This window comes from Engystomops pustulosus, chromosome 8 (genome assembly GCF_040894005.1).
Source record: "Engystomops pustulosus chromosome 8, aEngPut4.maternal, whole genome shotgun sequence".
Taxonomy (NCBI): domain Eukaryota; kingdom Metazoa; phylum Chordata; class Amphibia; order Anura; family Leptodactylidae; genus Engystomops; species Engystomops pustulosus.
In genome coordinates this window covers 22,591,544-22,663,632 of record NC_092418.1, presented here as the reverse complement: position 1 = coordinate 22,663,632, position 72,089 = coordinate 22,591,544, and the positions used below count along the sequence as shown (strand labels likewise).

The 72,089-nt window shown below is 42.3% G+C and overlaps 1 protein-coding gene across 4 annotated transcripts; it reads left to right on the top strand.

Moving 5' to 3' along the window:
• Positions 1–23,804: 23,804 nt before the first annotated feature.
• SCNN1B (sodium channel epithelial 1 subunit beta) lies at positions 23,805–71,778 on the top strand. 4 transcript variants are annotated; one of them, XM_072120301.1, is made up of 14 exons: positions 28,064–28,548; positions 31,515–31,585; positions 42,768–43,087; positions 43,644–43,944; positions 45,910–46,100; positions 47,521–47,627; positions 59,552–59,715; positions 61,394–61,501; positions 63,900–64,017; positions 67,735–67,810; positions 68,011–68,068; positions 68,321–68,382; positions 69,217–69,292; positions 70,728–71,778. In XM_072120301.1, the coding sequence occupies exons 3-14, from the start codon at positions 42,774–42,776 to the stop codon at positions 71,076–71,078; spliced, it is 1,926 nt and encodes a 641-aa protein (XP_071976402.1). In that variant the 5' UTR covers positions 28,064–28,548; positions 31,515–31,585; positions 42,768–42,773; the 3' UTR covers positions 71,079–71,778. The 4 variants fall into 4 exon arrangements, with proteins under 4 accessions (XP_071976400.1, XP_071976402.1, XP_071976401.1 ...); XM_072120299.1 differs by lacking the exons at positions 28,064–28,548; positions 31,515–31,585 and adding an exon at positions 23,805–23,833; XM_072120300.1 differs by lacking the exon at positions 31,515–31,585 and having other exon boundaries at positions 28,065–28,548.
• The last annotated feature ends 311 nt before the right edge of the window (positions 71,779–72,089 follow it).

Here is a 72,089-nt window from a genome sequence, read left to right as displayed (position 1 = left end):
GCACATTAGAAAAACTCTAACTGATCTCACCAATTCTGGGTCCATAGGGGACCCAGAGCACTTACGGCTTTCTGTAGGCAATCAGGGACATCCACCTCATTCTGCTGGGTGGGATAATAGCTATATCCAGGTCATAAAATCAGTGGTAAAAGGAAGTGAAAATTGAGTTTGGTTACATGAATCGCCATCAATGGCTTAGGTGTAACTTAAAGTAGATGGGTCCCAAGGCAAAATATGCACCCAGCCATACCAACTAATGTATTGTTTATGGTACTGGTCTCCTCATATAGGGAAAAGACACCCTATGATCCCTTAAAGTTGCTGGACCTTCTGCACTTCCTTTATACCATAGTCAATGGTCATTACCGAACAAGACATCCATTTAGTCCAATAGGACGGCATTGCCAGGGAGTTGGGAGCATGACTTCTGTATATGAGACATAGGCAGAAAAGTTTAAAAAAATAACCTCCTTACTAGAAAAAAAAAAAATGTAACCAATGTACACTATGGGGCATATTTATCAGGAACTCTGCGCACCGCCAGTGGCGCAGAGGCCCTGAAATAATCGCAAATGCTAGCTTATTGCTAGCTTTTGCGATTATTTTCCCCAATCCGCCACCTTCACGCCAGTGGGGCGTGAAGGGGCGTGAAGGGGGGGCGCGGCCGGCCGAGCGGGGGGCGCGGCCAGACGGGAGTGGGCCGGCGCGGGGCGTTACTGTCCCCGCGCCTGCGCACTCGCTGCTGCCGGCGACTTTTCATACGTGAAAAGTCGCCGGTTGCGTTTTTTTCTACGCCAGGCCCTGTCTGGCGTAGGATAAACGCTGCGCAGCTGGCAGCCCGATACATGAAGAGGCAGAAGCCTCTTCATGTATCGGCTTGCGAATTTACAGCGGCGGGGCTATCATACGCTGGCGCACGAGCACCAGCGTATGATAAATATCCCCCAATACCTTAGCTACAACAATATAAGAAGATGATAATATGTAATGCTGTAATATAAATGTATAAGTATGGAATGCATACATGTTTGTTAAATTTTAAACAATAAAAAGAAAGTGAAAATAATAATAACCCCCTTTAACTGTTTAAAGGGAGAACCCATATTGACTTGATGTCTGCAGGTTACATTTATTTTTAGAAACATTACATAGGAAGTTTTATTTATAGAATTGTTTAAGCTAAAACCAGATCAAATTAGCTGGTCTTTCAGGTGAAACACAATAATGGACTTTTGTTAGAAACCACATAAAAGATCAGTGAATTTGATCCGTTCCTAGAAGATTACGTATGGAAACTAAGACGTCCTACAAACTTTCTATAAATAAATATAAACTCTTTTCAGACATCGGGATAAAATGGGAGCACCCACTTAGCTCTCAAATAACTTTTCCATCTTATTGATATTGATGCCCTACCTGTGTATCACTGTGTCACAGAGCAAAATCTAATCTTAATTGTTTTGTATATAAAACGTCTTCAATTGTGAGTTCTCCCTTGGGGCCTCCAAGTAGAAGATGTGAGAACCCTTGGGGCCTCCAAATAGAAGACATTAATGACCAGTAAAAGTCTCTCAAATGTAGCCCATCAATCACAATTGTGATTGTACCAGTTTTAGATTAATCTTTATTGAAATATTTTTGTATTCAACCACATTTGGGTTTAAAATCTGAGATGAGCAAATTAAATTGGACGAAGTGGAATTCTGTCCGAATTTCATGATACATTTGATTCACCAAGAATCTGAATTTCCTGGTGATTTGTGGTTCCGAGATCAAAGGTCATAGAAGCTATGACTGACCTCCTGGAGCCCTTTCCAGCATGCACTGGTGCTTAGTCCTAGTAATGGAAGAAGTGATGCCAAGACCAGGGAGCTATCAAAAAATAACCACCTTCTAGGAGCCCTAACTTGCAAAGTTAGAAGGCTAAATTTCTATGCCAAGCTCAGAGCTGTGGATCACTGAGCAGCACCCACAGACCCAACAGTCTCCAGATGCCACGCCAAAGGACCTGATCAACACAATGGGGCACATTTACTAAAGGTCCGCACAGTGCATTTTCATTGGGTTTCCCAACTATTTCCGATTTGCGCCGCATTTAAGTAGGGTTTTTGGCGCACGCGATCTTTTTTTTTTTGCCGCAATCGCGCCGACTTGCATGAGACACAAATTGGGTGATGTGGCCGACGGACAACCCAACTGATTCGGACTAAGCGCGGGATTTACAATTCAAATTGTGTCGCAAGACATGCACTCACATACACCGGGAAGAAGAAGGTGAACTCCGGCAGACCTGAGTGGGGAAGCGACACATGCAGGAAAATGGAAACCTGATCTTGAAGAATCGCTCCGGACTTCATCCTCGTCAGAGAACGCACCTCGGGGATCGCGACAGGACCGGGTAAGTAAACCTGCCCCTATATCTCAAAACACTCCAAAGTGGTCATATCGGTGGAGTGAGAAGATGCAACCATAATGGCCCGGTATCCTTCTCAAACCAGATCACCATGATCAGATTGAGATCTATGGCAACTCTGGAGATGGTGAAGAAAATGTGACCTAAATAACCTAGTGGTCATAGAGTTGGAAGCAGTGGTATTGGTATAGAAGATGTGGCCCCAACTTTGGCCCTAACTTACAATTCCAGTACAAAGTCAAGGAGGCAAGCCGACTGACTCCAATATCAATAAAACCACTTGAAAAACCTTCAGCTCTAAATGATTTTCACTCAATTTCACATCAAAGCAAATTCATCAATAAATGTATCGCAATTGATTATCTGGGATACTGGAGCAGAGCAGAAATTATAAGGGGAGTTAGGGAAGAGCAATAACCTTGAAAGCTATCTTTATTATGGGGGATGTGGTAATTATAGGTCTGGAGAGAAGAACTGCAGCTTAATCCAAGTGCGGAAAGTTATTGCATTCCCATAGTGAATTAGGGTGTGGGTAAAATTATAACCTTTGTATTACATAAAAAAGGACATATGTCGCCATCTAAATGGATTTTCTTTTCCAAAGTTGCCAAAAAAAGGGTTTTGTGTAAAAAATGGGGGCTTATTTATAAGTCTGCAGCATTAAAGGGCTTATATAAATTGAACACACTGTTGCTTAAAGGAAATATGAAGAGCAAGTTAAACAAAACCAATAAGGAATACATAAGGGTTGACTATGCTCCATGCTCAGGTGCCATAAAAACACATAGACAGGGATCTGGTAGTAGTTGGATATCTTCTGTGGAGCCATGCACCATCTGCGGGCAAGTGACCATTGGAACCACTTTCTGTTCTCACTAGTGACCTCCACATGAATGGTATCTACTACTAAGGTCAGTCTGTGATGTGCAGTAGATCCATTTTGCTAATACATTAGATAGGTCTTCCATATAGGCAACACTCAGGAGCCTCCAGCGATCAGTTCCTTGAAGAGGCCTCGGCACCCTGGATTCATCTCCTTACACCGGTGATGTTACGGTGATTCATCAAATGGCCATGTTGCAACTGCGACGGCATTGAGCTGAGCTGCAATACCAAGCTCAGCCACTGTACAATGCATAGGACTGTATCTAATAAGCAGCAAAGTGAACACTCAACACTCAACTCAACACTCAACTCAACATTGCCAACGACTGCCAGTAGTGTCAAGTGATGGACCCAACAATCTGATCTCGATAACCTGCACTAAGTCATAGTAGGTCATCAGTCCTTATCTAGCCCACCATGGTTCCAGGCAACTGTGAATTTCACAGATTATGACTATTTTCTTAATCATTTCCATGGTTATGAGTTTATGTTCCTCTTCTGTGGGTCATTCGTTGCTCTCTCGCACTCACCATCTACTATCAAGTGCACTCACTTATTACAGTACGTAACATTTCTTCAGCTGAGTAACAATACTCGCCCATGGAAACAGCACTCAACCGTCATTGAAAGGCAAAGTATGTTAAGAACTGACGGGTAAATGAGGGGAAATGATGTAGGAGGTTCTTCTTTCGGTTCTTCATTATATGAGGATCGGTCAGCAGGTTTCGTATGTACACAGGTCTCCCCGCTTGTCTGTAAGACAGAGGAATTATCCCATTCTTTAGGATTCTTTAGCTTTTGTAGGAACTTTTTTCTCTTGCTTTGTATGTAGGGCATAATGTCCCGTATCTAGAGAGAACAATTTATCCCAGGCAACCTGCTATTATAAATGCGATAACATATTGCTTCATCTTGACATATGTCATAATTCCATAAAGATAATGGCTAGATAGATAGATAGATGGTAAGATTTGTGATTTATGAGATGATATCCATGTGACCATGGTGATTTTCAGTAGGATCACAAGGCCATTACCACTGGCAGATGTCACTGGGGAGTGAGGCAGAGAGTAGCCTCAGACAGGTAAAGGTCAGGGCAGCCATGTACAAGCCAAAAGTAAGGGTGGGAAGATATGGTTCAAATTCAGATCAAGTCAGGATTGTTGCCATAAATCAGAATAACAAATCACTGAGAATGGAGCCAAAGAACTAAGAGGGGGCTGAGAAATGCGGCAATCACCTTTTACCTATCTATGCACTGGGGTTGGGGGGAAGTGGGTCCGGAATTGAGCCAGACAGCTACCGCTATGGGGGGATTGCATACATTAAAATGTGAGGATCCCTGAGGCGCTCGAGTGACGTTACTTAAACACAACTTTTATAACTCTATATTTCCGCGATGGGGGATAAAGAGTTATAATAAAAGAAGTCCTGAGGAACTTCTTACGAGGACACATCTACCATCACGAAACTGATGGTAGATGTCCTTAAAGAGAACCTGACACCCATAAAAGAGGTACTAGGAGTCCCAGATTATGGAAGTCGACTACTTCCCCCTCCAGGACCATGTGATCTGCGGAAATGCCATACATTCTGAGGATGGAGAAGATGGTAGCGCTGGATAATTTCCAGCCTGATGGAGTGTACCAATTCCATCTGCAATGGCTACCGTGGGTCTCGTTTAGAGAGTCCCCACAGTTTGATCTTTGGATTAGAGGTCTGTAACCTGCAGCTTTTCGATGTGATGCTACCTTCCTTCCCCCCTCTGCTTCCGTTTTCTGTCCCCCTAGTCTGTGAATGATGTCTTGTGTGTCGGTATGGCTGTGTGTGTTGGGGTACGATGTCTCTGTATGGGTTCTTATTTAGTTTAGGTATGTGTTGGTTGTCCTGTGTGGGTTTGTACATACTTCAAAGGAAGGCGGGATGAAGGATTATATCTTGTAATATATAGCGGGTATCGCTTTATGATGTTTTCCTCATATACTTCATTTTCACCAGAGTTAAATGTGATTTGGATTATTGTTGCTTCTGTTTCTGCAATATTTATTCAATGTAGTGTATGTGCCTCATGGTGATTACAGTACTTATACCCGATGTTAATATTTTGTTTTAATAAAATCGTTATTGAACCTAAAAAAGGCACTAGGAGCTGCTTACTAGAGTAATTTTTAGCAGTGCTAAACGGCTATCTTTATCGAACCCTTCAATAAAGCTAGCCGACACTGCGGCGTAGTACAATAGGAACGTTGGACCGCACTCAAAGCGGTTGGGCGTATTCATGAGGGGCCAGCACCAGGAGGCGGTGACTTCCGCATGAAGCTCAGCTTTCACCGCCGGCCTATGGAGTGGGAGGGGCGGTCTGGGGAGGGAACAGCACCTCGGACCGCCCCCCTCATCAGGGGCGTAACTTGAGGGGGTGCAGAGGGTGCGATTGCAACCGGGGCCTGGAGGTTTAGGGGCCCATAAGGTGTCACTTTCCCATATGAGAAGACTAGTACTAAATACCATATATTATAGTCAGGGGTCTGGCACAGACTTTGCACTGGGGCCAATCAGCTTCAAGTGACGCCACTGCCCCTCATGAATACATTCGACCGCTTTGAGCGCGGTGGGGTGTTTTTATTGTAAAGTGCAGCAGTGTCTGCTAGTTTTATCGGAGGTTTCTGATAAAGCTAGCATTTTAGCACTGCTACATATGGGGTAGTGCTAGGAGCGGCTTACTTTAATTTGCAGTACAATTTGAGTGTCTCCATGATTTACCAAACCAAAGAGGTGTTATTTGGAGTGCATTGTGAAAGTCGTAAAAACGGAGAGCACAAAAATATGGTGCAAATGCATTTCACTGCATTTGGAATTTTTTTCCGGCTTCCCAGTACAAGACATGAAACAATAAACACCATCATCGGGAAGTCCTTTTTTTTTTTTTTTTTTTTTTTTAGAAGTAAGCTTTAATATAGCTCTGTACACAGAAAAATGATATATGAACTAGTATCGCCTGATTTCTTCACTCTTCTTCGGAATCAGATAACATCAGAACCAAACGCCTTTGCGAGGAACTCACAAGCAAGAAACCTAAACCTCTTTCATATAAATCGTATGAAAAGTACGTCTTATAATTAGCGGGTGGAGCCTCCGTTCCTGTCATCTCTTCAAGCTCTTTGACACCAATAACCTATAATTACTATAATAGTAAACACAGATTTTGATGGAAATGAGGTTACAGTAAACTATTGCTGTTGTTGTCACCATGAACTTGATACATAAACTTGCAGCTCAACCTCATTCTGTAGAGATGAATTACACCGCAGTGTTTCCATGACAGAGTAGTTATGATGAATTACATCATACATCATGTTTCTTATAGAGTCTTTACTAGTATACAATATAATAGGACTCCTTGGAGGAAATAATTAGAAACAGAAACATTGTTAGAGGTTCCTTTATATGGCGACATCATTGGGAACCGCCATGGGTCTATTAAACACCCTTGGATGCACATATAGGTTTATGTATGTTTAAAATGTCGAAGGCTATAGGAAGCACTTGCATAGCGCGAAACGGCCTGTCAAGGCTTCCACACTGTCTGATGTGCTACAGTTAGTGGTATGAAGTATTGAGCATAGCCGCTCTGTTTGTGCCCTGGGTGTTTGCTTGTTGGGCTGAACACCGCAGATCGTTCTGGGATGTGACCTGACCATGGCTGTCAGCTGGATATAAGAAGGTGGGAGGTCGTGGCAGTGAACTATTTGTATATTGGGCATGTACAAAAATATTAAGAGATTGTTAAAATGTATGAGGAGCTACAAAACCGAGCCTCCTTAGGTTGGTATGTAACTTTTTTGCCTTTGTAGTGCCAAATATTCCCACCAAACTTTTTATAAGTTAACCCCTTAAGGACACAGCCATTTTGTAGCTTAAGGCTCAGCCCGATTTTTTGGATTCTGACCTGCGTCTCTTTATACGGTTATAACTTTTGAACACTGTTACTTATCAAAGCGATTCTGAGATTGTTTTTTCCCCACATGTTGTACTTCATTTTAGTGGTAAATTTTGGCTGATAAGTTTTGCGTTTATTTACAAAAAAAAGAAAATATGATAAATTTTTTGAAAAATTTGCCATTTTCAAAATTCTAAATCATTGCGTTTTCAGGCAGATAGATTTACCACCTAAATAAGTTGCTGAATAACATTTCCCATTTGTCTACTTTACATTTTCATAATTTTTGAAATGTTTGGATAATTTATTTTGATGTCACGCGGCTTACAAATAGAATAGCGATTTTCCGGATTTTCAGAATTGACTATTTTGGGGATAAATACAGTTTTGAATGAAATTTTACATATTTAGCATCAAAACCCCCTATATAATCTACCCATTTTCAAATCTGCACCCTTCAAACTATCAGAAACAGCTTTTACGAAGATTGTTAACCCCTTGAGATCTTCATAGTAATTGAATCAAAATGGAGGTGAAATTTAGAATGGTCATATTGTTCCCTTATACGTTCATTTAGCACTAAAATTTACACATTTCCAAAATATAAAAAGAGAAAACCCACCATACAATTTGTTCTGCAATTTCTCCTGAGTACAAAGACCCCCCACATGTGGCTGTGACTTGTGTTATGGGGGCACAGCGAGGCGCAGAAGGGAAGGAGGGCGCTGCAGCTGCCAGGATTTTAGTTTCCTCATTGGCCCCTTTTGAAGGCTATAAAATTTTCGCTTTTTCGTTATTGGGGCCATGTGATGCCATTTTTTTTGCGGGACGAGATGCTTTTTCCAATGTTACCATTTTGGGGTTGGTATCACCTATTGTTGAAAATTTAGGAACTTTTTTTGAGGGCAGGAGTAGAAAAGCATCAATTCTGTACTGGATTTTTTACTTTTTTTTTTTTTGGTGTTCACCGTATAGACTAATAATCATGTTATCTTTATTCTATGGGTTGATACGATTACGGGGATACCAGACATGAATATATTTTCTTACGTTTTACTAAATTTGTCAAACAAAACCCTAATGTGGGGAAAAATCTATCATTTATGTATTGCCGTCTTCCAAGTGGCATAACATTGTTACTTTTTTGGCTACGGAGCTGGTTGATGGCTTGTTTTTTGCGGGACATGTTGTACTTTGCACCAGTATCATGTCTGAGTACATATGGTTTTTTTATCGCATTTTATAGCATTTTTTGTGGGATTGAAAGGGTAAAAATCATAATTTTTGGAAGGTTTATAGCAGTTTTTTTTTACGGCGTTTATCGTGGGGGTTCAATAATGATTTACTTTTATTCTACGGGTTGTTATGGACGCGGTGATACTATATATGTGGGGTTTGTGTTATGATTTAGACTTTTTTTTGAGTTATATGTCTCTTTATATGTTTTGGGGGTTTGGGGCATTTTTAGTGATTTATGACTTTATTTTTTTATTGAATAACTTTTTTTTTTTAACTTTTTCACTTTTATACCATGGGACATGAAGAAGCAATCATCTGATTGCTTCTTCATGATAATATTCTGCAATACTCATGTATTGCAGAGTATTATCAGTGTCAGCCTATACACTTGCATAGGCTGGCACTGTGCCAGTAAGATGACGTCACAGACGCCATCTTACTGGCAGTTCTTGCAGGTAACTCTGGGGTCCAGATCGGACCCCAGAGTTACTATAGCAACGATCGGCGCCCCCCGAAAACGGTTCGGGGGGGCCGATCGTGGGGGAAAGATCCCCCAGATGCCTGTTAGATGCCGCGGTCGCGCTGACCGCGGCATTTAACGGGTTAAGCACCCGCGATCGGAGACAACTCCGATCGCGGGTGTTACACTGGGGTGCCGGCTATTAGTTACAGCCGGCACCCCGTGTCTCCCGATGCCGGTTCGGCTCTGATCCAGAGCCGAGCCGGCATAAGCGCCGTGGCGGATATATCCGCCACTGAGCGCTAAGTCACTGCGCTCCGTGGCGGATATATCCGCCACGGAGCGTGAAGGGGTTAAACTGGCTACTGAATAAACTACTAGGCCATATGGCTACACTAGTAATTGATTTGTGTTGGTTTAAGCACCAAGTGTGGGTTCAAGCATCTAGACCAGTGGTGGTGAACCTATGGCACGGGTGCCAGAGGTGGCACTCAGAGCCCTCTCTATGGGCACCCTCGCCATCACCTGAGTGCAGAGTTTGCCAGACAGGACTCAAGGCCTCTTGCAGTCCCAGGCAGCCCAGAACCCTAGAAGGAAGCTACAATAATGATCCTAACTTCTTCTCCTTCTTTCTACTGTTTTGGTGTCCTCAGATACCTATACAATTTACACCTGTGACAGAGCAGGCAGTCATAAGCTACCGCTTAAATTGTCAAATGGCACTTTGCGAAAATGATGTGGGTTTCGGTTGTAGTTTGGGCACTCGGCGTCTAAAAAGTTTGCCATCACTGATCTAGACCAAGACTGCCCTCTCTTGAAGGCACAGATGATGCTCAGGTTGTCCCCCATTCCCTTTAGCCAACTCTGCTCCCAATTGTTCCATTTTTCGTGACAGGGGAGAACGTCTGGCAAAGATTTTTATCGAGAGGTCTAAGGAGGTGGACTCTAAATACTCACCTATACTCTATATATACAGGCGGTCCCCTACTTAAGAACACTTGACTTACATACGACCCCTAGTTACAAACTGACCTCTGGATATTGGTAATTTATTCTACATTAGTCCTAGGCTACAATGATCAGCTGTAACAGTTATCACAGGTGTCTGTAATGAAGCTTTATTGTTATTCCTGGTTCTTATGACATTTTTAAAATCCAATTGTCACAGAGACCAAAAAAGTTCTGGCTGGGGCTACAATGATAAAATATACAGTTCAGACTTACATACAAATTCAACTTAAGAACAAACCTACAGACCCTATCTTGTATGTAACCTGGGGACAGCCTGTAATGCCTTTTCCTATCAGTATCTACTTCCGGGTCCTTCTTGGACCTTCACAGGAAATCACTGGCAGTTGTAGTGACCTACCTAAGCGGTGTCAGCCAATTATTGACATAGTAGTAGTAGTGCTACGGACCCCGAAATGAAACAGGATGACTTATTTTTATTTACAACCATATGAGCATTTTTTTAATGCCTCAGATGACCAAACTCTTTACCACAGAGCAGGTCATGTAGGAGCTACTCTCCTGTGTAAATAATGAGGTTGAATTTCTTAGAATATGTCAATTTCACAAAAAAATGATTTTACACACAATAGAATTTTTGGTGTAATCAGCTCCTGTGTATATCTGTGTGTCGCCTTGGTTACAGACTACAAACAAAACCATGTGTAGTCTGATACTCCTACATGTATATGTTTAGGAAAATGTTTTTTTTGTGGTGATTTTGTACAAAACATTTTTGGACAATCTTTTTGTAGCAATGCTTTTAGGTCGAATTGATAGTGTTGTATCAATATCTTTAGATTATAGTGATATTGTAGTAGAAATAAGGGGCAGCACAGTGGCTTAGTGGATAGCATTACAACTTTGTAGGTTCAAGTCCTAGGGTCAAAGAGTTTGTATGTTCTCTCTGTGTTTGCGTGGGTTTCCTCCGGGTCCTCCGGTTTCCTCCCACACTCCAAAACATACTGGTAGGTTGATTAGATTGTGAGCCGCATTGGGGACAGGGACTGATTTGACAAGTTCTGTGCAGCGCTGCGTAATCTGTGTGCGCTATATAAATATATAAAGAATTATATAATAAAGAATTATTATTATTATTTAATTAAATCTTTTTGACTCGAAATTTAACAGTAATTTCTTGAGGTCAATTTTACATTTTTCTTGTAATGTTTTTAGGGAACTTTAATATTTTTTGTAGTATTTTTTCGAGGTTGAATTGATTTTTTTTTTTTTGCATGAATGTCTTTATATTGAAATTGATATTTTTGTAGTATCACATAAAGGCTGAATATATATTTTTCTCGTAACGTTTTGAGTCATAGCAAGGACAAAGGGTGACATTGTAGAAATTGTTGGGTGAGTAACCGTGTCTTCCACAGAATTCGCTGACCGAGGATGTGGCAGCTTGTCAACGTTGAGGAAAATTAATAGGGCATCATTTTTAAGAAGTCGTTTGAGTTCTCATCTGGCCAAACAGGTTCTAGAAGGTCGTGTAAAAGTACAATAAAAGTAAGTGTTGAGAAATAGTCGGCATTACTCATTTGCAATTCTCAATAGAAGTTTTTTTACGGATTTAGCTATGCGCCCTGGCATCCATGCCAACATTCCTACAGTTTTATTAGGATAGGATATTAAAATCCAGGTATGAGGAGTAGTAGGAGAAGACTGGAGATGTCCCATATACAATTATTGCTGCACCCCTATAATCCAAAACCCTAAAATTGCTTTGGCGATTGTAACATTCCTGCATAAAACACACAGCATCCAGATGCCAAAAGATTTAGCAAAACCATTAGATAATGGGGTGGCATAGATCACCTTTGTCGTTATTCAGGTATCCTTAGGGATGCTGACAGCTGCAGGAGAAGAGTGAGTTGACCTTGTAAGAAGCAGTGACCTATCCACTTTCAAAACCAAGAACAAGAGCTACTGGTTTTATACAAAGACTTAGGGCATGTGATTAATTCCCATTAATATTTTGGATTTTTATAAGATCTCACATTCTTAGGATCATTGGAGGTCGTCTATAAGACCCCAACTTGTTAGTATACTCATAGGTTATATCATAGTTTTCAGCCCAATAGTGCTCAGTTCCTTCCCCTCAGCTATGTCCATAATAGGAATGGGGCACAGCCGCTCCTCAAAATCTGACCAAATGGTGGGCAGTATCTTCTCACGTGTCTTCTACTACCCCTATACTAACATCCATGTGCATATTGTCCAATCCTATGCAGTGCAGATGGGAAATATGATGTCTTAAGTTTATACTCTCTATAGGGGGGATCTATCCTTCACCTTTATACAGAACAATGTTCTCCCTCGTCACTAGCCCTCACTTCCTCTCTCCCCGGGGCCTGCTAAACAGGTTCCCGATACAGTTATCTGCAGAGGTGAATCAGATGAAACATATTCTTAACCTTGACACATCAGTAGAGGAGAGAGTTGTTATTTTAAAGAAGGTTACTTATGTATGGCATGTGTTTTTTTATCATTGGCTTATACCCTGGATTCCAATGTAAAATTGTGAAGAACGGCAAAAATAGAGTCGTCAGTTACAATGTAAGACTGTCTGTGACTGTCAAGGAATCAGAATTGGATTAAGGTGTGGTTGTCCATTTGGTAGTCCAGTTCTGCTGGTCACTTCCACTGATAATAAGTAATACCCCAGTGGGTAATGAATCATAGCCTGTTTCTGGATTACTGTAACACAAAATGACATAGTTACATCATTAGTACAGTTGAAAAAAGAAATATGTCAATCAAGTTTGACTAAGGAAGGAAAGGGAATGGATTGGATTGGTTGAGGAAAGGATTGGTCGAATGATAACTTTCGACGCACAGGGCAGAGATCAAGGTGAATATGTGAATTTGTTTTTTTTAGTGGTTGATTTCCTTTAATCTTTCCTCATTACTATGACCCTTCATGACCTTTATCATTTATATTTATAATTTCGGGAAAGTAACCTTCTTAAAATGTTATATTTTTTCTTTTCCAGCATGTATTTCCTTTTAACAGTTTAGGAGAAAAATAATTATGTTATGATCGCTGTTCCAGAGGGTTTCCAGGACAGTGACATTTTGGACGATCTCCGCATTGTTAGACATCACAAGATCCAACAAAGGTTGCCTGATGAAAGCTCTGGTCCAAAGCTAAAACGCGTCGCAGGCGTCATTTCTTTTAAAATGTCATTATTTTTTTATTTTATTATATTTATTTAAATAAATAATCATTTGATCCGACGCCGGATTTCTCAGTGGGTTGCAAAGCTCCGTTCCCCCCTTCTCCTTCTTGTCACGACAATTAATATCTAGTAAGTTAAAGTCTCCCATGATCCCCACTGTCCCCTCCTGTGCAGCCCGCTCCATCTGTTTATATAGGTGACCCTCTATTTCCTCAGAGATACTGGGGGGTCTATAATTTACTCCCAAAATCTCCAAAAGCTCTTCTTCGCTTTGAACCTCAACCTATAAAGTTTCAGCCTCCTCACACTCTTCATTGACTATTGTCTCATTCACACTCGCTTTCCAGTCTCTTCTGACATACAGACATACACCACCTCCTCTCCTATTTTCCCTATCTTGAAAACTAATACATCAATCATGTCATGAACCTGACCATGTCTCAGCTACACCAACTATATCTATGTTTTCCTCCAATATCAGTAGACTAAAAGGCCATTGGGACAGCAAGATTTTACCTAACAGACCATATGTTGTTTGCAGCTTGTATGTAAATGAACCAAGTGCTAAAACTACTTCAAATAAGTTCTAAACATAGTCAAAGAAATCAAGATCAAACATACAGGTTAAAAATATTAGCTTTGGGCAACAAACTTTATTTGAGGCTTTATGACACATATATCATGGCAGGATAATTCTGAGGACCTCAGAAGAAGAGTTGTTGATGCCCAACAGGGAGGCAAAGTTCACAAAATCATCTCTAATGAGAGTGGACTCTAAAGGTTGTGTATAAATAGAGTAGTGCCAGACCGTTCTAACCTTTCTCTGCAGTGTTAGACTAGTCCACCAAAGAACCAGAGGATCTCCTGGAGGCTCCATGCTCTAATCCAATGCTGGACTCCAGAGCCACAGCAGAATTTTACCTAATTTGTCTAGTAAGGTCCTTTATCTAGAGGATGATGACAGGTGGGCTCCCTAAGCAACATCACTCACCACTTCCACGTCATCCCTGGTGCACCAGCCAAGATCTCCCCAACAGCAAGCATACAATAGTCTGTGAATTAAGGAACCTATAGTACCCTCTGGGCAACTAAAGGTCTTTGTCTAACTAATGTCATTTTCACAAACTTTCAAGCTACACTGTAGGTGGGAAGTTAGTCCAGAATTGGGGTCCAGCAACTTTAAGACACCAAGTTTCCAACCTACTTCTCCAGTCGTAACTATTATAAGGTCACCTTTAAATTTTTACCTCTTTGAAGACTGAAAATAGTTCTAAACTTTGTTTTTTTTACACAGTCAGCTAACCAGCATATTACTCATGCCAAGAGAGTACAAAAAATTCATAGCTGAACCGACTGGAGCCGGTTTGAGGTGGATATTGAGGCAAAGCCGTCCATATGTATTTAGTCACTACTCCCATTACAAACATAATTTAACACATGGCACAATGTTCTAAACACAAACACAATTGCTATGTCGTTTGATAAGAACTAGGGAGCACACCTTGTCCTCTCGATTAACCTATTTTATTTTGAACGGGTTCTGCGTCGCTGTGATGATACCCTGTCATATGATTAGCTGATGGCTTTGTTAGTAAAGTGACAAGAATTTTTTAATGTCCAAGTTAACACCCAATTGCATCTATTATACAAAATTAGGAGAAAACTTTGACTTGCCCTGATGCCGACAGTATGTATAATGATGATGCAAAGTGGTCATCCAGACGTCGCCTTGGGGTGGTCTGTCCATGCTAACACAAATCCTGTGCTACAGAGAACTCTTCTTGATTATTAAACACTGTTCATGGTATCAGGGACTTAGGAGCCCAAGCTCTAGAGGATGAACTTGGAGGTTTCCAAAACTTGATTCCCACCAAAGATGTCTCTATGTTATGTCTACTTGGAAACTGTCTTCTCCATGGACTTCTGTATAATGGGATCTCCGCTGGTCCAAGAATAGGTTACCCAGTGGCCGCTTCTCGCAGAGAAGTGACCATGTATATGGTGGTTTGACGAAATTCAGTTCAACTTAATACTGCCTAATATCTGGTCAGTAGTTTGAGATCTGGATTGTTTTGGAAAAAAAAAAACAGCAAAATGGGTCCGAATCACGCACTTTTTTCCGCTGAATTGCCCCGGGATTTTGGCTTTCATGCGACAGAAATCGGGGGGGGGGGGGGGGAGGACGTTGGCTGTGAGACAACCCGACGGTTTTGGAAAAAAACGTGGAATTTAAAAAAGAGTTTGTTTCGCAAGATCAGCACTCACATGCATCAGGAAGAAGAAGGTGAACTCCGGTGGACCTCGGCACAGCAGTGACACCTGGTGGATATCGGGCACATGGACCTTAGTGAGTCCCGGCAGAACCTGAATCCTCGATGGAGAACACGCCGCTGGATCGCGACTGGACCGGGTAAGTAAATCTGCCCCATTGAGCTTCACTTCATGAACCATCAGCCAACCAACACTGAGTTTGATTTCGAGGACTTGGTCAATTTCCTCATCTCTCTCCTTGCAAAATGACCTATGGTAAGGAATCCCTTATAACTGCACAGTCATTTCGCTGCTTGATTCTGGAAAATAAACAGTTAAATGCCAGGCCGCGTGACAACTACACCCTGTTGGTCTATGTTCAAAATCTCCTGGATCAGAAAGGTTCTCAAGCCTTATTGCACAGCAGCCACCTTACCATGTCCTATAGTCATCCTTTAAAATATCCAGGTGTGCACGTGAATGTCTACCAATCCGTAGAGATCATTCCAGAGGAATTTATTCCTCTAATATATAAGATGATCAGTAATTTGTTATAATTGATTATATGCTTCCAGAGTAAAGATCTTTTAGGAGGGCGACAGGTGATGATGTGGTGGTGACCTCTGGCATCTGACACAGCGGCATACCGATGTGCAATTGGAATAGATGACTGGAAAATGAAAGCTTATAATGACATCTCCATATATATTAGGAACGTTCCAAGGAGGAGGCGATGAGAGACGGCGTAGGGAATTCATGGAAAAGGCTTACAAGTAATTTGGTTAATCCAATCCTCATTACTGTATCGGGTGAGCGGCATACGTTAGGTAGACGGTGTAATGTAAGGGATTAGCAGTATATAAGTCTACCACTGCATAACCAACCATATGCCCAGGAGGTGCCCCATCACCTCCACGATGCCAAATCCCTGACCCCCCAGTGCAGCTCAGTCGGGGTCAAACATGGAAAATCAAAAACTTATCCCATATGCAGGTTACCAGTCTTCCAAATTATTTCCTGCCCTTTTTGTTTCCCTTTAAGAATATCTGTTTCTGTATGATTTTTCTTTTCTATTTACAGGCGGTCCCCTACCACCACCATTCTACCTATAAGAGCTAATCCTCACGTCCCCGCTAAATTTTAATAAACTTTATTCCCCTAATATGTAAATTTACTTATGCGGCTCCTGGGGCGTGGAGTAGCCGGGCACGAGGCTACACAGCGCGGCTACTCCATGGCCCAGTAGCCACATTACTCCTCCTACCCTGTGTGTTCGGCGCGCAGCTCCTCATAGCTGCGTGCCCTCGCCCGACATGCTGGCGTTCTGCGCATGCTGAGCAGCCACAGCTCCGAGCCCAGAGCTACTGCGCATGCACAGATCTCCAGCTTGTCAGATGCCGCGCACCGCACACACAGGGTAGGAGGAGTAACGTGGCTACTGGGGCGTGGAGTAGCCGCGCTGTGTAGCCTCTTGCCCAGCTACTCCACGCCCCAGTAGCCGCATAAGTAAATTTACACATTAGGGGAATAAAGTTTATTAAAAGTTAGCAGGGACGTGAGGAATAGCTCTAAAAAGAGCTCTCCTCACGTCCCTTACATCCACCTACCACCCGATCTACCTTTATAGGTAGAATCGTGGTGGTAGGTTCCCTTTAAGGACACCCGACTTACAGACGACCCATAGTTACAGACGGACCCCTCTGCCCCCTGTGACCTCTGGTGAAGTCTCTGGATACTTTACTATAGTCCCAGACTGCAAGATCAGCTGTAAGGTGTCTGTAATGAAGATTTATGGATAATCCTTGGTCCTATTTCAGCTAAAATTTTGAAAATCCAATTGATACTGGGGCAAAAACATTTTTTGGAACTACAATTATAAAATATACAGTTTTGACTTACATACAAATTCAACTTTAGAACAAACCTACGGACCCAATCTTGTGCATAACCCGGGGACTGCCTGTACTTTCTTATAATTTTCTGTTCTCTTTATTTAAATTGTCTTCATTCCTAAATCCTCACTTAACCTTCTCTAATTTTTTTCCTTCTTCCATAGTTCCGACCCTCCTTTTCTTCCATTATTCCATTCCTCCTATTTCCTTTATGCCCTTACTATGTCAGCCCTTTTGTGTTTGTTCTATTTTTTTCTGTTTTCTACTTTTTACTCCGCCCATTTTTGTTCATTTTTATTCCAATTCCTCTTCTTACTCACTTAGCTGTTTTCTCTCTCTCCTCTTTCTATTTCTTCTCGTTTCTTTCACTATGATGTCTACTCACTATCCTCCGTTTACAGGCAGTCACCAGGTTCTTCATAAGTTCTTGAGGTTTGTACTTAAGTTGAATTCGTATGTAAGTCGGAATTGGTATATTTTATAATTGTAATTGTAGAAATAATTTTTTTTTTGTACCTGTGACAATTGGATTTTCAAAGTGTTGTGCTGTAATGGGACCAAGGATTATCAATAAAGCTTCATTACAGACGCCTTACAGCTGATCATTGCAGTCTGGGGCTATAGTAACATCCAGAGTCTACACCAGAGGTCATAGGGGGCAGAGGGGTCTGTCTGTAACTAGGGCTCACCTTAATCGGGGGATTTCATACTATTCATCTTCTATTGGGCACTTCTCAGTAAATTTCTGTAAGGGTCGGACACAGACAAGGACAGTGAGTCAAAATTCTGAGCCCCACAAACAGTCCATCGTTTGGGTCCATCCTAAACAGTGGCCAATAACTGGGAGTCCTGCGCCAAGGAAACAAGACACAGAAACGATACACAGAAAGACAGCTAGCTAACAATCTGTTTGACCAGCAAGGAAAGATGTCGAAAGTGGGGCTTAAAGCAGAGAGAGGCAGAACTCTGAAGGTGTGCAAACCTTAAAGGGAACCTGTCACCAGGGATCTAATTTTCACTTAAGACATGTTGTAGAAGTCCATCACACCTGCAGTGCAAATTTGTCTTTCTGCTTTCTCTAAGCATTTGCATTACAATATATTTGTGTGATAACTTACATTGCACCCTCATAGAATCTTCTGTGTAGTCCCAGGGGTTGGGCTTTGGTTTGGATGCATTTCAAAAAACACCACCTTTTGTCTGTGCTGAAGACTGCTCGGTTCTCAGCCCCCACCTTTGTGCTCCTTCCTCTCCCAATGATGTCAGCTCACCAAGCTGTGAGCTCTGTGAAGGAGCAGGAGGGAGGAGCTGTAAAGGAGAACAAGGGTGGGGGCTGAGAGCTGAGGAGTGAGCAGCACAGACAAGTCACCTGTTGAAAAGCACTGAATTGCAAAGCAGAAGATGGAGAAGCATATGTAACAAGTTCCTTCCTTTCCACTTCCCTTTCCTTGATCTTTACATGTTCATTTCTCTTTGTTATCCTCTTATATTCTGTAAGGGAGTTTTATCAGAAGTGTCTGAGAGCAGAAGGCAACCAATCAGAGCTCAGCTTTCTGAACCAATGATGATGCAGGAGGTGTGTCTCAGACTACTCCAACCTACCTATAGTCAGTATCTCAATTGTAATCACAGATATTTGCTAATCTTACCTAAAAATTATCCAATCATCAAGATCTGAGGAAATTTAATATCAGGTAACCATCCGCTGTAGGTACTGACTTACCTTCCATGTCTAATCTTCTGACAGGACCTTCAATTAAAGTGAAATTTTTTTCAAATTATTTTATCTGAGTTCACGTGGGGTGTAAAATGGAAATCTGCCAATGTATTGTGAACTATTTCTCAATGTAGTGTTCCACCAAGTCAACCCTACTCATCGATCTTACGTCTACAACTGTTTGTAATAGTCACATCCTTTTATTATATGGTGGCTAAGATTCCGATTATACCCTGGATAATAACTACAATGAACTGAGTCTTATTACGCACCAGTAATTGGGATTTTCCCAATCACATATATTAGATGATTTTCTTATGCATCTAAACCTTTACTTTTAGATATGTAGTTATTATATCACAATGCAGTCAGTAATCATGGCATCCCATATTGGGTCCTTTGACCCTACACTCCACAAGTTCTTGAACTCCTTCAACTAAGACAATCTCAAAATGTCTGGATGTGGCCATAGTTATATGACCACATGGACCCATGCTCAAGGACATGTCATATGACCACACATCTCATGGACATTATGTGACCCTAAGGGTCCATTGGTTTATTTCTTCAATGACCATATATCTATTAAGAACACCCAGTAAACCAAATTTGTGTCAGTATTCAGCATAGGTTTAGGATAGTTTATGGCAAAAGTTGAGTCAAATGGAACAGGAGGACGCATTTCCATCGGATTTCTCGAATATTTCCAATTTTCCCTGATTTGCACAGGGGTTTTTGGCGCACGCGATCGGATTTTGCTGCATCGGCGCCACCTTTCATGCGACACAAATCGGGGACGTGGCCGTCTGACAACTCAACTGATTTGGACAAACCGCGGAATTTTAAATTCTAATTTTGTCGCAAAATCAGCACTTACATGCACCGGGAAGAAGAAGGTGAACTCTGGCGGACCTAAGCGACACATTCAAGAAATCTGGCGCACGCTGTAAGTAAATAGCGGCAGCTCCGAATCCTCATTGGACATTCTGGATCGGCAGACGCAACGGGACGGGTAAGTAAATGTGCCCAACTGTATGATAAGACAGATTCTTACCCTGTTCAGTGCTGAAATGACAACAAATTACAGTTGCATTGTTGAAACAATTACCCATGTAGATTCTCCGCGTTATCCTGTTCTCTCTTGCATTTGTCTTTCAAGGGCGACCACCCTTCTTGGGGGACATGAATGAGTTTGTTATGTTGTAAAGATGCAATAATCTAGAATCAAAGACTTGAAACAATCAACTCCTCTCGCTATGGCTGATAGGGTTACCCCTTTGGCCTCCATCTGGACAACCTGTTGCTGGTGGGGTTTGGAATGGCACAACATTCTTGCAAAGTCAATGAAAACTGGAACGTTTGGCTCCAGTTATATAGGGTTTGTCAGATAATTAAGGAAATTAGCACCAGCTGCCAGATTAACACCAATAACTTGCAGGTGTCAGAAAGTGTTCTCTAATTTTGATTAATGTCCTTTTACAATTGTCTCATTTACATTCTTATTCTGTGCTTTAGGATATAGACAATTTATGAAATAAGCGTAAAATACTGCTATTGTTAGGATATAATCACATAGGACTACCTTGGCAATTAGGAAATTGTGTGTTATTCTCCAATTTTGATCTCTAGTGTATGTGTACCGATACCAAGCCATATACTTCTGACCTAATTCATAAAGGACTCACACACCTCCTGCCCTTCTACCAGCCGAAACACGTATCACCCTGACAACATGCCCTAATCATGGCTTTTACTATATATATCCCTGCAACCTGTCAGCTAATTATATCTGTCCATCCAAAAAAAAAATTGTCATCAATTACAACTTCATGCCGCTTCATGCACCCAGTCCCAAAAATATTCCATAAACTGGGTGAGTGTTACATCACAGACTTCAATACGGACATATTGTACTCCGGTGTATCTACTGGAACATTCCCTGAGGAGCTGATAATAATAACTACTCTACAAACACACACACATATATATATATATATATATATATATATATATATATACATATATATAAAACGTTACAATCTAATGACACCACATACACAATATAATAGATCAATCAATATTACATATATATCAGAACACTATGGAAAATATGTATAGATGATATTATGAAAAGACACCAACTCATGCACTAGAGCAGATATATTGATGAAATAATTGACAGGTTTACTACACACCAGCTGACGCTGACACATAACGTAAGCTGCCATTATCAGGTATCTACCATACGTAGAGTTGCGCGTCTATATCTTACCAGTCATCATTAAAGGTACTTACTCCTAGATCCGGGCACCGTGACTGTGGTAAGCTTCTTATATTTGTTATCCATGGCCTCCTTTCTTCTCAAATCAACTTTTACAATTACTCTAATGAGCCTGAAGGGCTCTGGGGGTTCATACCAAAGCCCATCCGTGCTGTAGCTTCACAGGCTGTTACACTGTTCACTCCCCCTCTCTCACATGTGTTAAAACCTTCTCTGCTGCAGAGAGATTATATAAGGCAGAGTGAGGGGGAAGTGCTGAGGGAGCAGAGGGGGACAGTGAGGCAGTGTAACAGCCGGTGAAGCTCCAGAACAGAGGGGCTTTGGTCAGTGGCAGATTAGGACTGCCATGGTCCCTGGGCTGTATGAATATTATAGCCCCTACAAGTCTGGCATCACTTTCTACATATGGTACTAGAATCAGCTTCTTGGGGTATGGAGGAGGCCAGGGCCGGATTAAAGTAGGGGATCCTGGGGCTCGAGCCCCGGGGCCCCCACCAGTTTCCGACATTCAGCGATTCAGTTCAGCTGGTTGTGTTGGGACGCCGGTGGCGAGTGATGAAGTCACGCTGTCAGCGTTCGATCAGTACATGCTGCCGCCAAAACAGTGCATCAGCAATCTCCCCCAGCAATGACAACTGTTTGTGACGGCTAAATTCTACAGGGGGCTGGTGGCTGTATACTACAAAGGGCTGGTGGCTGTATACTACAGGGGGCTGGTGACTGTATACTACAGGGGGCTGGTGGTTGTATACTAGAGGGGGCTGGAGTCTGTATTCTACAGGGGGCTCGTGGCTGTATTCTACAGGGGGCTGGTGGCTGTATTCTACTGTGGGCTGGCAGGCTATATACTACAGGGGGCTGGCAGGCTATATACTACAGGCGGCTGGCAGGCTATATACTACAGGGGGCTGGCAGGCTACATACTTCCAAAAACATTGTTGGAAGGGCCCCTACCAATTTACGCCCAGGGGCCCCCACCACCCTTAATCCGGCCCTGCAGGAGGTGTCCCTTCTGCCTGCTTTCAATCTGCAGTTTCAGGACCTTTGGAGGACTTTCAAAGGTCCTCAAATGGCTTTTCTGTAGAAGGAGGAAGGTCATTCACAGTATAAAATGTGGTGGGCGGCCATGGGCCCCCTACAAGGCTTGGGCCCCAGGATACCACTCAAACTGCCTATATTATAATCCACTAGGGGATTTGATAACAACATTTAGGAGCTCTTCAGGCTCATTAATACAATTTTAATAATAATAATTTAAGGAGGAAAGAGAGGCCATGGATAACAAATAAAAGTAGATTACCGCAGTCACGGTGCCTGGATCTATGGGTAAGTGTCTCTGGTTTATGATGATGGATTTTGATGGAAGATTTACTTTATTTCCTTTAACGTATCTACCATACATAAAGTTGTGCTATATAAGTTATCATGGTTGGGGGTTTTTAGGAAGGGGTCGCTTAATGGTTAGCATTACAGCCTTGTTCCAGGGTCAACATCTGCAAAGAGTTTGTATGTTCTCTCCGTGTTTGCGTGGTTTTCTGGGTCCTTTGGGTCCTCCGTTTTCCTCCCACACTCCAAAACATACTGGTAGGATGATTAGATTGTGAGCCCCATGGGGACAGGAACCGATTTAGCAATCTCTGTGCAGCGTTGCGTAATCTGTGTGCGCTATATAAATAAAGGAATTATTATTAAAGGGCGCAAAGGGTGTTAAACTTCTCCAAAAGTCTACCTTTTAAAGGTTGCATTCACATGGACCTGTGCTCACCTGGCCGAAGCCCGGGAAGGCACACGTCACCTGAGCTGGATAGAAGGAGCACTGCTCACCCCTCCCCTCTCCATAGAGAATAGCGCTGCCTGATTGTACATAAGGGGAAAGGTAGAACATGCTCTATCTTTTCCCCATATACAAAGGGTCGCCATAGCCGTTGTGAATGCAATATACGCCCCTACGTTGGCCGTGTGAATGGGGGCTAAGAAGACCACCTGTATCCAGGACAGAACCATGTACAGAAATGTCCATTTCCCCCACACTACAGAGCGCTGAAAACATCATTTCTGCTGTGATATCATTTAGTAGGTAGGTACTGAAAGGTCACTCATTTTCCACAACAATCCCAGGAAATTTCTGCATGTCGCTCGCAAAATCCCACCCAAAGTGAGCACCAAATTTAGGGGTGAGGTTGAATCGGTCGGTCTGTAAGGGGGTCCAGAGACAGAACTCAAACTTCACTATTTTACTGACTGTACAGTTAGTAAATTTGTGGCTTTCAATCGAAAAATTTCCCAGACTCCACACCACACACATCCCAAATCGCTGTGTTTATAATCCTGAGAATCCCTATTAAAGAAGTTTTTAAGGATTTTGATGTTGTACCCATGTGGACACATTCCCCAATACACTCAATAGGAAAGATTTATCATCAAGTTTCTGAGGTAAAACTGTTCTAGTTGCCTATGGAAACCAATCAGAGCTCAACTTTCATTTTATAAACATCTGTGGGGAAATGAAAGCTGAGCTCTGGTTGGTTGCTGTAGGCAACTAAAACAGTTCTGCTCTAAGAGACTTATGGTAAATCTTCCCCGATATATCTGGGAATATATATATATATATATCTATGAGACTTGGTTATACAGGGAGTTAGTGATGCTATAGGCGCCGCTCCCTCTAGTGGATCAAATGGATAAAAGGAGAATGATGAGACTTGTTTAGCAGCAAAGCAGCACTCCTTAAAAAAGTATTTCTTTATTGCACCATAATAATAAAAAACGACGCTTCGCCCTCTCTATGAAGGCTTTATCAAGCCGTGATTGATCTATATAAGTGCTGCTCCAATTTTCCCGCTTTTTTCCACAGACTTGTAAGTCCTGTGTAGCTTCTCCACTCTGCTACATAAGCCTAACACCGATAGAAGTGACACCTTCTCCATGTATTATTGATTGTTATCCCCATTTTATAGTGTCATAGATAGCCAGGACACACTGCATTGTGTGTATGATCACTAGGGGGTCCACACTGCTGGGGACCCCAGCTACTATACACATTGGGGTATAAAGTCCCCTGAAGTACCCCACGTGAATGGCCGACATACCAGTCCTGCAATCCACTTACTTCTTCAGCAATTCTCCCAACTTACAATATGTGGAAAGAGGGAAGGAAGGTGGTGGAGCACACAGTGCACCACAGTGAATTTTAATTTTCCTAAGCCATGACCTCAGATGATCCCTTTTGTCCTCCATTTGGCCCACCAACTAATACTGCCCCCTTATTTTATCCCCAAACTAATAATAACCCCCGGCACTATAGGCCACTGCTTACCATGCCCCCCATCCCCCCCATGTGCCCAAACAACACCCCACACTTTTGATTGTTCCTCTACTTATTATGTCCCCTTCCCAATATGGCTGCTATGGGAATGGTGCAGTGGGGAGCCGTCGGCTCCATACGTCACTATTGAATTCAACTCTGTATGTGTCCACGTATGGGGAGCACCACATCGGGGACACAGTTTCCCTTCTTGCAATATGACATCAGTTGGTTCCCACCTTTTACAACACTTGGATATTCACTCTCTCTTCTGGTTCCTTGGGTTTCATGCACACAAACGGCTTGTGTGCCGTTGGTGCGTGCGGACCACTGACGACTGCCTTAATAGCACAGGTCAAGGTCCAGGTCACCTGCCTCAAGGTCGCTCGCCTTGTCCATGAGCCAACTTTTTGGCCAACATGCTAAGAGTTTTTAACATTTCTGTGCCACACCATCTCCATAAGAAGCTCTCGGCTGCCAACACCTCCCGTCCCACACCCAGGATCAACTGAGAAGAACTGTGTCCCACCTTCTGCTTCGCCAAGTGTCTCATTTAGACTTCATATGGAAGCTCTTACCTCTTGTAAAATTTTTCCAAATGCCCCTCCGATTGGGTAAGGTCCTAAATAGCTCCCGACCCACCAGACTAGGCTCCAGGCCCAATCTGCATAGCTCATATTTGGAAACTCTATCTATAGAGAGCAGTGATGGTATGTTAGTAAATAGAGGGGGAGATGGAGAGTAGGGAGGATATGACAGTATATAGAGGGGTTGTATAGAGAGCAGTGATGATATGACAGTATATAGAGGGGTTATATAGAGAGCAGTCATGGTATGATAGTAAATAGAGGGGGTGATGGAGAGCAGGGAGGATATGACAGTATATAGAGAGCAGTGATGATATGACAGTATATAGAGGGGTTATATAGAGAGCAGTGATGGTATGATAGTAAATAGAGGGGGTGATGGAGAGCAGGAGGATATGACAGTATATAGAGAGCAGTGATGATATGACAGTATATAGAGGGGTTATATAGAGAGCAGTGATGATATGACAGCATATAGAGGTGTTATATAGAGAGCAGTGATGGTATGACAGCATATAGAGGTGTTATATAGAGAGCAGTGATGGTATGATAGTAAATAGAGGGGGTGATGGAGAGCAGGGAGGATATGACAGTATATAGAGAGGAGTGAAGTTAAGACACTATGTAGGGGGTTTATAGAGAGAGCAGTGATATGCCAGTATATAGAGGGATCATAGAGAGAGCAGGGATAATATGTTAGTATATATAGGTGTAATATAGAGAGCAGTAATGATATGACAGTATAAAGAGGAGTTATATAGTGAGCAGTGATGTTAAGACAGTATATAGATGGGGTTATATAGACAGCAGGGATAATATGAAAGTATATAGAGTGGGTATATAGAGAGCAGTGATCATATGACATTATACAGAGGGGGTTATATAGAGAGCAGTGATCATATGACAGTATATAGAGAGCACTGTTGTTATGACAGTATAAAGAGAGGGTTGTAGACAGAAGTGATGAAAGTGAGAGTATGACAGTATATACAGGGTATACAGGGAATATAGTAAGCGCAGAGATGACAGTATATACAGAGCAGTGATGGTAGGTGATATAGAGAGTCACATACAGCAGGGATGGTATGACAGTATATATTGAGTGCAGTGACAGTATGGCAGTATATAGAGGGTGTAGTGAGGGTATACAGTGAGTGCAGTGATGGCATGGCAGTATATAGAGGTTGCAGTGATGGTATGGGAGTATATAGAGAGTGCAGTGATGGTACAGGAGTATATAGAGAGTGCAGTGATGGCATGGCAGTATGTAGAGAGTGCAGTGATGGCATGACAGAATATAGAGAGTGCAGTGATGGTACAGGAGTATATAGAGAGTGCAGTGATGGCATGGCAATATGTAGAGAGTGCAGTGATGGCATGACAGAATGTAGAGAGTGCAGTGATGCTATGGCAGTATATAGAGAGTGCAGTGATGGCATGACAGAATATAGAGAGTGCAGTGATGCTATGGCAGTATATAGAGAGTCCAGTGATGGTATGGCAGTATATAGAGAGTGCAGTGATGGTATGGCAGTGTATAGAGAGTGCAGTGATGGTATGGGAGTATATAGATGGTGCAGTGATGGTATGGCAGTATATAGAGAGTGCAGTGATGGTATGGCAGTATATAGAAGGTTGCTGTGAAGGTATATAGTGAGTGCAGTGATAACAGTATATAGAGAGCAGTGATTGTAGGTGATATAGATGGTCACATACAGCAGTGATGGTATGACACTATATAGAGAGTGCAGTGAGGGTATACAGTGAGAGTAGTGATGGTATGACAGTATATAGAGGGTGTAGTGATGGTATGACTGTATATAGAGGGTTCAGTGATGGTATGACAGTATATAGAGGCTGCAATGATGGTATATATTGAGTACAGTGATGACAGTATATAGAAAGCAGTGATGTTAGAGGGTGTAGTGAGGGTATGACAGTATATAGGGGGTGTAGTGATGATATGGGATTACATAAAGGGTGCAGTGATGGTATGCCAGCATATAGAGAGTGCAGTGAGGGTATACAGTGAGTGCAGTGATGTCATGGCAGTATATAGAGGGTGTAGTGAGGGTATGACAGTATATAGGGGGTGTAGTGATGATATGGGATTACATAAAGGGTGCAGTGATGGTATGCCAGCATATAGAGAGTGCAGTGAGGGTATACAGTGAGTGCAGTGATGTCATGGCAGTATATAGAGGGTGTAGTGAGGGTATACAGTGAGTGCAGTGATTACAGTATATAGAGAGAAGTGATGTTAGAGGGTGTAGTGAGGGTATGACAGTATATAGAGGCTGCAATGATGGTATATATTGAGTACAGTGATGACAGTATATAGAAAGCAGTGATGTTAGAGGGTGTAGTGAGGGTATGACAGTATATAGGGGGTGTAGTGATGATATGGGATTACATAAAGGGTGCAGTGATGGTATGCCAGCATATAGAGAGTGCAGTGAGGGTATACAGTAAGTGCAGTGATGTCATGGCAGTATATAGAGGGTGTAGTGAGGGTATACAGTGAGTGCAGTGATTACAGTATATAGAGAGAAGTGATGTTAGAGGGTGTAGTGAGGGTATGACAGTATATAGAGGGTGCAGTGATGGCATGGCAGTATATAGAGAGTGCAGTGAGGGTATGGCAGTATATATAGAGTGCAGTGAGGCTATACAGAAAGTGCAGTGATGGCATGGCAGTATATATAGAGTGCAGTGAGGCTATACAGAGAGTGCAGTGATGGCATGGCAGTATATAGAGGGTGCAGTGATGGCATGGCAGTATATATAGAGTGCAGTGAGGCTATACAGAGAGTGCAGTGATGGGATGGCAGTATATAGAGGGTGTAGTGCTGATATGTGATTATATAGAGGGTGCAGTGAGGCTATACAGAGAGTGCAGTGATGGCATGGCAGTATATATAGAGTGCAGTGAGGCTATACAGAGAGTGCAGTGATGGGATGGCAGTATATAGAGAGTGCAGTGAGGGTATACAGTGAGTGCAGTGCCGGTAGGTGATGTGGAGGGTTACATACAGCAGTGCTGCACATCTGTAGCAGGTAGAGCAGGGTCAGGTAGTAGTAGTAGAGCTCCCAGTAGTAGGCGGCTCCCTGTATCCAGCCGATGCTCCCAGTGTTACTACAGCCAGGAAGCTGCCGGCAGCTCATCCTCACCTGTGCCCTGTGTATCCTGCCCTGTGCCCACCTGCCCTGTGCCTACCTGCCCTGTGCCCACCTGCCCAGCTGTCCCGCAGCCTAGCCACCTTCACCCCCTGCTGCTCCATCAGCCTGTGCCCTCCCGGGCTGTACTACCTGTGCCCGCCTCACCTGGCGCTGTGCTGCAGGGGCTGAGCCTGGCACTACCTGTGCCCACCAGACCTGCGGTGCCCTTCTCAGGTAAGTTCTATGATTTTACAGTACATTGTATCTGATGGATGTGATCCCCCAACATGTACTGGATGTTATATTTTCTGTAGAGTTATTATATATTGTGGTGACTTTGTACATGTGTGGATGGATTATTGTGTGTGATGAGTGTATAGTAGTATGTAGTGTATGAATGGATGTAGAGATTGTATGTTATGTGTATGGATATTTTTGGATGTATATGTTATGAATGTAGTGTGTGTGTGAATGGATGTGTACATTGTATGTCTTTTTATGTGTATCTATCTTTTAATGTAATCATCTTCATGTAGTGTATATGTTTCTGTATGCTTGCAGTTCATGTATATATTGTTTGTATTGTATTTATATATAGTGAGGATATGTGTGTAATTATTCTTTATGTATGTGTGTATATAAATTGTATGAATGTATATTAATTGTATGAATGTGTATAAATTGTATGAATGTGTGCCCACATTGTATTGAGTGTGTGTATAAATTGTATGAATGTGTGTCTGGATTGGATTCTGCTTGTGTGTATGTATCAATTGTACATATATGATGTGTGCCTATACAATATATTGTGTGTAGGTATAAATTGTATGTATGTGTGGTTATGAATTGTATTTTCTTTGTGTGTATGTATAAATGGTAGGTACAGTATGTGTGTCTATGCAATACACTGTGTATGTGTGTATGTATAAATTGTATGTATACATTGTATGTATGTTTGTGTGTATGAATGTACCAATGTACAGATGTTTCCCTCTGTATAACGTGGATATATTTGTGTAATTCTGTGTGTATTGATATATACTCGTGTTTTTATAATCTATATTTAGGGGGTTGTTGTTTCATATATATAATAGCTCTCAGATCTCACTGCTCATAAAAAAGTTGTTGATCGTTCCCTGCAGTGTATGACAGATAAAGTTATTATGTGCCAAACCGGTATCGCATGTTATTATCTACATCCGAACTGAACAAATAGAATGAGTCCGACTTTCCAACTCCAATTTGTTCAATCCAAAAATCAGCAGGAGGTTCCTCCAATGCTCCTTCACATCCTAACAATAAAAATAGGTGGCGTGCAATATTGATCTTGCGATTACAATTATATCTCCCATCAATTCATATTACATCATACATTTTAGATTTTTAATTATGCTTAGAACAGTAACATAATCAATATAGATGATTGAGGACTTGTTTTTTGCAGGATTTATTGTATTTTAGTGAAACCCTTGTCACATACACCACATATTGTTTAGATTGACTTACAAGGGAGAGGGTTTTCTTTAAAAACAATTACCATTTTTCTTTTTTTTTTTTCATTATCATTTTCATAAATTTTGTGCCAAAATTGTGGACAATATATAATTTTCCCTTTATTTTGCTCTATATATCTCCGATACCCAATCTATAAATCTAAATTTTTTTATACTTTTAATTCTTTTGCTGAGAAGTTTTTTTTTTGTTTTTTTTTTTGTTTTTTTTTTTACTTTGGTCACTAGAGCAGCGTGGGGGCTCGTTTTTTGTGGAATGAGTTAATATTTTCATTGGTACAATGTTAGGAGATTTATTATTTTTTACCTTTAATTACACTGAGGAGGCAGGATAGGCAAGAAAACCTTTTTATGATGTATAAATAGTATGATCCTTTAGGAATAAGGTTATTATAGCTGCCGCTATATCAAATAGGTGAATGGACTAGCAACATTGGTGCATAGAGAGAATACGGTACCAATGGAGGCAAATTATTTTATCTATTGGGGCTCATTTACTAAGGGTCCGCGGACCGGATTTTCATCAGGTTTCCCGGCTTTCTCGGCTTTTACGCGACACAAATTGGGGGCGGACTGTCAGACGATCCAACAGATTCGGACAATGCGCAGGATTTAACATCGGAAATTGTGTTGCAAGACATGCACTCACATACACCAGGAAGAAGAAGGTGAACTCCGGCGGACCTGAACGGGAAAGCAACACATGCAGGATATCGGGCACACGATGTTGGTGAATCGCGCCGGACTTCATCTTCATCGGACCGTCCGGATCAGGGATTGCGACAGGACCGGGTAAGTAAATGTGCCCCATTATGTGTAATTGAATGCTGATACACAAATGCATAGTAATCTACAATACTGAAGTACTAGCAAATTGTACCAGCAGAAAATGAAAGCTAACCCCCATAAAACGAGTCCTCAAATATTTCCATTGACAATTTTTTATAATTTTTTCAGTACTAAAACTAAACACATTGGGGCTCATTTACTAAGGGTCGTGGATCGCACTTTCGTGCACCTTTTTCGGGGATTACACGTCTTGCATGGGTATTTAACAAGTGGGATTGTGTTGCATGTGATCAGATTGTGGTGCAGTGCGGCTGCTTCTATGTGACACAAATTTGGGGGCGTACCATTGGACGATCCGACTGATTCGGACCGAGCGCGGAATTTAACTTTCAAATTGTGTCGGAAGCCCATGCACTTACATGCACCGGAAAGAAGAAGGTGAACTCTGTTGGACCGGAGACGGGAAGCGACACATGCAGGATATCGGGCGCACGAGCTTAGTGAATGCATTATCATTGGACGATACACTTTCTGTGAACTCCGGGGACGGGGTGCTATTGAAAAATTAAACCTACCCAACAAAAGTCAAACCCTAATACAACGACCTTTAATTGGACATGTAAAAATTATGTTATTTGGACAGTAAAAAAAACTGGGAAACTGGAAAAACTGGCTGTGTTTTTAAGCTGTTAAGTGCCGCACTGTACAGTCGAAACTTGACAAGGTTGTAAATAGAGATGTAAATGGGGGTCTTGTATTGTGTGTCTGCTCACATCATCGGAGCTCTACACCCAGGATGCAAGTAGGAAATTCCCACTGCCATGTATAACATGTATTCAAAGACTATCCCCTCCCCCTCTCCTATCTGGCAGCTACTACTACTCTCATTCTCAACGGTAGACTTGGTGAAGTATTGAAGAACAGTATTGAAGAACATCAAGGATAACATACAGGAGACTATCGGGCTGGAGGTACATTGCAGAGGTCATCGTATGGTAGGGATGAATGCAAAAACAATCCTTCACTTAGATTATCTGACTTGACTTATTGTTATACTTAAAGGGGTTATCCAGAGTTAGAAAAAATTGGCTGTATTCGTGAACAAGATCATGGTCCATGTGTTGTGTCTGGTATTAAAATAAATCAAGTGATGGGGGGGTGGGGCGCTGTTTTTGAAAGAAAGTAGCCATGTTTTTTATTTAGATTACATAGAGCAAATTTTGGTGAATGTTTTTATATAGCTCTAGACCACATTTTATGGCCAGTCAAAGCTAGTCAGGCTTCCTAATATTATCTGATAATATATAGATATCGTATATCCAGCATTGATTCCCGAGATCATTAGTCACTATCCTATCTTTAACTTATTAGAGCCTATCCTACAGTACTATAAAATTACATATAGTGGGTACGGAAAGTATTCAGACCCCATTGCATTTTTTACACTTTGTTTCATTGCAGCCAATTAGTAAGATCAAAAAATGGGGCATATTTACTTACTCGTCCCATTGCGATCCCCGCCGTGCGTTGTCCGACAGGTCTGCCGCGATTCACTAAGATCGTGCGCCCAATTTCCTGCATGTGTCGCTCCCCCCGCCAAGGCCCGCCGGAGTTCACCTTCTTCTTCCCGGTGCATGTGAGTGCTGATCTAGCGACACAATTTGCTTTTTAAATTCCTTGGTTTGTCTGAATCAGTCGGGTTGTCCGACGGCCACCCCCCCACCCACCCCCGATTTGTGTCACATGCAAGCCGATGCGCCACAATCCAATCGTGTGCGAAAAAACACGTTGCAATTCAGGGCAAAATGGAAAACAATTGCGAAACCCGACGAAAATGCGGCATTCGGACTCTTAGTAAATGTGCCCCAATGTCTTTTTTTGCACATTAATGTACACACTGTCCCATCTTGACAGAAAAAAAGGAATGTGGATATTTTTGCTATTTTATTAAACATGAAAAACTGAAATATCACATGGTTCTAAGTATTTTTCTGTGACACTCGTATTTAATTCACATGCTGTCCATTTCCTTCTGATCCACAATGAGATGATTCTACTCCTTCATTGGGATCTAGCTGTGTTTAATTAAACTGATTGGACTATTGGATAAGGAAAGGCACACACCTGTCTATATAAGATCTCACAGTGCATGTCAGAGCATATGAGAATCATGAGGTCTCAGGAACTGCCCAGGGAGCTCAGAGACATAATTAGGGCAAGGCAAAGATCTAGCCAAGGTTTCCAAAGAATTTCTGCAGCACTCAAGGTTGCTAAAAGCACAGTGGCCTCCATAATCCTTAAAAGGAAGAAGTTTAGGATGACCACAACTCTTCCTTGACCTGGCTGTCTAGGCGAAGTAAGCAATCATGGGAGAAGACTCCTGGCTGCACCAGCTGCAAAGCTTCTACTCAACAGTGAGCAACGGGGCTGAATACTTATTACCGGGGGCCGGATACTTATCACCGGGGGCCGAATACTCATCACCAGGGGCCGAATACCTATCCACAGGGGCCGAATACTTCTCTCCAGGGGCTGAATACTTATCTCCAGGGGAGATTTCAGTTTTTCTTGTTTAATAAACTAACAAAAATATCTGCACATATACTGAAATATCTGATTTCGGTCAAGATGAAGGCAGACTGTACATTAATGAGCAAAAAAAACAAATTTTTTGATTTTACCAATTAAGGGAGTGATAATTGAAAGGAGTCTGAATACTTTCCGTAGCCGATGTATGTCCATTTTTATTACATCATTAGAGACTATTGAACCCATAAGCCCTTATAGACAATTATCCTACAGTACTGACATAGATCCAGTAATAATTCTCTATGACGCTAGAGATCATCCTACCCAAAAGTAATTAGAGATTATCCTACAGTACTGATATATATATATATATATATATATATATATATATATATATATATATGGTATTAACTATTTGTGTCACTAGAGATTATTTTACCCATACGTCATTAAAGACTGAAATATATATCCAGGGTCAATTCTCTATGTCATTAAAGAACCATGAAGCATTAGAGACTATCCTACAGTAGTATCATACATCCAGCATTGATTCTTTATTTCAATTGAGACTATCCTACAATAATGTGTATTAACAGATATGTAGCATTAATTCTCCACTTAATTATAGACTATCCTACCAATAAGTCTATCCTACAGTACAAACATAGATACATGTTTTATTCTCTTTGTCATTAGAGACTATCCTACAGTAGTATCATACATCCAGCACTGATAGTTCATTTTGTTGGAGACTATCCTACAGTAGTATCATACATCCAGCACTGATTCTTTATTTTGTTGGAGACTATCCTACAGTAGTATCATACATCCAGCACTGAATCTTTATTTTGTTGGAGACTATCCTACAGTAGTATCATACATTCAGCATTGATTCTTTATTTTGTTGGAGACTATCCTACAGTAGTATCATACATTCAGCATTGATACTTTATTTTGTTGGAGACTATCCTACAGTAGTATCATACATTCAGCATTGATACTTTATTTTGTTGGAGACTATCCTACAGTAGTATCATATATCCAGCACTGATACTTTATTTTGTTGGAGACTATCCTACAGTAATATCATACATCCAGCACTGATACTTTATTTTGTTGGAGACTATCCTACAGTAATATCATGCATCCAGCATTGATTCTTTATTTAGTTGGAGACTATGCTACAGTAGTATCATACATCCAGCACTGATACTTTTTTTTGTTGGAGACTATCCTACAGTAATATCATGCATCCAGCATTGATTCTTTATTTTGTTGGAGACTATCCTACAGTAATATCATATATTCAGCATTGATACATCATTTTGTTGGAGACTATGCTACAGAAGTATCATACATTCAGTACTGATACTCCATTTTGTTGGAGACTATCCTACAGTAGTATCATACATTCAGCATTGATTCTTTATTTTGTTGGAGACTATCCTACAGTAGTATCATACATCCAGCACTGATACTTTTTTTTGTTGGAGACTATCCTACAGTAATATCATACATCCAGCATTGATTCTTTATTTTGTTGGAGACTATCCTACAGTAATATCATATATTCAGCATTGATACATCATTTTGTTGGAGACTATGCTACAGAAGTATCATACATTCAGTACTGATACTCCATTTTGTTGGAGACTATCCTACAGTAGTATCATACATCCAGCACTGATACTTTTTTTGTTGGAGACTATCCTACAGTACTGTGTATTAACACATATGCAGCATAAATTATAGACTATCCTACCAATAAGTCTATCCTACAGTACAAACATAGATTCTCTTTGTCATTAGAGACTATCCTACAGTTCCATCTATTAACAAATATCCAGCATTGATTCTTTGAGACTATCCTGCCATTGTTAGAGACTATCCTAAAGAACTAACACATATCCAGCCTTGATTTCTCTTGACCATTGTGTTCATGTTCCCTCATTGACATGGCCTCCAGTCACTACGGGGAGCATAGTCATTGAAGCCATGTTTTCTGTATTATTCATGTTCCCTGGTCGGTGAACATTGTGTCCTTTGTAATTTTTTGTTATTCTTGCGTTACTGGTGCACATACTTTAGGAAAAGTACAGAAGGTTAGAATTGAGCCCTCAAATACTGAGGATGCCAGAAGGTGACAGTCTGACGTTATCCATGTCACTTAGAGTAAAGCTTTACAACTCATTGCCGGGAGGGGGGGTACGGGGCGGGTTCTACAACTTTGCATCGCACTTATTTGCATAATTACTTAATATGTCCTCAATAGCAATTAGCTACCCCCAAAAGGACCAATTCTGCAGATAAGACTCCTATCCAGTCCGATCACATTCCAGCTTGTCTGGTCCATTTCCATTGATACTGGAGAGGGAAGTATATTACAGGGGGTTTCTCCTGAACAGGGCAGCTCAGAGTGACTTGTGATCTCCCAAATAACATTTAAGGATCTGCATGGTTTGATACCATAAAAAATAGGTGTTACCCATTAGGGGACGGACAATTTATACGCAAAATATTTAAAGGAACTGAAATGTAGATTTAATGAGAAAGATTCCAAGCATATACTATAAAGATATATCACAAGAAGGTTGAGGGTCTCTTTAATACCATCTTAATATTTATCCTGTATCCTACAATATATAAAGCTGGCGGGTAGCGGGAGGGATGATGGGTCAGTGCAATTTTCAGTCACCACGGCAGCAGGGTATAAAAAAGTATCACAAAATATTGTGCAAAATATAAAACCTTCCAAACAGCCCTATGTTCTGTTAAACACATGCAGATAGATAGATAGATAGATAGATAGATAGATAGATATGAGATAGATAGATAGATAGATAGATATGAGATAGATAGATAGATAGATAGATAGATAGATAGATAGATAGAGATAGGAGATAGATAGATAGATAGATAGATAGATAGATAGATAGATAGATAGATAGATAGATAGATATGAGATAGATAGATAGATAGATAGATAGATAGATATGAGATAGATAGATAGATAGATATGAGATAGATAGATAGATAGATAGATAGATAGATAGATAGATAGATATGAGATAGATATGAGATAGATATGAGATAGATATGAGATGGATAAATAGAGAAGATAGATAATATTATAAACAATCAAATAAGAAATATAAATAATCTTATTTATTAGATTTAGACATTTCCAATCTAATAAAATGTAGCTATTTCTTCCCACCCGGTGACTCAAAGAAAAAAACATTCAAAAGACCACAGTTGATGTTTTTGGCATCTCACTCATCTACAGCAGAGAAAAAACAAGACCAAAAAATAATAAATCTTCAATATAGCACTCTTAAAAACGACTCCTGGCTCCCCAAAAAAACAAACCCTCACACAAGTCCGTCAACAGAAAACGTCAACAGCGTAGTACAATGTAAATTTTATACTGATGTATTTGCTAATTTTTTTTTAATTCCACCTCAAAAATATTGTGGTTGGATTTTTAGAATAAATTATTGGGAACTGGAACTTGTCCTACAAAAACAGGTGGAAAAACTTTTTGGGGAAAATGATGGATTTTGGAAAGCAGAGATAAAAACATAGAGCATCCCATGGACTCGGATCACTGAGATTGGGTCTCCTATTCGGGACATATGCAGCACATGGGAGGAGCATCCGCTAGTCTTGTTTGTGCTATAACTAGAGATGAGCGAGTATACTCGTCCGAGCTTGATGCTCGTTCGAGTATTAAGGTACTCGAAACGGCTCGTTGCTCGGACGAGTATTTCCCCTGCTCGAGATCGAGCATTTAATTAAACAAACACAGTGAAGAACAATGAAGAATAGAATAAAAACAGTGAACACAGGATCATTTAAGTGAAGAACACAGTGAAGAACACAGTGAAGAATAGATTACAGATGTTCGGCACATCTGCTTACTTGTCGGAAGATACACGCGGAACGGCAGCAGGGAGACATCGCGCACCAGGGAGACATCGGGCGCACCAGGGAGACATCGGGCGCAGCAGGGAGACATCGGGCGCAGCAGAGACACATCGGGTGCAGCAGAGACACATCAGGCGCAGCAGAGCCACATCTGGCGCAGCAGAGACACATCGGGCGCAGCAGGGAGACATCGGGCGCAGCAGGAAGACATCGCGCGCAGCAGGGAGACATCGCGCGCAGCAGGGAGACATCGCGCGCAGCAGGGAGACATCGCGCGCAGCAGGTAGACATCGCGGGCAGCAGGGAGACATCGCGCGCAGCAGGAAGACATCGCGCACAGCAGGGAGACATCGCGCGCAGCAGGTAGACATCGCGGGCAGCAGGGAGACATCGGGCAGCAGGGAGACATCGGGCAGCACGGAGACATCGGGCAGCACGGAGACATCGGGGAGACTTCAGTGGAAGAAGAGGAGCGGATCCCGGGACAGCGTATCTCCCGACAAGTAAGCAGATGTGCCGAACATCTGCAATCTATTCTTCACTGTGTTTTTCACTGCGTTTTTCACTTAAATGATCCTGTGTTCACTGTTTTTATTCTATTCTTCACTGTTCTTCACATCTGCTAACTTGTCGGGAGATAATATACGCACGGAACAGTGAAGAATAGATCGCAGATGTTTGCATACATCTGATCACTTATCAGAAGACATTCTTTTTCAATTAAATAACACATTTTATTCCTGAACCATGGTCCCTTTGAAAAATGCTCGGGTCTCCCATTGACTTCAATGGGGCTCGTTATTCGAGACGAGCACTCGAGCATCTGGAAAAGTTCGTCTCGAATAACGAGCACCCGAGCATTTTAGTGCTCGCTCATCTCTAGCTATAACTATGATTATTGGAGCAGTTTTGTACCCAGTGATTTCAGTGTTTTTTACGCTTGACTGAAAGTAGAATTTTAGTTGTTTCTTATCTCGAGGACGTTATTGCCTTTAAAACTCCTGTGCATTGTGTAAATGTTATGACAACAGAAGATTTGCTACTGCAGTTTGTGGGAAAGGTTCAGTAAATGGTCGTATTCTCTTATCTGCTGGTTTTGTCAACAAATGGTAAGACTGGTGTTTTTACAATTTATTGCAGTCGAGGTGTCAGGTATTTTTTGCCGCCTGACAACTTTCAATCCTTTAAAACTCTGGAAAATCCAGAATAATGGGTTTGTACAAGGCACGGGGTCATCGTTCAGTCTAAATGCAATCGTATAAGGTTTATGAGTCGTGGAACTATAGAACTATAGAATTCTGAATATTACTGAAGCTGACTAACTGGATTCCCAGGAAAGATGTAATGAAGGAAAGACACACGTCATAGGAGCCCCATTATTTGGTGAGTCAAAGAATTGGACCAACCCCAGGGCAGGGTAAGGACAAGCTCTTTATGTTCTATAAGCTTAAGAAGATGAGAGGGTCAAAAGTGCTTATTCAAATCAAAGTATTAACTTTACTTCTGCAGGTACCGTCATGGGGTCCGGCTACAACCCCAACAAGTGACTTGTAGATTCTTACACAGAGGCATAGATAGAGAATGCAACAGGGGCATGTTCCCCAGGATTTGGGTGGGGCATGAAAAGCCCAACACAAAAACAGCTCTAACATCCAAACTTATGGTTGACTGTAGTGGACAAATTATCATTGTTGTCTGGAGCCTCAATTTTGCAAAACAAAATGCAAGGTGCTGCCATACAATAGGAGTAGTCTGATAATATAGAGAGATAATAAATTCCTGCTAAGTATTGAAACTAAATTTTCACCACAATACATAAATTCTCCTCCAAAAAATTGGAAAATTCCATGGTGGAAGACAGTCCTAGACCAACCAGACTCAGTGGGGCTCATTTACTAAGGGTCCGAATCGCGCATTTTTGTCGGGTTTCCCGAATTTCTCCGATTTGCAGTGAATTGCCCCAGGATTTTGGCGCACGCGATCGGATTGTGGCGCATCAGCGCCACCTTTCACGCGACAGAAATCTGGGACGTGGCTGTTGGAAAACCCAACGTATTTGGAAAAACCGCGGAATTTAAAAAATAGTTTGTGTTGCAAGATCAGCACACACCTGCACCAGGAAAAAGAAGGTGAACTCCGGCGGACCTCGGCGCAGCAGCGACATCTGGTGGATATCAGGCGCACGGACCTTAGTGAGGCCTGGCAAGCTCCGAATCCGCATCGGAGAACGCGCCGTTGGGTTGCGACTGGACCGAGTAAGTAAATATGCCCCAGTATTTTGACAGACAGTGTCATCGACTCACAAAAGAGAAGGATGAAGGCGTAGAGTTGTAGAGAGGTCCTACGCTTGAAAACTTTCTTGGTGATGGACATTGGTTGCCTGTCTCAGCATCCGAGCCAATTAATGTAGTAACAATGAAGCAGTGGGTGACATTTATAATAAACTAAGACCCCATTTGTAGAGCACTTTAGGTTTGCTCCCCTATGTACGTCTCCTTCGTGAGAGTAGTTGTGCTATCGCATGGTTTCATCAATGTTGCTTTACAACATATATTTAGTTGACCTCTATGTGGTTTTTTTCGGTATTATTATACAACCACATACCTCCCTTTACTATAAAAAAGAAGGGACAGAAATCTTTGAACAGCAACACTCCAGTGATTCTTAAGCAAGCACTCACACAGTAAGGTACACATCTCAAGGGCTTTGTCAGCGAGCTATAAGGACTGTGCTCCCCCTTAGATATACTTGAGCTATAATAATCATTAAACTGCAGTTACATTGGCTCCATAATGCAGAATGTGAGATGATGACGGTGACCGGACCCCAGTCAAGGTTGAGAACCAGGTGTGCTTGTGCTTATTAAATGGCCAAGTGACTACTTACTTTGACATTGGATTTCATGTAAAAATCCAACTGTTGAATCAAACCAAATGAACTCCTTCCTCTTTACTATGGAAATTCTCCACAAGAACATCATTCCTCTAGATAACCTGATCCTTTGGGTTTCTAAAGGGAATTTGTCATATAAACCTGCCCATTAGCCTCAGACTTTAATGAAGTCAACTTAACATCCCCTGTTAAGCCCTCAAAATCCTGACAGATTCTCAATATAGACCCAGAATATAAGAAGGACGGAGCCTAGAATCTTGTTGGGGGAACATAACTTTTTGGATTGCTTCCCAGTAATGTCTATGGTTGTTGCCATCACCTCTCTACTACAACATGAGTAGCTGAATTAATAATGAGATGTTTGTGATTCTTGTATCTGTTCTCATCCATGGACAGACGGACAAAAGCCGATACAACCTGGTCACAAGGAGGTATTCTAGTTTTTACTACAGTAACATCTTTGGTCCCATTATAATCACAAACATGAGATGCTTCACCTTGACTCTTTTGTAGATTAGTCAAGGACCACCGTATGTTACCAAATAATGGTATAGTAGATTATAATGAATTCCGAAGGTGGTCCATCACAGTGAATTTATAATCCCACAATGTTGATCTAGAAGAAGGTAAAGTCCCTAGTGACTGGAGTATGGGCGCACATGCCTGACCGGCACTTCATTTACTTCTTTCAGGCTGTAGGACATAGCCATTGCTGTTGTCCCATAGAAGTGACTAAAGCTCCTTGTACGCTCCTACTCTTGTGGTAAGTGAGGCCTTCCCCACAGGCCAGCAACCTCAGCAATCAAACACAATGGGGCACATTTACTTACCCGTCCCGTTGACGCCACCGATCTGGAATGTCCGGCGAGGATTCAGAGCTGCCGCGATTCACTAAGATCGTGCGTCCAATTTCCTGCATGTGTCGCTTCCCCCGCTGAGGTCCGTCGGAGTTCACCTTCTTCTTCCCGGTGTATGTAAGTGCTGATCTTGCAACACAATTGGATTTTTGAATTCCTCGGTTTGTCCGAATCAGTCGGGTTGTCCGATGGAAACCGCCCCCGATTTGTGTCGCATGAAAGCCGGCAGCAATGCGCCACAATCCGATTGTATGCACCAAAAACCCGTGGAAATTCAGCGCAAAACGGAAACATACGGGAAACCCGACGGAAATGCGTCCAACGGACCCTTAGTAAATGTGCCCCACAATCCCCAATCTTGAGGATAGGAGGTGAGTTTGAGGTACAATGGGAAGAAAAGGTATTTGACAATATAGCCATGGTCTTGTCTCATTGTAGGCATCTACTTTAGGTTGTTTCCTAGCCTAAAATTATTAGGATATTATAGAATGACAACAATGTATTCGGGAAACTCTGAGCTTGTACTTAGATCACAATCACTAAGTGTTTTTCACTCTCGGCAGTTCCAAGAAGTACAAGAGACAACATTTGACACTTGGCCCATTCATTGAACTAGTTGGGTTAGTTTTTCAGCCATTTTACCCAAACAACTTTATGAGGAGCTCCACCTACTAGTTCCTTCAATGTACCTGTACTAATAATAACCCTCTTTCCTGGCTGTGTATCTCTTTTTGTGGATCGTGGGAAGAAATTCTGGGCTCTGTATCATCTACATATTCAACTAGAATAGACAACGTTATGGAAAAAGATGGTTCCATGCTCTAAGAATATCATGTTACCTGCATATCTCTATTATGGGCAAATATATATAGGAGACAGCACATATCATAGATATTACATACTGTACATCATGTATCAGATTGAGAATTTAGAAAATTTTTAATCTTTACCATAAAATTGCTAATTCTCCAACTTCAGGCCCACTTTAATGCCAAGTCCTCCAAACTCTACCATTATGGCATCATTGCCTAAGGAGGATCAGACATGTTGACTTTCATTGCCTTATAATTTGTGGAAACTGGTCAGTGTCTGAGGTGAGCCCTCCCTCTTATCTTCCCCTTAGGGTCTGGGCGTCTTCACAACTCGAAAATACAGACTCAATAGGAAATGGGGCTTAAAAATGCCAAGTTAGGGACAACTTAGAGGTCTTCTTAACCAGTTGCTGTGCCAGTAAGCCATCCTACTCCCCATAGAGAACATGTGTGTAGTAGTCCTGTGGGTGTTTATTGGCTGGTTATGCAGGTATGTGTTGGCAGCTGATGAAATAATATAATTGAAGCATAGTTAGCGAAATTGTGAAACGATGAAGCAATTGAATACATCAGGTTTCCGGTCCGACGAGTTTGGGAGTACGCAAAATGAAAGTTTAAAGATGAAGGCAGAGGCTAAAGCCTTCTTAGTAATCACAATGTGGGTGTCGTGGCTTCTGATACCCAAAACTGTTTCATTTTACCAACGAAGGGTCAAGGATGAGTCCATAAAAGTCTGGACTCATATAACCTAAATGTGATTTTGCTTAGTACTAATAGTTTAGTAGATTGGCGTAACTAGAAGCTGATTGGCCACAGTGCAAAGTCTGTGCCGGGCCCCGACTATAATGTATGGTTTATAGTACTAGTCTTCTCATATGGGAAAGTGACACCATAAGGGCTCCCTTAACCTCTTGGGCCCAGGTGCAATCGGAACCTCTGCACCCCCTCAAGTTACACCCCTGGTTTAAAGGTTGTTTACCAAAAAAATAAAAGGTTTGGCTTTGTAGCAGCTACTTGGCCTTGAATAGTTGACTGGTTCTTTGTGTCCCTCTCCAACTCTTGTTCAGGATTTATAAACTACTTTAAGAAATGTATTAAAAATCTATTAAAACTATCAATCTCTGGACATCATGCAGGTCAAGATGAAGAAAGTCAAAAGATACTTCACGAAGGCCCTACACCGGATGCAGAAGGGTCCAGGTTACACCTATAAGGAGCTACTGGTCTGGTTCTGCAATAACACCAATACTCATGGACCAAAGCGGATTATCTCTGAGGGCCCCAAAAAGAGAGTCATGTGGTTCATCTTGACCTTATTTTTTGCCGCCCTTGTCTTCTGGCAGTGGGGTCTCGTCATACAAACGTATCTGTCCTATGGGGTTAGCGTTTCTCTCTCCATTGGGTTCAACGCTATGGTGTTTCCAGCCGTGACCGTCTGCAATGCCAATCCTTATAAGTGAGTAGTACATATCAGATATATGGTCCTATATCAGTAATGGTGAACCTTTGGCACAGGTGCCAGAGGTGGCACTCAGAGCCCTTTCCGTGGGCACCCAGGTCTTCACCCCATCACAGCGTTTGCCAGCTAAGGCTTCCTCCTGTGATACAATCCAGGACGTGCCATGCTCAGGGCTGCCAGGACTACAGGAGGAGCAAGACGGTGTGGATAGAGGTGGATTGTCATTGGAGCTCCTGCTCTGGGTCCCCTGATTCTGCCTCTTCAGGGGACCCTGGAAGGAAGCTACAATCCAAATTTCTCCATTATCTTTCTATTGTATTGGTGAACTCAGGACGCCAATACGATTAAAACCTGTGATACAGCAGATCAATAAGTTACTGCTTAAATTGGCATGTTGGCACTTTGTGACATATAAGTGGGTTTTGGTTGTAGCTTGGGCATTCTGTCTCCAAAAGGTTCGCCATCACTGTCCTATATGATGGATCTGTAATAGTAGCAGGTTCGAAAGACTTTATCACATGATGTTAAATTTGGTCGCCTCTTCTGATTTCAGATATTCCAGAGTAAAACCATTTCTACGTGATTTGGATGCTCTGGTTGACACAGCTTTGGACCGGATCCAGTTCTCCAGCCAAACGAACCCCAGCATGTCAAATCCAGCAAACATAAGCCAAAACGTGACCTTTGACCCAAGTTTGTGGAACCACATGCCACTAGTTGTCATTGACGAAAACGACCCCGATAATCCAGTAGTGTATAACATCTTTGATAGCAGCACAGATTATTCTCAGATCAATGCAACCAATGACAACCGAACAACTTATGCTGAGAGATACAAAGTGGCCATACAGCTGGTAAGTGCCCAATATCCTTCGCACCCAAAAGATTATTTGCATAAAGACAACTCAGAGGAAACTCCATTGGTAAGAACAGTATAAATCTATCCCTTCCATTCCTTGTAGCAGCGTTATAAAATTCATATAACAAGATGTACCAGCCACAATGTTGTAAAAGTGAAAGGTAAGTGAACCTGGGAGGAGTATGTGTAGTGTGAGACCATAAATTGGTAAATGGTTGCACCTCTCTAGAACACAATGTGAGATTATAAAAGGTTTCTGGTATAATTGTGCTTGTAAACCTTCACTTGTGTCTGGTCTGAGTAAGCTACACGCAAACCTATTTGGCTCGGAAGCTAAACTTCTGCTTCACTAGACTAGACTGATCGGGGGAGGGGTGTGTGAAGAAGCGGAATATGATAGGAAACCCCATCATTCTTGAGCTTTGTGAAATATACCCCAGAGCTGCACTCACTGTTCTGCTGGTAGTGCAGTCACTGTGTACATACATGACATTACTTATCCTCTACTGATCCTGAGTTACATCCTGTATTATACCCCAGAACTGCACTCACTATTCTGCTGCTGGTGCAGTCACTGTTTACATACATGACATTACTTATCCTGTACTGATCCTGAGTTATATCCTGTATTATACCCCAGAGCTGCACTCACTATTCTGCTGCTGGAGCAGTCACTGTGTACATACATGATATTACTTATCCTGTACTGATCCTGAGTTACATCCTGTATTATACTCCAGAGCTGCACTCACTATTCTGCTGCTGGTGCAGTCACTGTGTACATACATGACATTACTTATCCTGTACTGATCCTGAGTTACATCCTGTATTATACCCCAGAGCTTTACTCACTATTCTGCTGCTGGTGCAGTCACTGTGTACATACATGACATTACTTATCCTGTACTGATCCTGAGTTACATCCAGTATTATACTCCAGAGCTGCACTCACTATTCTGCTGCTGGTGCAGTCACTGTGTACATACATGATATTACTTATCCTGTACTGATCCTGAGTTACATCCTGTATTATACTCCAGAGCTGAACTCACTATTCTGCTGGTGCAGTCACTGTGTACATACATGACATTACTTATCCTCTACTGATCCTGAGTTACATCTTGTATTATACCCCAGAGCTGCACTCACTATTCTGCTGCTGGTGCAGTCACTGTGTACATACATGACATTACTTATCCTGTACTGATCCTGAGTTACATCCTGTATTATACCCCAGAGCTGCACTCACTATCCTGCTGCTGGTGCAGTCACTGTGTACATACATGACATTACTTATCCTGTACTGATCCTGAGTTATATCCTGTATTATACTCCAGAGCTGCACTCACTATTCTGCTGCTGGTGCAGTCACTGTGCACATACATGACATTACTTATCCTGTACCATGTAAGTGTTCCATTCCCTCTTTCTCATGATCCCTATTGCTCGCCATGCTTCTACACGTGACCCAAGTGTCTGGCACTCATAGAGGCAGTTCAATCCTTGTAAAATCCTGTCCTGTGTACTTTTAAAAGAAGCCAGTAAATAAATTATTGGAACATAGAGCATCGAGATACAATGCATTCATTCTGTATCATCTCTGGCAAGTTCTATCCAGATATTCAGTGGATGTAACTTTTATACAGAGTCCTCATGTCACGCAACAAAGCAATGTTCTTGTTCTGAGGCCATTTGTTTTTTTAGGATTTTTTAAAAATTGTTTTGCAAATTGCCCATCCCATACAAATCCCTGCTGTGTATTGCAGCCCTTTTGACCAGTGTTTGCATAGGGCTCGTTTTGACATTTTTATTGCTGATACTAAATCTTGTACAATTTTACAGAATTTTAACCACCTCTAAGTCTAAGTTTTTGAATCCTACAATAATCTCCAAAAAGAGAATCATAAATTTCATGGACTATGTAATATCTTATACAAATATATGTCGACATTTTTTACAGTGCACTAACAATGGGACGCAATGTCAATACAAGAACTTCACAAGTGGCCTCCAAGCCATCCGGGAGTGGTATCTTCTACAGTTTTCGAACATCTTCTCAAAAATTCCATTACAAGATAAGATTGAAATGGGCTACAAGGCGGAAGACATGATCCTCACATGCATGTTCGGAGGGGAGACCTGCAGCTACAGGTATATGGGGGGGTATGGATTACGGTAGAGTATCATTAACAGGTCAGATAAGGGTAGAGGTAGGTAAGCGTATACTTGATGACCACCTTAGATGAGGGTCGCCAACTGGTTAACATTCACTACACTGAATAATGTGAAGGATAAAACTGTAACGATCAGTCAAAATTGCAAGGGTAGATCGGAACACTCACAAATCCAGAAACATGCCAGCTTAATCAATCACAGGCAGAGAAATCCAGCCTCAAGGATGGCTTTATAAGAGGCAAAGGAAATTCATAACAGGAAACGAGCCAGCTGAAGAGTTTCGAAGAGGTGGCAGAACCTTTTCACCGTATGGTTTTGCTCTTCATGTCCATCAACAATATTATAGACCCAGAGAATTTACATTGTCCTTCTATCTAGTATAGAAATATACTTAAAATGAAATCTAAATCCAATAAAAATAGTTCTGATTACAGTACTGGATGCAAGACATAAGAGTATGTAATGCACTTTAAAGAATTGTTCTAGCTAAAGATATTTACCGATCCCTAGAGCCTGCAAGTTCATTCATAGCTTGGTGAACAGTCATTAAAATGTACAGGTAATAAAAATGTAAAAATAGAAACCACTTTGTACCGTGTGATAATATGAAGGAGAAAGAGGCATAACAAGATATAATACACTGTAAGCCCTTTAACAAAACTAGCAATGTTATAGGAGGATCCATAGAAAGCAACATCAAAGGAGGTGCCAAGTCCATCTATGCCTCAGTTGATACTTCTAATTTTTTAGGAGCCTCAAAGATCTGTAAGGAGGAAGTAAAATCATCTTAAGAGATGTTTATATTATGGGATCAATACATAAGACATACAACTGGTCATAAACTTAGATGGCTTTTGCCCAAGCACTGGTTTGGCCAACCTGACCTACAAGGTACCTGACCTACAATATATGAGGTTGGTTTCTATTTAATGGTAACCTTATGAGCCTCCAATGGCCCAGGTCCAAGTTACAAACAAACCAGTGGCTCCCGACTTCCACTCGATCAAAAAGGACAGTGGAATCAACAACTTCCAGATACTTCTAGAAACAGTTTATCTCACCTAAAAACTTAAAGGAAACCTACCACTTCGGGTAGGGCTTATAAGCGGCACATTCCGTGCACCAGCTCAGGGTGAGCTGGTGCCGGCGCTTATCTTTGTTGTGTTTTTAAACTGTTTTAAAGTGTTTTAACACTTTATTAATGTTTATATCCTGGTCAGCTTATTGTAAAGAGCCATTGTGCACAAGAACCCATTATATGGTAATAATAGTATAGTAGGAAATGTATTGTATCTTTCCACCCATTTCAAATATGTCTATTGTCTATATCGAAATAATGGCAAGAAGGTTCAAGTAAAACCACTAGAAAAATTGTACAACCATCTCTCTTTTGCAGAAATTTCACCCACATTTATGATCAGGACTACGGAAACTGCTACATCTTCAACTGGGGCCAAGAAGGTCAAGAGCTTTTGGTTTCTGCTAACCCAGGAGCAGAGTTCGGTAGGTGAGGGTTTCTTTAGTGGGGAAAGAGGTGGAATTGGTGGAAGTGATGAAAGATGCTTTGTGTGTAAAACGTCGAATAAGAAAAAGATTTTAGTGGCAAGTGGTTGGCTTTAAAGTCTCCTGCAAATGGGGTTGTCTTCTGCTGGACCTTTGAGACCTTTTGTATTATGAGCCATATACTGGGGCTCATTTACTAAAGGTCAGCGGAGCGCATTTTCGTCAGGTTTCCCGACGATTTCCGTTTTGCGCCGCATTTAACAGGGTATTTTGCTGAACACGATCTGAATTTTCGGTGCCGGCTTGCACGGGACACAAATCGGGGGGCGGGCCATCGGACAACCCGACGAATTCGGACTACGCGCAGGATTTAACATTTCGAATTGTGTTGCAAAATCAGCGAGCAATGAGAAGAAGAAGGTGAACTCCGGCGGACGTCGGCGGGGAAGCGATGGATGCAGGAACTCGGGCGCACAAGCTTCGTGAATCACGACGGACTTCATCTTCGTTGGACCATCCGAATCGGGGATCACATCAGGACCGGTTATGTAAATTTGCCCCACTGTGTCTTCTCCAAAACGAGATGTGGTGGACCAGCCTAACTTTGCCCATAGAAGAAACTCCTAGTCTAGATGAAGATTTACCAAGGGCCAACCCTACCCAAGGGAATCATGGTCTCAATTAGTTTGGAAGGATCTTTCCCAAATTCCATTTGTTTCCATGTATTAGTTTTGTATTTGGTCTCATATTTGAGGTCTAAGGGAGTAGGCGTGATGCTGCACGGCATAATCTGAGCTATACACAGACCTGCACGTCAGTTTGGTATTACATAATGAGATCTACTTGTCATCACCTTAATAAGAACATAAAAGAATATAAATGCAAAAGTCACAAACGGCAAATAGGGATAATACTAGACGTATGTTGCCTGATGTTCCACACAAGTCATCCATATCATGTATGTGGATTAGAATATTCTGCCTCATAGTCAATGATAGAACATGGAGATTACAAGTAGAATTTGAGTGAAGTGCAAAAGGGTTTTTTTTTTGTTTTTACACAGCTCCTATGCAAAGTTATGTGTTTCCACTAGTTACTGACTACAAACACAGCCTGACTACACTGGATATGACTAAAGGATTCAAAATGGATGCTGTTGTGTGATGCTATAATCGATATAATGGCCTCCTGTGGAGCGACATCACCTGTTTTCGATCTTAAGGCTGTTATTTTATTATATTTTTCTGTCTAGTAAAAAGGTGGTGTCCCTAATGAGATTAGGCCAAACAGCTGAGGGCATGGGTGGTAGTAATTATAAACTCTACAACAAACCATTTTCTATGGGCAGACTTAATTAGTAATAAGTAATTATTAATTTATTCTGAAGATAATCTAACACAAAAGCTTGTAGTAGGCCAGTAATGGGCGGAGAATATACTTTGCACCAAACATGTTTGTCTATAAAGTTTTCTCCTGGCAGTTTTCTACTGTAGACCAATCGTGGGGCGTCCCAAATAATGTACTCACCTCCGTTCATTTTGGAGTCTGCTGTCTATTTATTCAAGAAGCCTTGTCTGGGGTCTGTATTTATGCATGGAGCCGGGTCTGGGGTCTGTATTTATGCATGGAGCCGGGTCTGGGGTCTGTATTTATGCATGGAGCCTGGTCTGGGGTCTGTATTTATGCATGGAGCCGGGTCTGGGGTCTGTATTTATGCATGGAGCCGGGTCTGGGGTCTGTATTTATGCATGGAGCCTGGTCTGGGGTCTGTATTTATGCATGGAGCCGGGTCTGGGGTCTGTATTTATGCATGGAGCCGGGTCTGGGGTCTGTATTTATGCATGGAATACCAATAGAAGTATACACTCACCGGCCACTTTATTAGGTACACCATGCTAGTAACGGGTTGGACCCCCTTTTGCCTTCAGAACTGCCTCAATTCTTTGTGGCATAGATTCAACAAGGTGCCGGAAGCTCCTCAGAGATTTTGGTCCATATTGACATGATGGCATCACAGTTGCCGCAGATTTGTCGAGAATCTCCTGTTCCTGTGGAGGCCATTTGAGTCCAGTGACCTCATTGTCATGTTCAAGAAACCAGTGTGAGATGATTCCAGCTTTATGACATGGCGCATTATCCTGCTGAAAGTAGCCATCAGATGTTACAGGGTACATTGTGCTCATAAAGGGATGGACATGGTCAGCAACAATACTCAGGTAGGCTGTGGCGTTGCAACGATGCTCAATTGGTACCTAGGGGCCCAAAGAGTGCCAAGAAAATATTCCCCACACCATGACACCACCACCACCAGCCTGAACCGTTGATACAAGGCAGGATGGATCCATGCTTTCATGTTGTTGACGCCAAATTCTGACCCTACCATCCGAATGTCGCAGCAGAGCTTGTGCAAATTGTAGCCTCAGTTTCCTGTTCTTAGCTGAAAGGAGAGGCACCCGGTGTGGTCTTCTGCTGCTGTAGCCCATCTGCCTCAAAGTTCGACGTACTGTGCGTTCAGAGATGCTCTTCTGCCTACCTTGGGTGTAACGGGTGGCGATTTGAGTCACTGTTGCCTTTCTATCAGCTTGAAACAGTCTGCCCATTCTCCTCTGACCTCTGGCATCAACAAGGCATTTCTGCCCACAGAACGTGGAGCGTGGTGACCACGGCGATGCGCTGCTGTACACACCTGCTAACCATCCTGCCCTCAGGCACGTTGCACTTTAATTGGCCCTAAGGTACCATTGATTTTGGGATAGTGGATGTATATACTAGGCATCCACCACACCACAGCACACCCCCTAGAGGAAGCGACGGCGAAACGCGCTTCGGGATGCTGTGGCGGTGGTCTTACTTTACTGCTTTAAACAATTTGGGCTACATACAACACCCTGGTGGGTAATATAATTGGTTACAGCCTAATTGTATATACTGCTGTGTATTTACTTTGAGAGTATTTATTATGTATTGAAATACCTTTTGACCATCGCCACACTTTTTGTGGCTTTTATGTATGTTTTTAACTGTGTTTTTCTTGATGGCCGATTAATAAAGTTTGTATATTGTTTATTATGAGTATTAAGTTATATGATTAATCATTTATTTATTTATTTGGGTATCCTATATACTTCTATTGGTATTGCATGTTATTGGTTAGTAATAGGAGCTGTATATCGAGTACTGGGTTGTCTCTTTTTGGTATTTATTGTATTTATGCATGGAGCCTTGTCTGGGATCTGTATTTATGCATGGAGCCTTGTCTGGGATCTGTATTTATGCATGGAGCCGGGTCTGGGATCTGTATTTATGCATGGAGCCTGGTCTGGGGTCTGTATTTATGCATGGAGCCTGGTCTGGGGTCTGTATTTATGCATGGAGCCTGGTCTGGGGTCTGTATTTATGCATGGAGCCTGGTCTGGGGTCTGTATTTATGCATGGAGCCTGGTCTGGGGTCTGTATTTATGCATGGAGCCTGGTCTGGGGTCTGTATTTATGCATGGAGCCTGGTCTGGGGTCTGTATTTATGCATGGAGCCTGGTCTGGGGTCTGTATTTATGCATGGAGCCTGGTCTGGGATCTGTATTTATGCATGGAGCCTGGTCTGGGGGTCTGTATTTATGCATGGAGCCTGGTCTGGGGTCTGTATTTATGCATGGAGCCTTGTCTGGGATCTGTATTTATGCATGGAGCCTTGTCTGGGATCTGTATTTATGCATGGAGCCGGGTCTGGGGTCTGTATTTATGCATGGAGCCTGGTCTGGGATCTGTATTTATGCATGGAGCCTTGTCTGGGATCTGTATTTATGCATGGAGCCTGGTCTGGGGTCTGTATTTATTCCTGGAATGAGGTCCAGTGTCTGTATCTATTTTAGAGTCTGGTCTGGGGTCTGTATTTATGCATGGAGCCAGGTCTGGGGTCTGTATTTATGCATGGAGCCTGGTCTGGGGTCTGTATTTATGCATGGAGCCAGGTCTGGGGTCTGTATTTATGCATGGAGCCTGGTCTGGGGTCTGTATTTATGCATGGAGCCTGGTCTGGGGGTCTGTATTTATGCATGGAGCCTGGTCAGGGGGTCTTTATTTAGGCATGGAGCCTGGTCTGGGGTCTGTATTTATGCATGGAGCCTGGTCTGGGGGTCTGTATTTATGCATGGAGCCTGGTCTGGGGTCTGTATTTATGCATGGAGCCTGGTCTGGGGTCTGTATTTATGCATGGAGCCTGGTCTGGGGGTCTGTATTTATGCATGGAGCCTGGTCTGGGGGTCTGTATTTATGCATGGAGCCTGGTATGGGGGTCTGTATTTATGCATGGAGCCTGGTCTGGGGTCTGTATTTATGCATGGAGCCTGGTCTGGGGGTCTGTATTTATGCATGGAGCCTGGTCTGGGGTCTGTATTTATGCATGGAGCCTGGTCTGGGGTCTGTATTTATGCATGGAGCCTGGTCTGGGGGTCTGTATTTATGCATGGAGCCTGGTCTGGGGGTCTGTATTTATGCATGGAGCCTGGTCTGGGGTCTGTATTTATGCATGGAGCCTTGTCTGGGATCTGTATTTATGCATGGAGCCTTGTCTGGGATCTGTATTTATGCATGGAGCCGGGTCTGGGGTCTGTATTTATGCATGGAGCCTGGTCTGGGATCTGTATTTATGCATGGAGCCTTGTCTGGGATCTGTATTTATGCATGGAGCCTGGTCTGGGGTCTGTATTTATTCCTGGAATGAGGTCCAGTGTCTGTATCTATTTTAGAGTCTGGTCTGGGGTCTGTATTTATGCATGGAGCCAGGTCTGGGGTCTGTATTTATGCATGGAGCCTGGTCTGGGGTCTGTATTTATGCATGGAGCCAGGTCTGGGGTCTGTATTTATGCATGGAGCCTGGTCTGGGGTCTGTATTTATGCATGGAGCCTGGTCTGGGGGTCTGTATTTATGCATGGAGCCTGGTCAGGGGGTCTGTATTTAGGCATGGAGCCTGGTCTGGGGTCTGTATTTATGCATGGAGCCTGGTCTGGGGGTCTGTATTTATGCATGGAGCCTGGTCTGGGGTCTGTATTTATGCATGGAGCCTGGTCTGGGGTCTGTATTTATGCATGGAGCCTGGTCTGGGGGTCTGTATTTATGCATGGAGCCTGGTCTGGGGGTCTGTATTTATGCATGGAGCCTGGTATGGGGGTCTGTATTTATGCATGGAGCCTGGTCTGGGGTCTGTATTTATGCATGGAGCCTGGTCTGGGGGTCTGTATTTATGCATGGAGCCTGGTCTGGGGTCTGTATTTATGCATGGAGCCTGGTCTGGGGTCTGTATTTATGCATGGAGCCTGGTCTGGGGGTCTGTATTTATGCATGGAGCCTGGTCTGGGGTCTGTATTTATGCATGGAGCCTGGTCTGGGGTCTGTATTTATGCATGGAGCCTGGTCTGGGGGTCTGTATTTATGCATGGAGCCTGGTCTGGGGGTCTGTATTTATGCATGGAGCCTGGTCTGGGCTCTGTATTTATGCATGGAGTGAGGTCCAGGTTCTGTATCTATTTTAGAGTCTGGTCTGGGGTCTATGTTTATATAGGGAGTCAGGTCTGGAGTCTGAATTTGTATTGGAAGTAAGGTCTGGGGTCTGTATTTATTCATGGAGTCAGGTCTGGATTTTATATTTATATAGGGAGTCAGGTTTGCGGTCTGTATTTATTTTGGAAGTAAGGTCTTGTGTCTGTATTTATTCATGGATTCAGGTCTAGGGGTCTGAACCTATTTTAGAGTTCGGTCTAGGGTCTGTATTTATATTGAAAGTAAGGTTGGGGGCCTGTATTTATCCATGGATTGGGGTCTGGATTTTATATTTATATAGGGAGTGAGGTTTCCAGTCTCTATTTATATTGGAAGTAAGGTCTGTATTTATTCCTGGAGTCAGGTCTGGGGTCTTTATTTATGGAGCCAGCTCTGGGGTATATATTTATGTAGGGAGTCAGGTCTGGGGGTCTGTATTTTTTCATGGAGTTAGGTCTAGGGTCTGTATGTATATTGGGAGTAATGTCTGGGGGTCTGTATTATTCATGGAGTCAGGTCTGGGGTCTGTATTTTTATTGGGAGTAATGTCTGGGGTCTGAATTTATATTAGGAGTAATGTCTGGAGTCCATATTTATTCATGGAGTCAGGTCTAGGGGGTCTGTATTTTTGGAGTCTGGTCTGAAGTCTTTAGATAGGCTGGGGGTCTGTGCTTTGGACATGGTCTGGGTTCTGTATTTATTTTTGGAGTCTGGTCTGGGTTTTATATTTCAGAAGTTGCTCTCAATACTGAAGAGATCACAGATAAAAGTTCTTTTTTAATGCCTTAAAATACAAAACAGAAGTAAATATGTGACCTGAAAGGGATCCAGAAATAGTTGTCCATAAAGCCAGGTTTTATCTGCCATCAGCCCCTGTGTTCAGAGCGGCTGCCCAAAATAGATCAATGTTCTGACTGTTTATATCTCAGTACATTGAGTCTCATGTGTCTGGTCCTAGTCCTATTACTCCACATCCAGAGGGAATTGTTCTCCTGTAATGATATCAATACCCTAATAATCACTATCAAATATGATAAGAACACAGGGAGGGATTGTGGTCTAGTGATGTGAAACCTTATTTGAGCCCCTGTCCCCCCATCTATGAGGATTAGTCTGTGATTAATAGAAGAGAAACGTGAGAGTCCAAAAACATTGTCATTATTCCACCAAGTAAGAAAGTCATGTGGTAACAGTGCCATTCAGTACTCTAATAATAGCGCTATATAGTATACTAACAGTGCCATACAGTACTCTAATAATAGTGCTATATAGTATACTAACAGTGCCATACAGTACTCTAATAATAGTGCTATATAGTATACTAACAGTGCCATACAGTACTCTAATAATAGCGCTATATAGTATACTAACAGTGCCATACAGTACTCTAATAATAGTGCTATATAGTATACTAACACTGCCATACAGTACTCTAATAATAGTGCTATATAGTATACTAACAGTGCCATACAGTACTCTAATAATAGTGCTATATAGTATACTAACACTGCCATACAGTACTCTAATAATAGTGCTATATAGTATACTAACAGTACCATACAGTACTCTAATAATAGTGCTATATAGTATACTAACAGTGCCATACAGTACTCTGATAATAGTGATAGATAGTATAATAACAGCATCATACAGTACTCTGATAATAGTGCTATATAGTATACTAACAGTGCCATACAGTACTCTAATAATAGTGCTATATAGTATAATAACAGCATCATACAGTACTCTGATAATAGTGCTATATAGTATACTAACAGTGCCATACAGTACTCTAATAATAGTGCTATATAGTATACTAACACTGCCATACAGTACTCTAATAATAGTGCTATATAGTATACTAACAGTACCATACAGTACTCTAATAATAGTGCTATATAGTATACTAACAGTGCCATACAGTACTCTAATAATAGTGCTATATAGTATACTAACAGTGCCATACAGTACTCTAATAATAGTGCTATATAGTATACTAACAGTGCCATACAGTACTCTAATAATAGTGCTATATAGTATAATAACAGCATCATACAGTACTCTGATAATAGTGCTATATAGTATACTAACAGTGCCATACAGTACTCTGATAATAGTGCTATATAGTATACTAACAGTGCCATACAGTACTCTAATAATAGTGCTATATAGTATACTAACAGTGCCATACAGTACTCTAATAATAGTGCTATATAGTATAATAACAGCATCATACAGTACTCTGATAATAGTGCTATATAGTATACTAACAGTGCCATACAGTACTCTGATAATAGTGCTATATAGTATACTAACAGTGCCATACAGTACTCTAATAATAGTGCTATATAGTATACTAACAGTGCCATACAGTACTCTAATAATAGTGCTATATAGTATACTAACAGTGCCATACAGTACTCTAATAATAGTGCTATATAGTATAATAACAGCATCATACAGTACTCTGATAATAGTGCTATATAGTATACTAACAGTGCCATACAGTACTCTGATAATAGTGCTATATAGTATACTAACAGTGCCATACAGTACTCTAATAATAGTGCTATATAGTATACTAACAGTGCCATACAGTACTCTAATAATAGTGCTATATAGTATACTAACAGTGCCATACAGTACCTTAATAATAGTGACCCTACATATAGTGTCACATAGAACCCTAATACACAGTTACCATGCAGTGCTCTACTATTAGTGCAATATCCTCATAATAGTGCAGAGTAGATCTCTAATAATAGTGCAATATAGTACCCTCATAATATTGCACAGCAGTGTTCTAATTATATAAAAATACAATACCATACTAATACTAAAGTCCTCTATATAGTGCAATATTATACCCTGATACTTGTATCATATAGTCCTAGAATATTAGTGCAATACCTTAATAAAAGCGCCATACAGTAACCTAAATGTAGTGTCATACAAAATAATACATAAACATAAAAAATAGCGCCATACAGTGCCTGTATAACACTGTCATACAATGAGGAAGCAATGTACCGGACCCATATTAGAACTCCATACGGGGCCAAAAATTATCCCAAAGTATTATACTGCCATATAGTGCCTAAAAATGCTGCCATACAGTGCCCAATATTAAAAAAATGCACTTATGGTGGGGCTCCTTCTCTGGCACATTCTCCTAAGAATAGAAACACGTAGTAACTGGTTTCCGCGTCTATCATCTCCCTTGTGTTTTGGGTTTATACACCATGATGCGGTATTATGTTGCTGCAGTGATGTTCGGTTACCTGTATGTTTATTTTTGCCTTGTAAGACGCCTTCCAGGGCAGGAACTTCATGTCAATGTTATCGTCTGACATGTTACAACATAATAATAATAATTATGATAATCTCTATTTATAAAGCGTACAACATATTCTGCTGCACTTTCCACCTTAGAGCTACATGTGCAGAGAACGTCCGGCAAATTGGGGGTCAATTCAGGACAACCCACGCAAAGATTCAGATTTTTTGATTAAAAAAAAAAAAACAAAACTGCCGGCCATGTGACCAGAGGCTTAGAAGTAAGAAGATTACTGGAGACAGCGCCTCTCTTGTCCGTGGGCTGTGTCTGGTACTGCAGCTTAGCCTTACTGCAGACTAAACCTATGTAAGTGTTGTGCTGTATGTTATTTTTTATTAATTTTTTTACTTAAATTTAAGAACTAAGACCCCTAAAAATTGAGCACAGCATTGTTGAGACAGTATGGAGAAGGTTCACAGGCTGAGCCCTTTCTATATAGGACTGAAGACTGCTGTATTATACACAGCAGACACCTGCTCCTTCCACCTGTGAACACTGTTGGCACTGAATGCGGATATTAACCTTTTGTCCTCGTATGACATGGAACGATCTGTATTTGCCCCGGTCAGGGGCAGTATTAAATCGGCAATATACTGCAATACAGTGTCCCAATCTATCAAAATATACAAATAATTATCTCATAGAGGTAAACACTGTCCAAACTTTCCACTATTTCGCCACCCAAAAAAATTAGAAACAAACAGTGAAAAATGTAGCTTGTCCCACAAAAATGACACCTTAAACAGAATTCGTTTTTGTAAGCTGTTCGCCGGTATTAAAACATAATTAAACTGTATAAATTTGGTATCTTTATGATCGTACTGACCCAAAGAATATAAGGGAGGTGTCAACTGGGCCGCACATTAAAAGTCGTTAAAACAAAGCCTGGAATAAAATGTCAGAACTGCATTTTTAGAATTGCTTTTTTTCCGAAAATGTCAAACTTTCCACTATTTTGCCATCTCGACACCCAAACAATGTTAAATAAGAAGTGAAAACTTAAGCTCATCCCACAAAAATGACACCTTACACAGAATTCTTTTTTGTAAGATGTATGCAGTTATTTAAACATAATTAAACTGTATAAATGTGGTATCTTCGTGATCGGACTGACCCAAAGAATAAAAGGGAGATGTCCACCGGGCCGCAGATTCAAAGTTGTAAAAACAATGATTGGAAAAACAATGTCGGAAATGCGTTTTTAGAATTGCATTCTTCCTAAAGCGTCACCACGCCTGTCCACGAGTTGTGTGTGGTATTATGAATCGCTGACTAGGACTGAACTTCAGTACCGCGCACAACCTGTGGACAGGAGTGGCGCTGTTTGAAGAAAAACTTGGACGATATGAGTTTACTTCATCCTATACTTACATCATCATCATACGGCTCCCATACATGTAGGTAGAGGTGACTTTGTATTTTGTGTCACTTTGCTGCCTCCCGTCTCCTGATGAAATCTTCTCTGCAACTATGACTTATGGAAAAATCTCTCCGGGGTTTGTGTCTCGTGTTTGGACATAACGTTACAAGTTAATGCTGCGTATAATATTGAGTAACACTGCGACTGCTGGACTTATCTTCTACTCATCAGACATCACTAGTTACATCACTAGTTACATCACAGCCACATCAAGAGCTGGAATCAAACTTCTGCTGGCGGCTGCTGCTTGGAATCCATCAAAACTTTGTTAGTAGCCAAAACTTCTGTGATAACCTAAAATATATTATATATACTATACATCCAGGAAGACTTAGACATCAGGGCTCATCCTGCAGAATTCAGAATACGGCTAGAACTACAATTATAAAATATACATTTTCGACTTACATACAAGTATATTAAGAACAAATATATGGACCCTATCTTGTATGTAACCCGGGGACTGCCTGTAATGGTATGCCAGGGCCCAGGGCTGCTGGGGGGCCCACATAAGGCTGTACATATGGAATCCATGGGTATGAGGGGGCAGTATATAAAATAATAATGGGAGGGGGCTCTTTGGAATGATAAACTAGGGAATATTTTAGGGAACAGGAGACTGTTTTAGTTTCTGAATTTTTAATGCCACCATATGAGTTCACTGCAAAGGGGCCCACTAAGGGTCTGTCGCCCAGTGGCCTATTGAAACCTGGGGCCGACCCTGAGTATGTGCCAGTAAGACTGTTGACCCCCTTAAAGGGAAGCTGTGAGGTAGTTTGGGACTATTTAACGTCCAGCATGTCTCTTCACAGCTGGGGTTTTAGGTCCCAAACATAATGGGGGGAATGTATTCAGACTGGGGCTTCCCTCCACCGGTGCACTGCACGACAGATCTACTAAAAGTTTTGGTCAGGGAATATGAGAGACCGAAAGCAATTTTCGATAGTTGCCCCACTACCTGTCATGCCTACTTTTGGTAAAAGTGACTTGCAGAGGGGAAAATAGACCAAAGGGACAGAAATTGCACTTTTTACATTTATTGTCCGCCAGAAAACTGTCAGATAAATCTCCTTATCCTTCTGTAAATTGATTTTATGTACACAATAATGATTTTTGTAATGACAAAAGGAAATTTTGGTCGCCAAATCTTACTTTGGTGAACACAAAATAGATTTTGTGATGACAACGATGACAACTCTCAATTCTGTGATCATTAAATTGATTTTGTGCCGCAAACGGCTCCCATAATACCGGCCTAAGGCTGCATTCACACTGCCGTATGGGGGACGTATATACAGCCGACATATATACGGCATATATACGTCCCCATAGACGGCAATCGGCGCACGGCCCCGTACGGGAGCGATTCGGTGCTGCAGAAGTGCGTCACCGTCCCGTACCCCGTGAAAGGATAGGACATGTCCAGTCTTTTCTCAGAATACGGTGACGTCCGCCATGTTCCTATATGGAGAGGGGCGGGGGTGTGCAGCGCTCACCCCCTCCTCTTCTCCCCGGCGCTGACGTGTGCCCACCGTGCTACGGTACAGCCTTACATCGTGTTCTAGTCCCGGCACCAGTAGGACATGACCTCACGATATTTCACGTATGATCTCATGTGCCGTTTCCCATAGGACTGAAAATGGTTCTTGACATTGACCAAGAAGAATACATTCCGTATCTCCAGAGCACGGCCGCTGCCAGACTCATTCTCCACCAGCAGAGGAGCTTCCCCTTCCTGAAGGACCTGGGGATTTATGCCATGCCGGGGACGGAGACCTCCATAGCTGTTCTTGTGGTATGTAGATGGGAAAGAACTTAGAACAATGTTATCTGATTGGACGCCAGCCACATTTTGGTTTGGTTAAAACCGGGTGAATCCGACCTTGGACGGTCTCATAATAGTTTTTTCTTTCTACTTCCATGTTTATGACTGTTATTATAACAATGTTCTTAACTTGAAAGTGGATGTTATCTTATTTGTTGACTTAAGTTCTCAGCCTCCCAGGTAGCTGAGGAGCCATGGGGAGGGAGTGTGGTAAGATTTAGTACTCTCAGGTGGATGGAAGCTACTAGTAACTCCTAGTGGACTTCTACAATATCTTTGGTGGTCCGGTGTCTGATAAAACTCCTAGAAAAACTAAAAGACTTCTCCTTCCAACATTCTTCATAAAATCTCTGATGGCCAAGTGTCTTAGATGATTCCTACTAACTCCCAAGTAGTAAGTGAGTTCTCCATGTAGTGTCTCACACCCATGCTGACACTTAAAAATAATGTCAGGACCTGCCTTGTATCATGTGACTGTGCCCCTGATGCTACCTCCCATCTTACGGCAGGTGTTGCTGCCTGAGGCAAGAGACTCAACGTGCCTCATGGCTGGTGCACCCTTTCCTAATGGATAATAATATCTCAGGTGGTCCAGTGTCTTAGGAAAACCCTTTCTACAGTACCTTCGATCACTCCTAGTTCCCTAGTGGTCTCTAACATCATTGATGGTCTAGTACAGTGATGGCAAACCTTTTAGAGGTCGAGTGCCCAAACTGAAACCCAAAACCTGCATATTTTTTGCAAAGTGCCAACAAAGCAATTCTTGCAGTAACTTATTACAATCTTCTTGCTCCATGCTATACCACAGCTTTCAATGGGCCAGAGGGCACCAATATCTTTGTCAGAAGGAGAAGAAATTTGGATTGCCACTGGAGCTTCCCTTGACAGCCCCCTGAACAGGAAGATTCAGGGGTCACACAGAATGATAACCTAACCCTGTCCACACCTCCTCTCTCTTCCTGCAGTCTCAGGAAGACCATGATGCTTCACATTAAAATAATGCAAAGCATGGAAAGTCCTGAAACTGCAGGAGGATCCCTGTCTGGCAAACTCTGCCATGGGGCAACAGCCTGAGTGCCCACTGAAAGGGCTCGGAGTGCCACCTCTGGCACCCGTGCCATAGGTTCGCCACCACTGGTCTAGTAGAAAGCTCCTAGTAACACCTAGTTCCTTCATGTTGTATAATATCCCTGGTGGTTCAGTTTTTAGGAAACTTCTATCAACTCTGAGAAGACTTCTTGTCCCCTAGTGGTTTATAATATCTCTGGTGATCCAATGTTTTAGGAAACACGTTGTAACACCTATAATCCTAATAATCCTACTACTCTAGTGGTTCACAATATCCCTGGTGGCACCCTGCCTTAGAAAACTCTTAATAACTCTTAAGACACCTATTCAGGAGTGATTTTTGATATCCCTGGTGGGCTAGTGTCCCAGAACACTCCTAGTTCCATAGTGGTTTGTAATATCCGTGGTTGTCCAGGTGTAAATAACTGATAGTCAAGGGTTTTAAGCTATTCTATGGAATACTATAGTCCCTGGTGGCCTAGTGGGTTATACATTTCACAGTTAGCACATATCACTGTGGACATGTCATAAGAATATATCAGTTTTATAAGGGTCTCTATATTTTATATTCTTCTTTTAGGACCAGACCGAACACTTAGAGGCTCCGTACTCCTCCTGCACAATGAATGGCTCCGATATTCCGGTGGCAAATCTCTATGCGAAATATAACAGTTCATACTCAATCCAGGTAAAGATGGAAGCTGTAATGTGGACAACCAGCAACCGATCAGGTGCTCATTAATACATATGATGCCGGAACTAGAACAGATAACGGAGCAGGAAGCCGATAGTTCCATTTCCTGTGTAGTGGCCATGCCGGGTTACTGTAACTCAATCCCACTGTAAAACTTTCGGATGCTTTTTGATATCTTAGTATTGAGGTTGCCTCAAGCCTTAACTTTTTTTCCTTTTATTCGCCTTTGATTACTCTTAAAGGGGTTTCATAGATTTAGAAAATCAGAAACAGCTCCACTCTTTTTCAGAGGCTGTGTCTTGTAGTGCACTAGTGAAGTCAATATAATTGAGCTGCAATACCAGTTGTAACCTAGAGTGGCGCTAGTCCAAGATTAGTTTTACCCAATGTCATACAACCCCTTTAAGAGTAATATTTTTTATATACTTTAGATTTTTTTCCCCTTTAAGTGTTTTATATCATGTGGGCAGAGGTGGAAATGTCCTGTAGACTGATAGTATGATGTGACCTGAGAATCACACAGATGGCCCAGTGTTCAGGGCGCTTGGCGTTCATGCCTGATTGGTGCTCATCAAAAATCATTAGCATGAAATAGGACTGGCACACAGAGGCGCGGGACGCACAAAAGTCCAGCAGCATTGGTGAAAGTCAGATTCGGCTGCATATTACCTGTTCCTTAAAAGCAAATATTATTTAATCACTAGGGATAATATGGATATTACATATCGTTAATACTGTATATTAGATGCCAGATAGAATCTGCCCACATTCCAAGGAATTACTGTAAAATTCTGGTGCCTTAAAGGGATTCTCCACTTTGAACAGTCTCTATTTGTTAGAAGGATCAAATACATATTTTTTTGTTGTGACCCTCATAAATCAGCAGTGATCTGATCTCGTAGCAACCATTCCATTTCCCCGCATTGCCCCCATAGGGCAAATTAAGAATTACACTGTTATCAGTGAAATCTTATAGTGTATACACTCACCGACAACTTTATTAGGTACACCTGTCCAACTGCTCGTTAACACTTAATTTCTAATCAGCCAATCACATGGCGGCAACTCAGTGCATTTAGGCATGTAGACATGGTCAAGACAATCTCCTGCAGTTCAAACCGAGCATCAGTATGGGGAAGAAAGGTGATTTGAAGCCTTTGAACGTGGCATGGTTGTTGGTGCCAGAAGGGCTGGTCTGAGTATTTCAGAAACTGCTGATCTACTGGGATTTTCACGCACAACCATCTCTAGGGTTTACAGAGAATGGTGTGAAAAAGAAAAAACATCCAGTGAGCGGCAGTTCGGTGGGCGGAAATGCCTTGTTGATGCCAGAGGTCAGAGGAGAATGGGCAGACTGGTTCGAGCTGATAGAAAGGCAACAGTGACTCAAATCGGCACCCGTTACAACCAAGGTAGGCAGAAGAGCATCTCTGAACGCACAGTAAGTCGAACTTTGAGGCAGATGGGCTACAGCAGCAGAAGACCACACCGGGTGCCACTCCTTTCAGCTAAGAACAGGAAACTGGGCCTACAATTTGCACAAGCTCATCGAAATTGGACAGTAGAAGATTGGAAAAACGTTGCCTGGTCTGATGAGTCTCGATTTCTGCTGCGACATTCGGATGGTAGGGTCAGAATTTGGCGTCAACAACATGAAAGCATGGATCCATCCTGCCTTGTATCAGCGGTTCAGGCTGGTGGTGGTGGTGTCATGGTGTGGGGAATATTTTCTTGCCACTCTTTGGGCCCCTTGGTACCAATTGAGCATCGGTGCAACGCCACAGCCTACCTGAGTATTGTTGCTGACCATGTCCATCCCTTTATGACCACAATGTACCCTGTAACATCTGATGGCTACTTTCAGCAGGATAATGCGCCATGTCATAAAGCTAGAATAATCTCAGACTGGTTTCTTGAACATGACAATGAGGTCACTGGACTCAAATGGCCTCCACAGTCACCAGATCTCAATCCAATAGAGCATCTTTGGGATGTGGTGGAACGGGAGATTCGCATCATGGATGTGCAGCCGACAAATCTGCGGGAACTGTGTGATGCCATCATGTCAATATGGAGCAAAATCTCTGAGGAGCTTCCAGCACCTTGTTGTATCTATGCCACGAAGAATTGAGGCAGTTCTGAAGGCAAAAGGGGGTCCAACCCGTTACTAGCATGGTGTACCTAATAAAGTGGCCGGTGAGTGTATGTCTTCCAGTGCAAAATTTGTTAGTGAATTGGAGACTTCTTTTCTAAACCAGACAACCCCTTTAAATGCAGCGGTTCCCCTGATGCCAAAACATGAGTGGAGATGTTTATGGCCACATAAACAAGAGTAGATTATACACTTGTGTTACATGTATTTATGTGTATACACCTATCTTCTCCTCGCCAGTCCTGCCTGCGCTCGTGTTTCCAGGAAGCGATGGTGAAAAAGTGTAACTGCGCCCACTACTTGTATCCACTGCCGGATGGGGCCCATTACTGCAACAACCAGGAGGATCCGGGCTGGGGTATGTAGAACCTAGAAAACCTACAGATGGCCCCGTAAGAGGTCTAGCCTGTACCACCTACAGATGGCACCATAAGAGGTCTAGCCTGTACCACCTACAGATGGCACCATAAGAGGTCTAGCCTGTCCCACCTACAAATGGTACCTTAAGTCTAGTCTGTACCACCTACAGATGGCACCATAAGAGGTCTACTCTGTACCACTAACAGATGGCACCATAAGAGGTCTATCCTGTACCACCTACAGAGGGCACCATAAGAGGTCTAGTCTGTACCACTTACAGATGGCCCCATAAGAGGTCTAGTCTGTACCACCTACAGATGGCCCCATAAGAGGTCTAGTCTGTACCACCTACAGATGGCCCCATAAGAGGTCTAGTCTGTACCACCTACAGATGGCACCATAAGAGGTCTAGTCTGTACCACCTACAGATGGCACCATAAGAGGTCTAGTCTGTACTACCAACAGATGGCACCATAAGAGGTCTAGTCTGTACCACCTACAGATGGCACCATAAGAGGTCTAGCCTGTACCACCTACAAATGGCACCATAAGTCTAGTCTGTACAACCTACAAATGGCACCATAAGAGGTCTACTCTGTACCACTAACAGATGGCACCATAAGAAGTCTATCCTGTACCACCTACAGAGAGCACCATAAGAGGTCTAGTCTGTACAATCTACAGATGGCCCCATAAGAGGTCTAGTCTGTACCACCTACAGATGGCACCATAAGAGGTCTAGCCTATACCACCTACAGATGGCACCATAAGAGGTCTAGTCTGTACCACCTACAGATGGCACCATAAGAGGTCTAGCCTGTACCACCTACAAATGGCACCATAAGTCTAGTCTGTACAACCTACAAATGGCACCATAAGAGGTCTACTCTGTACCACTAACAGATGGCACCATAAGAAGTCTATCCTGTACCACCTACAGAGAGCACCATAAGAGGTCTAGTCTGTACAATCTACAGATGGCCCCATAAGAGGTCTAGTCTGTACCACCTACAGATGGCACCATAAGAGGTCTAGCCTATACCACCTACAGATGGCACCATAAGAGGTCTAGTCTGTACCACCTACAGATGGCACCATAAGAGGTCTAGCCTGTACCACCTACAAATGGCACCATAAGTCTAGTCTGTACAACCTACAAATGGCACCATAAGAGGTCTACTCTGTACCACTAACAGATGGCACCATAAGAAGTCTATCCTGTACCACCTACAGAGAGCACCATAAGAGGTCTAGTCTGTACAATCTACAGATGGCCCCATAAGAGGTCTAGTCTGTACCACCTACAGATGGCACCATAAGAGGTCTAGCCTATACCACCTACAGATGGCACCATAAGAGGTCTAGTCTGTACCACCTACAGATGGCACCATAAGAGGTCTAGTCTGTACCACCTACAGATGGCACCATAAGAGGTCTAGTCTGTACCACCTACAGACGGCACCATAAAAGGTCTAGTCTGTACCACCTACAGATGGCACCATAAGAGGTCTAGTCTGTACCGCCTACAGATGGCACCATAAAAGGTCTAGTCTGTACCACCTACAGATGGCACCATAAGAGGTCTAGTCTGTACCACCTACAGATGGCACCATAAGAGGTCTAGCCTGTCCCACCTACAAATGGTACCTTAAGTCTAGTCTGTACCACCTACAGATGGCACCATAAGAGGTCTACTCTGTACCACTAACAGATGGCACCATAAGAGGTCTATCCTGTACCACCTACAGAGGGCACCATAAGAGGTCTAGTCTGTACCACCTACAAATGGCACCATAAGAGGTCTAGTCTGTACAACCTACAGATGGCCCCATAAGAGGTCTAGTATGTACCAACTACAGATGGCACTATAAGAGGTCTAGCCTGTACCACCTACAGATGGCACCATAAGAGGTCTAGTGTGTACCACCTACAGATGGCACCATAAGAGGTCTAGCCTGTGCCACTTACAGATGGCCCCATAAGAGGTCTAGTCTGTACAACCTACAGATGGCCCCATAAGAGTTCAAGTCTGTACCACCTACAGATGGCCCCATAAGAGGTCTAGTCTGTACCACCTACAGATGGCACCATAAGAGGTCTAGTCTGTACCACCAACAGATGGCACCATAAGAGGTCTAGTCTGTACCACCTACAGATGGCACCATAAGAGGTCTAGTCTGTACCACCTACAGATGGCACCATAAGAGGTCTAGCCTGTACCACCTACAAATGGCACCATAAGTCTAGTCTGTACAACCTACAAATGGCACCATAAGAGGTCTACTCTGTACCACTAACAGATGGCACCATAAGAAGTCTATCCTGTACCACCTACAGAGGGCACCATAAGAGGTCTAGTCTGTACAATCTACAGATGGCCCCATAAGAGGTCTAGTCTGTACCACCTACAGATGGCACCATAAGAGGTCTAGCCTATACCACCTACAGATGGCACCATAAGAGGTCTAGTCTGTACCACCTACAGATGGCACCATAAGAGGTCTAGTCTGTACCACCTACAGATGGCACCATAAGAGGTCTAGTCTGTACCACCTACAGACGGCACCATAAAAGGTCTAGTCTGTACCACCTACAGATGGCACCATAAGAGGTCTAGTCTGTACCACCTACAGATGGCACCATAAGAGGTCTAGTCTGTACCACCTACAGATGGCACCATAAGAGGTCTAGCCTGTCCCACCTACAAATGGTACCTTAAGTCTAGTCTGTACCACCTACAGATGGCACCATAAGAGGTCTACTCTGTACCACTAGCAGATGGCACCATAAGAGGTCTATCCTGTACCACCTACAGAGGGCACCATAAGAGGTCTAGTCTGTACCACCTACAGATGGCACCATAAGAGGTATAGTCTGTACCACCTACAGAGGGCACCATAAGAGGTCTAGTCTGTACCACCTACAAATGGCACCATAAGACGTCTAGTCTGTACCACCTACAGATGGCACCATAAGAGGTCTACTCTGTACCTCTAACAGATGGTACCATAAGAAGTCTAGCCTGTACCACCTACAGATGGCACCATAAGAGGTCTAGTCTGTACCACTTACAGATGGCACCATAAGAGGTCTAGCCTGTATGACTTACAGATGGCCCCATAAGAGGTCTAGCCTGTACCGCCTACAGATGGCCCCATAAGAGGTCTAGTCTGTACCACCTACAGATGGCACCATAAGAGGTCTAGTCTGTACCACCTACAGATGGCCCCATAATAGGTCTAGTCTGTACCACCTACAGATGGCACCATAAGAGGTCCAGCCTGTATCACCTACAGATGGCACCATAAGAGGTCTAGTCTGTACCGCCTACAGATGGCACCATAAGAGGTCTAGTCTGTACCACCTACAGATGGCCCCATAAGAGGTCTAGTCTGTTCCACCTACAGATGGCACCATAAGAGGTCTAGTCTGTACCACCTACAGATGGCACCATAAGAGGTCTAGCCTGTACCACCTACAGATGGCACCAAAGAGGTCTAGTCTGTACCACCTACAGATGGCACCATAAGAGGTCTAGTTTGTACCACCTACAGATGGCACCATAAGAGGTCCAGCCTGTACCACCTATGGACAGGGGTGCAATGATGTGGTTTGGGGGTATTTGTATAGTTGGACCCTATCAGCTACCACAGCTCCCCCTTTGCTCACACATGTGTATAGCCACATACTAACTGACTCCGGTCTCTGTTTGCAGTTTCCTGTTATTACCAGATGAAAGACTCTGTGATGGAGAGAGAAAGGTGCATTGAACTTTGTCAGCAGCCTTGCAAGTAAGTCAAGATCCTTCTCTTATTCCGTATGTAATGTAAAAGTCTGACGATCTGAATCTCCTACTATGCGTAGCTCACTTTATACCACTATGTATACAGTGATCGTAGGCACTCCCCCTAGTGGTGACTACAGGCAAATGATATTTTGCTATCTGTTTGACAGCAGATATGTAGATTGATGTTTTTTCTTATTTGTACAGTGACAGCAACTATAAAATGACCATCTCCATGGCGGACTGGCCCTCTGCAGCAGCTGAGGTAAGTACACTTAAGTTTTTCCACACCTAATCTACGAAAGAACAAAATAAGAAGAAACTTTTCATATTTATACAAGTAAGAAGTCCATCCATATACTAAAGGTCTACACCTAAGGGTTTCTACACAACCTATTGGCTTGTCTGTATACCTAGGTTCTACACTGGGTATATATTACTGCATATGTTCACACCTTTCATTCTGGACATTCCAGGACTCCTCCCACTTGTAAATTAGTTCAATTATTTCTTACAGGACTGGATTTTTCATGTTCTTTCGTATGAAAAAGAAGGCAGTGGGAAGATCACTGTGAACAGGTTGGTTAATGTTCAACATTTAAATGCTATATATATTTGCATGACTCTGCCTGGGCCAAATGATCTTGAGTCTTAGATGGACAATCAAGTTGAACTTGGATAATAGTTTCTAGTTTGGCGAATATCCTGCATTGACAGAAGTTTTATAACACTGGCCTTAAAGGAACTTCTACCCCAAAAAAGGACATAAATATTAAACATATCTGGTGCGCTCCATTCTACTCATGGAGGGGGACACCGTTGTCTTATTCACCTGCTCTATTGGTTCTCTTCTCAAATGGTCGGTAAATTTGTTAGGAGAGCTTCCTGTTAATCACAGACACGACCCCTCTTCGCTGCCCTTAATTTGGGCAATGGTGGGGGGTGTTTGGGGCTTACAAGAGCTTCACTGGAGAAGTCAGCAGAGACCTGATGTGAAGGTATGGAAAGGACCCATCTTGATACCAAAAATTATTGATACGTCGATAGATATGATTGTGAGCACGTAAGTATGTTCCGCCTCATGTAGGTATTGGCTTTATGCCTTCTGAAGCATCTTCCCACATTAGTGGAGGTTACCCATTGATACAAAGTAAAAGGTGCCCCAGATCTTGGTTTCAAAACATTTTCGAAGGTTCCATTATGGTCTTCCACCAATAATCAAATTACTTCATAAACACGTCTCAATATTACCAATGTTTGAGAAGACCCTACTTCCAATTCATAGGGAAACTCAAGTCACCATTAAGATCTAAAGCTCAATTATCAATATGGAGCTCCAATTCTTACTGCCACCACTTGCCTCATGATCGAGGACTTTCATTGTAAAGCATATTCTTTGATCTCCTTCTTTAGAAATGGCATCATCAGACTGAACATCTACTTCCAGGAATTCAATTACCGCAGTGTCTCAGAGTCTGAAGCCACCAATGTAAGTGTCCAATACTGAGTATAGGTCTGGGCCAGGAGGTCATAGGTGTGGGCTACCCGGGTAAGGAAGGTCTGTGTGGGTGATATTACTGTGAATTGAAAACTTGGCTATAAAATCCCTTGCCATTAATACAATATTGATTTTGCTGTACAGTGGAGACAGGAAGTAGATGTTCCTCACAATTTTATTACTCGATAATCACTCTGCAAATAAATCAGTCCATAAAATGAATTCCTTGAAATAATCCTGATTTGGTCTAATGAGTTGCTTCTCCAGATAATTCCCTGGACTTAACTAACATCTACACAACACTGAAAGCTACTGTGGAAACCTCATTGTGGTGCTGTTATGAACTGCGTATATCTGTAGTGGTTGTGATGATAGGACATGTTGTGTACTGCATGGATCAGTGATCGTGGGACATGTCACTAAGATTGACGTGTCTTGTATTGCATAGACCTGAGATGGTGGGGCGTGTCATCCACAAGAAATATCTGTTATGGTGGAACATGTCATCTACTGGTTAGACCTTTGACAGTGGGACATGTCATCTACTCTATAGACCTGTGATGGTGGGACATGTCGTGCACTAGATAGACCTGTGATGGTGGGACATGTCATGCACTAGATAGACCTGTGATGGTGGGACATGTCATGTAGTAGATAGACCTGTGATGGTGGGACATGTCATGTACTGCATAGACCTGTGATGGTGGGACATGTCATGCACTAGATAGACCTGTGATGGTAGGACATGTCATGTACTAGATAGACCTGTGATGGTGGGACATGTCATGTACTGCATAGACCTGTGATGGTAGGACATGTCATGTACTAGATAGACCTGTGATGGTGGCACATGTCATGTAGTAGATAGACCTGTGATGGTGGGACATGTCATGTACTAGATAGTCCTGTGATGGTGGGACATGTCATGTACTAGATAGACCTGTGATGGTGGGACATGTCATGTACTGCATAGACCTGTGATGGTAGGACATGTCATGTACTAGATAGACCTGTGATGGTGGGACACGTCATGTACTAGATAGACCTGTGATGGTGGCACATGTCGTGTACTAGATAGACCTGTGATGGTGGGACATGTCGTGTACTAGATAGACCTGTGATGGTGGGACATGTCGTGTACTAGATAGACCTGTGATGGTGGGACATGTCGTGCACTAGATAGATCTGTGATGGTGGGACATGTCATGTACTAGATAGACCTGTGATGGTGGGACACGTCATGTAGTAGATAGACCTGTGATGGTGGGACATGTCGTGCACTAGATAGACCTGTGATGGTGGGACACGTCATGTAGTAGATAGACCTGTGATGGTGGGACATGTCATGTATAATACTGACCAACTGACTGTCACCGAAATCAAAAAGACCAACATAAATCCATTCATGGTGCTTTTTGTTCCGCAGGTGGTATGGCTTCTATCAAACTTGGGAGGTCAATTTGGATTCTGGATGGGAGGATCAGTCCTGTGTATCATAGAGTTTGGAGAAATCATTATAGACTGTATTTGGATCACCATTCTCAAGCTTCTTGCTTGGAACAAAACGAGAAAAGAGAAGAGGCGACGACCCGAGTATTCGGAGCCTCCCCCCACAGTGTCCGAGCTGGTGGAAGCTTACACTAACCCTGGCTTCCAACATGAAGATGTAGAGCAGGAAGCCATGCCGATCCCGGGGACCCCGCCTCCGAAGTATGACTCTCTACGGGTACAACAGATGGATGACGCCATTGAAGTCATATCTAGTGATGAAGAATAAGTATTTGTACATTAATTAACATCAATCACCGCTGCTACTGTAATCAGCACCTTCACGGAATCTTCTTGGTTATATAGGATCTATTTTTTGGGGAGAAATATAGTATTTTTGGAGCTAAATGTGGCCCTACTCTGGGTGATTTTTCAGTATTGATCTACTCGGAAGGTTAGAATAAAGTTATTTAATACTTGAAGCTTCTTTCCTTAGAGTTTGAGCTATGGACGAGATATTCCAAGACATTTCCGGCTGCCACCTACTGATCTCTATGGAAGTTCTTCCGGCTACGAGGCCTCAATCATTCCCTTCCTCCACTGATTTTGGTGGAGTTGGAGTAATTTTCTCTAATGGTGAAAGGTTCTCCTTAAAGGAGTTTTATGATGAAGTAAACCCTGTACAAGTGTCCTATTGGGCCACATGGATGTCATAGAGGAGTTTTTACAACTTCGGACCTCCCTGATTTTACTAGACCCCAGTGATTTGCTTACACTAGTGTTGAGGCGTCCATTTATAATGGATTCTGCGACATTATACCGGATTACTCCGACCATGTTATTCTTATGCTGTACAGAACCCTTGAGGATACAATTCAATTTATAGCAAAATATATAGAATTTAAAGGGGTTGGCCACTGGAGGTTTACCATTATACATATAGTAATAGTTCTGCTCTGCTTTCTTGGTATGTAAAGTGAAGCCTCCTGTCTGTTACCTCATCATCCAGAGATTCCTGACCATCAAATGGCCGCAGATGGAGGGTCATGTGATCTCTGACCATGAGCAATCACCCTGCCAGGACCATTATTTTATATTCATAAAGGCTATCATAAGGTCCTGGCAGGGTGATTGCTCATGGACAGATAGAGATCACATGACCCTCCATCTGCAGCCATTTTATGGTCAGGAATCTCTGGCTAATGAGGTAAAAGACAGGAGGCTTCACTTTACATATCAGGAAAGCGGAGCAGAACTATTACTAGATGTATACTGGTAAATGACCTCATATCCTGCCACC

Excerpts from the sequence above, each read along its gene's own strand:
- SCNN1B (XM_072120299.1), top strand. Across the intron at positions 59,716-61,393 it reads CCTCCATAGCTGTTCTTGTG|GACCAGACCGAACACTTAGA; the intron begins GTATGTAGATGG and ends TTCTTCTTTTAG. Across the intron at positions 61,502-63,899 it reads ACAGTTCATACTCAATCCAG|TCCTGCCTGCGCTCGTGTTT; the intron begins GTAAAGATGGAA and ends TCTCCTCGCCAG.